Consider the following 69,954-nt stretch of genomic DNA (forward strand, 5'->3'; position numbering starts at 1 on the left):
TGTGGCCAAACATGCCCACACTCATGAGGGGAGCTACATGACCTTGCTCACCTGCACCAAACCTCTCACCAAAGGTCCGGAGCCGGTTGTGGGTGTGGTATTCACAGTGGTTGGCAGGGATGCTCGGGTACCGGAGATCATATCTCCCGCCGGCATGATGCCACCAAAGAGAACAAGCAGAGCTTTGGCGTATGCACCACAACCCACTCCTCCACTTAGACGCTGGTAGGAATTGGGGTTTGTGTGGGCTGTCACATTGCCTCGCGCTAATCGTAGTGGACTATAACGGGCATCCGCAGATGACCACAGAGCGTGATAGTTTCTGTAATCTAAGTTTCTCCGAGGCCACATTTACTGTAATAGGAGAGCTAATCAAGTTCCGAATGAGACTGCTAAATTTTTTGTCTATATGAACTGAAACTCGATCGGCCTAAGTTTCTCCATCTCTGTGAAGGAAACTCGGTACCTTTTTCTTTACATGAAACTCTCGGCACCTGACTGCAGCAATTCAAGTTCTTTTTTCCGGAACACGCAAGAGCTTTGCGTGTGGATTCATTAAGATTGAAAGAGTTTTAGCTACATGATGCTAAAGAAGAAAGGCTCTAGCAATCCACATCCACCCCAAGCCTATAGGGATTTCGCTCTTGTTCTCGCACCGCTCCTCTTCGTATGCCAAGCTAGTTTCCATAGCCTCCACTCCACAAGGATTTGTTTTAGGAATGGTCACTCCGCAAGGATTTTGTTTGCCACCTCGCTGTCCGAGGTTGAGATGTTGTCAGAAGTTCGCCGATTCCTCTCTTTCCAGATGGAGAATATCACCGGAGTGATTATCGCGCCGGCTTCCTTTGTGTTTGCCCTCGGATAATTGGCGAGCACCTCCTCCCGCCGACACACGAGAACTGAATTTTGCTAAAGAAGGCACGGGATGGCAATATTCAGAGCTACGGTCACCAATGACCAGACAGTCCTGGAGAATGGGCACTGCATTACAAGATGATTCATCGTTTCAGGCTCCTGAAGGCACAGCGTACACAACAGTTGGTGCTGAGGCCCTCCATCTTGAAGACGATCCTTTCTGTTTGCCCTCCACAAGGATTCTCTTCAGGACCAGCAGTTCAAGTTCAGTGTTCAGACCCCGTGACCACTAAACGATTCATGTGCACATTATCAATAACCAAGCCTTGCCAAAACATAATCCTCGCCAGGATGTACTACACTACATTACCATCTCAGGAGGTGCGAACTCAACTGACAGGTAGAAGGCGCCCCGTTAAATTCAAATTCAGAAAGCACCGGCTAGGGGTCTGGTAAACACACGATTGGTGCCAGCTGAACAATTGAACAATTTTGTAAAACAAAAATTGCTATGGATCCCAGTGATCAGCTAATGTCTAGTATATCAGTAAGTGTCAATTTTGTCAGATAAAATCTGACAAATAAGAATGTGGAATTATCAATGCGAAAAGCCAGCTACTCTTGTCATGGCGAAATAGTCCCAAAGGCAAGCGAGATCAACTCGTTGGACAGCAGAAATCCATCCGGGTCACTCAGGCGGAGGAAGGCCACCCTGCTCCCACTCATCTCACCCTCCAAATCTGACTCAAACTCATTGAACTGCAGGGCCACTCGCTCCTTGTCCATGGCGATCACCAACCCACTCTCAACAAAAGGCCTAAACGTCTCGCACAATGACCGTGTCAGACCCTCGCCAAAAGATTTACTGAAACTGTGCAGATCCAGCCCGCGAGCTGTTCTCAGTGATAGCATCACCGAGTCCATCGCCATATCCTTCGTCTCGGAGACACTAGGCTCGTGGCACCAGGTCCCGTCTTCCAGCTTCTGAACCCAATCTGCGTAGTTCTTCATTCCTCTGGGCCTAGAGAACCTGACACCGTTGATGTAGCTTGCCGATCCCAGACCAAACGCATAGAACGGCCTGTTTTGCCAGTATGTTACGTTGTGCTTGCACTCGTAACCAGGCTTGCAGTAGCTACTGATCTCGTAGTGTTGATATCCTGCTTCAGAAAGCTGTTTTGAAGCGATCTTGTAGAAGTTTGCAGAGTCTGTCTCATTTGGGAGAGGAAATACACCAGGCGTATAGCTGCAACATTTAATATGAAAAGGATGAGATCGGCATCAATCTGACACATATTTAAGGATGAGCTCATTTCATCTTTCATACAAAAATGTGACTGAAAATTAATATGTGACCAAATTGTTAGAAACTTGGATATAGGATGGCAGGCTAGAGAACAACATGGCTTTATAAGGTCGTAGTATAATGCAATTGGTTGAGTAATACACCCCAAAACAAATCCAGTTAAGCCTTTTAACATGCAACTATCAGCATCATGAGTTCAATAAGAAGACTGAACTTCTTTCTCTGGAGTGATATAATCTTCGCAAACAGTGAGGCAATAGTCAGAGCTTCGGTTCAGTTCTCACTGAACTATAGGAACACTTTGCAAGATATCAAACATGATATAAATGAATACGATGAAAAGGGCAAGACCGCAAGAGTGTAATCCAGGGACAAGCTAGCAAGGAGACAACTCCTTACTAGATAAGTTGTATGCCACCTGATGTCAGATGGTTTATGTCATTACGTGGACACCAGTTTTACCGCCAAACTAATACTGCAACTTGGACGGCAGTGATCAGAATCAAAGAGGAAAAAGTAATTCTGTCCGCCTAGGACATGGTGCCACGATGCCTTAATGCTGAGAAGCAGAAACCATTGCATCGCATGTCTAGAAGGTGTCCAAAAGGCGCTGATCTACACTAATCAGGCCGATGTTGATTGACAGCAACAGCCTGACGGTGGCTAATGCCATCGATCCTCATATGTTGTGCTGGTCCACAATTAGTGGTGGCATTCAGGAGATTTGTCAATTGTTGCCTGAATTCCCGAGTCACAGAATACTCAAAATCTAAAAGCAGGATAACAGGGTAGCGCATGGTTTAGCTCGATGCTGTAGAAAGGTGTTGTGTGGTGGTGTTCTACAAGATGCAGTCCCGGCTTGCCTGTTGATTATGATACTGCAGGATCGTAACCTCAGCTCTGTAACCTAATTAATACAAGTAGCCCCTTTCCAATAAGAGAAGACCGAACTTCTAAAACACAAACCAGTGCAAATCAAAACAACACTTGTAGCTAACTGTGTGACGATGATGGTTGCAGTGTGTTAGTTTTTCTCCAATTCGTTATTATCTATAGAACAGAACCACCACAAACAACACACATATTTGTCAGGACCGATAATGTTTTCAAGATAGGGATCATAGCTCATAGATATGGATAGAATGAACTCACATTTGGCCAAACTTGGTGCCCTGCTCGATCTGCAGGTCGTAGACGGAGACATGCGTGGGGCGGGCATCGACGGTGCACCGCAAGCTCTCCTCCCACATCTCCTGGGTCTGGTTGGGCAGGGAGGATATGAGGTCCATGCTCCAGTTCTGGAGCCCCTCGCAGGCGGTCACGATCCCGACGGCCTCGTGCACCTCCCGCAGGCCGTGCGCGCGGCCGCACGCCCGGAGCAGCTCCTCCTGGAACGCCTGCACGCCGAGCGACACCCGATTCACGCCCACGCCCACCAGCTCCCGCAGCTTGGCCGCGTCGAACGTGCCGGGGTCCATCTCGATGGACACCTCCGGGCACGCGGACAGCCCGAACCTGCCGCGCAGCGCGTCCAGCACCGCGGCCACCAGCCTCGGCGGGACCAGCGACGGGGTGCCGCCGCCGAAGAAGATGGTCTGCAGCGGCACGCCGTCGTCGGAGACGGGCCGCGTGGCGGCCACCTCCCGGAGCAGGAGGCGCACGTAGTCGGCGATCCGGGGGTCCTCGCCCTCGCCCGGGCCGCCGGGGGAGGGCGCGGAGGAGCCGAGCGCCACGATGGGGAAGTCGCAGTAGTGGCACCGCTTGCGGCAGAAGGGGAGGTGCACGTACGCGGAAGCCGGGGGGAGCGGCCGTGGCGGAGGGGGCGGCGGCGGGACGGCGGCGGCCGGGGAGGCATAGCGACGAACAGGTGGTGGGCGGGGTGGGCGGATTGGGGGCGGTTTCCTGTGCGGCAACTGGAACACCAGCGGGAAGGCTGATCTTAGCATTACTGACCACTCGCCTGCCAAGGCTCCTCCCGGTGGGCTGGTAAAGAGACAATTTTGCATTGAGTTGAATGGCTACACATCCAAATTGATTTTTAAATAAATCCAAACGTGTTTTTTTAAAGAACTTCTATTTAGTCATCAGGTGTCAAGATAGTACAAAGAACAACATAAGTAAAAAAAATACATCAAAATCAGTAGACCATCTAGCGACGACTATAAGCACTCGAGCGACTGAAGGGGCGCCACCGTCACCACCCTCCCTTATTGGAACGGGGCAAATTTTATTGTAGTAGACAGATGAGAAGTCGTCGTGGTAAGGCTATATAAACTAGCGCATCAAAATAACAACCGCCATCGACGAGGAGAAGCGTAGATCTGAAGGATCCGATTTGTAGAGACACAAGCAGACAAACGAAGACAAATTCACATGAATACACCAAAGACAAAACGCCGATTGATTCCCATGAGATCCACCAGAGACCAACCTTCACACGCCCTCTGACGATGCTATAAGCAGCGGTGTACCAGGGCTGGGCTGGGAGAGTATTATTCCATCTTCAAAGAGCCGGCGCTACCTAACATCTCTGAGTAGGACACAAACCCTAACAAAATTAAAAAAAACTTCCAAAAACAAAGCCTCCCGTTGGCAAGAGTCAGGATCCACCATGGATCCATGGCCTTCAGGTGTGCTGGCGGGAGGCACGGAAAACACTAGTGACAGGGTTCCACTGCCTAGGAGCGAAGGGGTACGAGCGTCGTATTTAACCATGTTTGTTGATAGTTTACACAAATCACATTAGATTAAAAAAAGACAAAAAATAATCAAAAGGTCAAGATAAAACATAAATAAAGTTACATCAAAAGTCCTTGGTAGTCATTGACTCCAGACTCGTCTCTTGCATCTCGACTTTTCTTCAAACATCCAGTGAAGAAACTGCGGACAAGCGAACTTGCACATGGTGCATTCCCAAATTCAAAGGTTTCAAAGAGCGTGTATGAGCCATCTATGACAATGGCTTAGAAGCGAAGACCGTCGAACGTACTGTGACCGAGGATACATCGTTTGTAAGATAGGTTGTTGAATTGTTGCTTCACCTACTAGGAGCACATACAAAAGATCAACATACCCAGTGACAAGAAACCATGAGAATTATTCCGTACTACGCCACCTCCATCATCTAGACTTTGTTGTCAAGGACACGTAAATAAAACATAGATCAACCCCGTCTCCCACGACCCACGAGGGTCGCCGCCGTCGCCATCGCCGTCCCCGTTCCCCATCGTCTCGTCGTTGCGTCCCTGCCGACTCCACACGCCCACGAGCCTCGGCCACTGGGTTTTGGGTTCCAAGGTCTGAGCTTGTGATCAGTCAAACCCCACTGACCTCCACAATTGCAGGGCAGATGAATGCTGCTGCTTCGTCTAATCAACATGCTAATGCCACGATAACTACTCGATTTTTTTTGTTCAGGAGTTCCTTCCTGTAAATTCACTCGCGTGGCCGTCTCGTTATTAAATTTACATTTTCCATCGTGAGTTTGTGACAGGTTGAGCAGGATGGGGATCGCCACGGAAGGAGGCCCCAGAGAGAGGGAAAACCGCCGAGGCTCTCTGGACGAGATGGAGATGAAGGTGGCCAGATTCTCCCGGGGGAAGGCGGCGAACCTGGGGGTAGGAATAGGATTGCTACTCTCCTTCTGTCCTAGTGTGGTTGTTGGAAATTCAGGTGCTAGTTTCTTTGCCTGCTATGCTACTTCACAAGTGAATTTGGCATCTTTGGTTTTCTTCGTAACAGGATTTGCGCGACAAGAAACTGAAAGGGCAGCTCGCTGGAAAGGAGTGTCCGCCAAAGCTGCCGCGCAGGCTGAAAAGGTCTGTGTTTGTGTATTTGTTGCAGAATGTGTGTGAATTTGTTGATTCATACAACATATATGTTGCTATCTCACTGGAAATCTCGGGGGCACTAACCAAACGGTGTATGCATGATAAAGGGTATCTGGCATTCTCGACTAGTGACTTGTGGCAATGTGATGTTCTAGAATATAGCTCTTCTTTAGCTGTTCACCAGTGTCGTGCGGAACTGTTTGGATGAAGTGCTCTACTCATATGTATAGAATCCACATTTTAAATGTAAACATAGATTGATCTGGCGTTGCTGTTAAAGAGATGATGGCCAGCCGGCGAAAGACCGGCCAGTAGATTTTCGACGCATCTACCGTGACAAGGAGTAAAATTTACCGAGTGTACACATACTCTTTTTGGATCGTTTTAATTCACATTGCTTGACAATTATGGCATAGATAGATATGGCTATATGTCACTTTGAGTATGGACTCTCTTGCATAACTCCATGGTGCTCGTCGGAACATAATATAACCCTGCACCCATCTAAATTCTTTGCCTACCTCATGCCTCTTGATTTTCATGCTAAACAACTATCCAGTCGAACTGACTTGTGAAAAACATGAGATAATTAATTTGCACTATGCTGATTTTTTATTACTCAATTTACCGTGGCTGTTGCCTATCGAGGGGGGCTATTTAGAGCCTGAAGGTCTCGAAAAGACATACAGATTTGAGCAGTGGTCGATTCTGCCAAAGGTGGACATTTGGAGTTCAAGAAAATCATTTGACATGATCTTACATGGTAAATATGTAGATCTGTTACACTATTATCTGAATCTGCCACCCTAGCTACATTATCCAGTACCAAAATAGCCACATGATGCCCAGCTCAGATTTACGATATCGTATTTCTTGATTCTTATTGTGTATGCCTTTATAGACTTACCATGTGGTTGTTACATATACCCTTCTTACTGTTTACGTGAAAGGAAGATGCAAGTTAGCCTGTAAAACATTTGTAACCATAACATAACATTGACACTATCAGCTTTGTACGACTAAACAGTTTTCCTAATCGAATAATTCAGTGAAAGAACTCTGCTGCAGGCTCTTATGTTATTTCATTAGGCATACTCTATGTTGCCACCTTGCTGAATGCTGACTGTCAGTTTCCCTAATTATGGTTTATGACCATGAGTTGTATGAGGGTGCTGACTAGCTGTTTTGTATGCAGTGCTTGGTCCTTATACTCTAGAATACACACCAAATGGGCGCTACATGATAGTAGGTGGGCGAAAAGGTCATGTTGCATTTATGGATATGTTGAATATGGAACTCATCAATGAATTTGAGGTCAGCTTTCAGTATTTAAGCAGTTTGTCAGGTTTACTTCTCTTTTTGTTCTTTTTTCCTCAGTAAAATGTTCACTATTGAATTTCAGTGCTTTGCTCATAAATTAGACTTGTGAGAATGATCTTAGTCTGGTCCTCAATATTGGTGGAAATTAGCTGTATTAAAAGTTTGTGCCTTTTGTTAGACCAACCTGAAAGCAAGAACTAAATGAACTCTGGGGTTTAGTCTGCTAGTTCGACAAATATACACATGTGAAGGCTAAAAGGAGCCTAAGATACCATTGAGAAATAAGGATATCTATTTTATGTACTCATAAGTTGTAAGTAAAGATGATACACATTTTAATTGTGGAGGGCGTCGATGTTGAAGTCAAGGAACTACTTATAGTTCATATTTTTCCAAGGTATTGAAACTAGAAACTAGAGTACCCGGTAGGTACCCAACAGTTTGCTCACCTTGCAGGAGATTACATGGGTTAATCACCCTTATACTTAGTTATAATCAGCCTTATACTCTGGTTGTTCTGATAACCTGTGAGTGCACCTAGTACGAGTTTACAACTTAGTAAATCTAGTAATTGAGTTTTTTCATTTCATACGGTTTGAGTGATAGCAGCTCATTCGGATAAAATATGCTGAGTTTAGCGTAGGTAGTTTTTCTTGTTTGCCCAGAAAAGACTAAAGTCTTCAGAGACTTTCCCGTTGTCTCCCCGTTGGTTCCCAAGGTTTGGAGAAGTGATAGCTAGGCACTAAGCGGGCGGTGTATGGATGCCTAGTTCCTAGACAGTAACCTGGAACATGGTGACAAGCAGCCAAGTAGCCAACCGTATACCTAGGCCAAGGACCATGCATCCAAGAGCAAAAATTACAAAGGTAAGGGAGTAGGATGGAGGGTGTGACGCCCTCGATTTAATCGTACACTAATCATACACGCAAACGTGTACGATCAAGATCAGGGAATCACGGAAAGATATCACAACACAACTCTATAAATAAAATAAGTCATACAATCATCATATTACAAGCCAGGGGCCTCGAGGGCTCGAATACAAGAGCTCGATCATAGACGAGTCAGCGGAAGCAACAATATCTGAATACAGACATAAGTTAAACAAGTTTACCTTAAGAAGGCTAGCACAAACTGGGATACAGATCGAAAAAGGCGCAGGCCTCCTGCCTGGGATCCTCCTAAACTACTCCTGGTCGCCGTCAGCGGGCTGCATGTAGTAGTAGGCACCTCTCGAGTAGTAGTAGTCGTCGTCGAAGGGGGCGTCTGGCTCCTGGGCTCCAACATCTGGTTGCGACAACCAAGTAGAAGGGATAGAGGGAAAAGAGGGAGAAAGCAACCGTGAGTACTCATCCAAAGTACTCGCAAGCAAGGAGCTACACTACATATGTATGCATTGGTATCAACTGGAATAAGGCTATTATATGTGGACTGAACTGCAGAAAGCCGGGATAAGGGGGGATAGCTAGTCCTTTCGAAGACTACGCTTCTGGCAGCCTCCGTCTTGCAGCATGTAAAAGAGAGTAGACTGAAGTCCTCCAAGTATCATCACATAGCATAATCCTAACCGATGATCCTCCCCTCGTCGCCCTGTGAGAGAGCGATCACCGGTTGTATCTGGCACTTGGAAGGGTGTGTTTTATTAAGTATCAGGTTCTAGTTGTCATAAGGTCAAGGTACAACTCCAAGTCGTCCTGTTACCGAAGATCATGGCTATTCGAATAGATTAACTTCTCTGCAGGGGTGCACCACATATCCCAACACGCTCGATCCCATTTGGCCGGACACACTTTCCTGGGTCATGCCCGGCCTCGGAAGATCAACACGTCGCAGCCCTACCTAGGCACAACAGAGAGGTCAGCACGCCGGTCTAAATCCTATGGCGCAGGGGTCTGGGCCCATCGCCCATTGCACACCTGCACGTTGCGTACGCGGCCGGAAGCAGAACTAGCCCCCTTAATACAAGAGCAGGCTTACGATCCAATCCGGCGTGCACCACTCAGTCGCTGACGTCATGAAGGCTTCGGCTGATACCACGACATCGAGTGCCCATAACTGTCCCCGCGTAGATGGTTAGTGCGTATAGGCCAGTAGCCAGACTCAGATCAAATACCAAGATCTCGTTAAGCGTGTTGAGTATCCGCGAATGCCGACCAGGGACAGGCCCACCTCTCTCCTAGGTGGTCTCAACCGGCCCTGTCGCTCCGCCACAAAGTAACAGTCGGGGGCCGTCGGGAACCCAGGCCCACCTCTACCGGGATGAAGCCACCTGCCCCTTCAGCCCCAACTCCGAACAGTACCACAGGTAATGTAACAGTGTAAAGTATATAGTATATGCCCATGATCACCTCCCGAGGTGATCACGGCCCAGTAGTATAGCATGGCAGACGGACAAGAGTGTAGGGCCACTGATGATAATCTAGCATCCTATACTAAGCATTTAGGATTGCAGGTAAGGTATCAATAGTTGTAGCAACAATGACAGGCTATGCATCAGGATAGGATTAACGGAAAGCAGTAACATGCTACACTACTCTTATGCAAGCAGTAGAGAGAAGAGTAGGCGATATCTGATGATCAAAAAGGGGGGCTTGCCTGGTTGCTCAGACAAGAAGGAGGGGTCGTCGGTGACGTAGTCGACCAGAGGGGCATCATCATCGTCACGGGGTCTACCGGAAAGAATTAACGGAGGGGGAACGCAATAAATAACAGAGAAATCAAAGTATAACATGGCAATGCGCGGTGCTAGAGGTGACCTAACGCGGTATGAGGTGATACCGGTGAAGGGGGGAAACATCCGGGAAAGTATCCCCGGTGTTTCGCGTTTTCGGGCAGAGGAGCTGGAGGGGGAAAGTTGCGAGTTTGATATATTAGGGGTGTGTGGCGGACGAACGGGCTGCGTATCCGGGTTCGTCTCGTCGTTCTGAGCAACTTTCATGTACAAAGTTTTTCGATCCGAGCTACGGTTTATTTTAAAATGATTTTCTAAAGTTTTATTAATTTTTGGAATTAATTATTTTCAACATTATCCAGAACAGTAAAGGATGACGTCAGCATGACATCATGCTGATGTCAGCAGTCAACTATGTAGTTGACTGGGTCAACTATGTGTGGGTCCCGCATGTCATTGATTGATTAGGCTAAATAGGGGTTAATTAAGTTAACTAGTAATTAGGTTGATCTAATCAAGATTAATTAATTTAATTTAATTAATTCTTTAATTAATTAATTAATTAATTTAATAATTATTATTTATTTAATTATTTTTATTATCATTTTTTAATTCTCTTTTTAAATTAAAACATTCTGGGCATGGGGCCCATCTGTCATAGGCCTCAGGGGCCGATGCGGGTTTGCAGGCGCTACAGGCGCCCGTGCGGGCGCTCGCCCGCAGGGAGCGGCGGGGCGAGGCCAAGTCACGGCGGCCGCGATGGCCAACGGCGCGGCGGCGTGGGTGGTACAGGGGATGGAGTGCGGGGCCGGCGACGAGCGCCTGCCCGCCCGGCAGGGTGCTACGGGGCAGCAGGCGAAAAGGGGGGGCTTGCGGGCTGCCGCCGGCAACCGTGAAGGTTGCCGCGACCGAGGTAGGCGGCTGGGGCGCGCTAGCCTAGCGCGGGCACGGCTGGGCGAAGCCAGCGCGGCCAAGGCGCGTAGTGAGTGAGGGAGCGGGGCGGGGCGCCGGCTGTAGTGGCCGCGGCAGCTGCAACAGCAGCGCACAGCACGGGGGGCGCAGTAGCGGCAGGTAGACGCGAGTGCAGCGGGCAGGGGCCAGGGAGCGGAGCTCCAAGCGCGGCGGCGCTGCAGATGGGAGCGCAGCAGGCGCGCAGCAGTGAGGTAGCGGCGCGGGGAGGCGTGCAGCGTCTGGACGGCATCGCCAGCGAAGCGAGACTGGCGCGCGGGTGCGCGCGTGCTCACCGCGAGCACGAGCACCGGGCGGCGTGTGCACGACTGCGGGACGGTGCGAGGAGCAACGAGGAAGAGAGGTCGGGGGCCTCACCGCGGATTCGTAGGGTCAAGGCAGCGGGGCTCGGGGAGGTCGACGGGGACGACGCGCGATGGGGAGGCAGGCCGGCGGGGAGGAGGACGGGGACATGTCGACGATGAAGAGGCGAGCGGCGTGGTTCTGGCGACGGGATCCGGGGAGCGTCAGGCGAGGGCGGGTGTTGACGAGGCGGCGGGGTCGTGCCCCGATCTGATCTGGATCAGGGGGGGAGGGGGCGCGTCGTGGGGGAATTGGGTGACTGGGAGGTTAGGGTTTCCGGTCGGGGTGGGGTTATGGGGAGTGCGGGGGAGTGGCCGGTTGGGCCTTTGCCCAGTTGGGCCGGTGGTCGAATGGGTCGGCCAGTTGGGTCGGTTGGCCCGGGGGGGGTTCTTTTTCCCCCCTTTGTTTGTTTGTTTGTTTGTTTTCTGTTTTCTTTTATTATTTCTTTCTTTTCTGTTTTTATTCAATTTAAAATATTTATGCATTTTATAAAACTGTATCTTCTACACCATAATTATCTATGTAATATTTAGTACAAACCGAACATTTTTATTTTAATGTTTGAAAACTTTTATTGTTTTCCTGTAATTAAATTTTGAATTTGTTTCGGTTTTGAATTATCTAGGGTTTATCAACAGTAACCGAGGTGACGTGGCATCATTAGCGGGGGATCACTGTAGCTTAATTATCCGGGTGTCACAATTCTCCTCCACTACAAGAAATCTCGTTCCGAGATTTAAGAGGGGGACTAAGGGGGAAAGGTCTGGTTACGAAATCCTAACGAATCTTCTCGGTCTTGGTTGCTCTTCTCGAACAGGTCGATCCATAGCGTCGATGTCTTCATTCCTATGCATCAATGCATCATGATGAAGTTGTTGTCCTTTCTTCGGGAACTCCATCGTACTTACAAAATGGTAAGAAGGGAAAACTCTATATGGATGGATTCTATCAAGATCGAGCATCAGACGGTTAACTCAGGGAAGAAGCATAAGTATCTCTCGAATTGAAACTTAAGAAGATATCGAGAGCAAAGTAAGAAGGTACCATGAGAAGTTTCAAACGGATAGGCAATCGTTGGATGCCCAATTAGAAGGTGAAAGGGTTTCAGGGCAACGAGAATAGGTATTGCGCCACATACCAGAATAGGTCACTAGACAGGTGGCCTGTGAATTACATATGAAGTCAAGCGCGAGGAATAACTTTGACAACAGGGTGTACAGGTGAGTCAGGTTTCGATCCTGTGGAACTGTGGGTTATGGGCCCACCATGTGGTTCTTTTCTTTTCTTTTTAATAGGAGCAGTGACATCTTGCACGGTCATGATAGCAAGGCATGTCAGGGAATACCATGTCAGCTATGTCGGCAATAACGTTGGTACCAAGGGCGAGGGACGAAGAGAACCATTTTCATGCTCGTTGAAACGAGGCGGACCAATAGGCAAAGTTCTCGTCCATCGGTGGTTATCGGAATGTCATCAACAATAGAAACAGGGTCTTACTGACACGGTTGTACACCAAGGTGTGTACTTAAGCAGAAGAATATTACTGCTTAAATCATATGGATCACGAGGAAGATTTAAACAAATCAATGGAAAGGAAAATGTGATCATCAGATTAAATAGAGCAATGGAAAGGAAAATGTGTTTAAACACATTATTCAGGGTTATATCCTTCGCTAAGGACAAACAGATCATGATATCCACAACAGGATATAATGTAGAAAACCCTTTAGGAAAGGGGAGAGAAACTTCATGACATTACCCATACAACGGTGTTTGGATAATTGATAAAGAGAATTCAACGTTGTGCTTCAAATGTTCTTATTGATGGTCGGAGTACCACCGACATGCTTCGAGATAGCATTGACATGGTCAACAGGTAAAGATCGGGCTATGGATACATACGGGATCCATCGGGATCAACTTATAGAATAAGTCTTATAATTTCCTCAGGGAAGAATGGTTAACCTTGCTAATAAGGAAACTATAACAGCAGGTCATCCGGCCAGGTGTGCTGGACATGCCATCACCTTACCGGGTCATAAAAGACCAGTGTTATAACTCTTGAAAATATGTTCTCACCATCATATCTGACCGAGGTGCAGATCTAATTGGTGTCATGATACCTCAGACTCAGGATGTCCGAGAAGAAAAGGTGAAACACAAATAGTCGAAATGACACTGCAAGATTCTCGGGAAATGAACCATGGGAGAGGGTTCCTGGAATAATAGTTCATCATTAAACCAAGGAGGGGATGAGAAGGTGGCTGATGGGCTCACCGACAATTCATCGAGAATTTCAAACGGATGGCTTTCCATAATAATGTGAACAAGAAGATGACACTAGTCAATTCAAATGATAATGTTGTATGCTCTAGGAAAACATACACCATCAATCATAGTTGAAAGGGGCAACCGAAATGTGGGCTTATAGTAGCATGATCAACGTTAGAATGGTGGTTCAGCAACCAATAGGCTAAGAATGAATTATCGATCATTAACTCCAAAGCAATAGGGTTGCTAGAAGGGTAAAATCCAAACAGCACCGTTCACTTGTTGGTACCCCGGTTGGAATCAATACGAGGACCAAGAAAGAATGGTCATGGTGAGAAGTATCACTATACCAAGAATTCTTAAGTGGTGGAGCAATCCTCAAAACATTCTTGACATCAAAGATGGTAATACTCCGCGGTAGAACATAACATAAGTTGGATAGCAAGGAACTCAAGGTACAGCACAAAACAGGAACAAGTTTTGTGTTGGAGGGAATGCAATAATGTTGTCGATGATAACCCAAATCATCGAGGGTAAAGGATGCTATTTCTCATCAAGAATTTGATAGATATCTTGGAAGACCTCATAAGGTTGATGATGTTCACGACACATTTGTCGAGAGATTTCAAGATGTAAACAATCAGCAACGACATCGAGTCAAAGAAATGATGAAGCGGAAGGTCATTGGAACCATGGGTAGGACACAAACTTTAAATCAAGCTTGTTGTTCAAGGTGAACTGATATGACGAGGAAGATCGACGTAAGCTTAGCTCATCATCAAAAGTTGTGCTCCGGGATTAAGGACCAGGTAGCACAGTTAAAATTTAGCACAATAATGATATAGCCGATCAGGCTAGGAATGACTTGAAGGATTATTAAACTCGTAAGCAACAAGAATTACTTAGAGTTATTGAATCAGAGTGCGGAATCGATTCACTTATCGGTGTTCTCGAGTGACTAATAACTCAGAACCTGGGGGGATCCAAGATCGGTGAGAAACAATACTAGATGAAGACTCGCAGGAAGCAACACAGTACTCGAGATACCAGAGGTTAATACTCGAGGAAGATCAAAAATAGAGGTTGCAGAGATGTATCGATCAACAAAAGACAAGTGCTTTAACTTGTCTGAGAAATGGAATCAAGGAGAAAATGTGGTTGGGATCATGATTGAAAATGATCAATACATAGATACCAGATGATGTCATATCAAGGAAATAGTTAATATTGCAAGAATCTTCTATGATAGGATCTACATCATGTCCATGGGCATGAACACAAAGTTCAAGGTCGACTCCCACTTCTTTAATGCATAACCTTTCATTTACTTCTCACTTTCGAAGAAGTTGTAGTGTTGAAATTTCATCTGGCAAAATACCAGAAGTGTATGACTCGTGAAAACTTTCGAGTTCACACGGTTTTAGAGAAGGTTGTATAGGTTCAACCCATCGGGGTTTCTTAGAAACATATACCACAAGTTTCAAGAGTAAATATCACAAGCTCGAAAGTAGAGCATGGTTAGCAAAACAGAGGATACAATTTACCAAAGGTATCACATACCCATGGAGAGGCTCACAAGGTTATTGAATAGGAAGGACACTGCCGGACAATAATCCAACAAGGGGTCCTATGGTCTACAATGGAGCTGATGCGAGTATCGGTACTCTATCTGAGGAAGATAGAATGAAAGGGCATCAGATTAGCATTTCCAAATCAAGGGATCAAAAGCCAACGCTCTCATTAAGAATGGATCAGTCGAATAGACTTAGGGGTACAATCGACGACAATTTGATTTGTCGATAACCAGCTCATGTTTAAAATGACGTGTGAGCCGGAAGGATGAATCATTGGATCTGATTGAGGATGGCGAGCATTCACAACATTTTGAATCAACGGACTCAAAATGATAATGACAAGAGATGCCAATAAAATTATAGACTTATGGGATTAACCATAATGCAAGCAAGTAAGAACTTCAAGAGTAATAGGCTACTCAGGATTTTCGGAAGTTCAAATAGTATTTTGAAGACTTTTGTGAAATACATGAACCAACTGGGGATGAGCAAATATCCGGTGAGTGCTAGAAATTACCCATAGTGGTATTCATGTGGCAAAGAAATGCAAGGCAGTAGGCACAAAGTATTCTCAGAACAATAGAGAGAATTTTGGGGCATCTTGTAATAACAAGATCAATGAGGAATGATTATATGAATGGCACGTGTACGTGGTTATCCATAGAGGTTTAACGATAGAAGGGAATTGCAAAAGCAACACGCACAAGGTCTCGACAGAATATCGGAGAGTATCTTCGAAATCTTCTAGTGCAGCCGGCGATCATCTGGACTGAAGGGGCTCTCCGGGAGAAAGTATTTTCGAGAACCTAAGTTAGATTTTTAGTAAATTCATTAAACCCGAATAGGAGAGAGTTCAGAGTCCCAGAGTAAGGATCGAGGAGTAAAAGAGTCTAATACCACCCAGATGGCGATGTGGGCCCGTAAGGCACACAACCATGTTAGTAAAAGTTTTTGTAATGTCTAGACTCAACTTCGGCCAAGGAGAGTGGAAGGGGAATTCCTACAGGCAGTCGGCTCTGATATCAACTTGTGACGCCCCCGATTTAATCGTACACTAATCATACACGCAAACGTGTACGATCAAGATCAGGGAATCACGGGAAGATATCACAACACAACTCTACAAATAAAATAAGTCATACAATCATCATATTACAAGCCAGGGGCCTCGAGGGCTCGAATACAAGAGCTCGATCATAGACGAGTCAGCGGAAGCAACAATATCTGAGTACAGACATAAGTTAAACAAGTTTGCCTTAAGAAGGCTAGCACAAACTGGGATACAGATCAAAAGAGGCGCAGGCCTCCTGCCTGGGATCCTCCTAAACTACTCCTGGTCGCCGTCAGCGGGCTGCACGTAGTAGTAGGCACCTCTCGAGTAGTAGTAGTCGTCGTCGAAGGGGGTGTCTGGCTCCTGGGCTCCAACATCTGGTTGCGACAACCAAGTAGAAGGGATAGGGGGAAAAGAGGGAGAAAGCAACCGTGAGTACTCATCCAAAGTACTCGCAAGCAAGGAGCTACACTACATATGTATGCATTGGTATCAACTGGAATAAGGCTATTATATGTGGACTGAACTGCAGAAAGCCGGGATAAGGGGGGATAGCTGGTCCTTTCGAAGACTACGCTTCTGGCAGCCTCCGTCTTGCAGCATGTAAAAGAGAGTAGACTGAAGTCCTCCAAGTATCATCACATAGCATAATCCTAACCGATGATCCTCCCCTCGTCGCCCTGTGAGAGAGCGATCACCGGTTGTATCTGGCACTTGGAAGGGTGTGTTTTATTAAGTATCAGGTTCTAGTTGTCATAAGGTCAAGGTACAACTCCAAGTCGTCCTGTTACCGAAGATCATGGCTATTCGAATAGATTAACTTCTCTGCAGGGGTGCACCACATATCCCAACACGCTCGATCCCATTTGGCCGGACACACTTTCCTGGGTCATGCCCGGCCTCGGAAGATCAACACGTCGCAGCCCTACCTAGGCACAACAGAGAGGTCAGCACGCCGGTCTAAATCCTATGGCGCAGGGGTCTGGGCCCATCGCCCATTGCACACCTGCACGTTGCGTACGCGGCCGGAAGCGGAACTGGCCCCCTTAATACAAGAGCAGGCTTACGGTCCAATCCGGCGCGCGCCACTCAGTCGCTGACGTCACGAAGGCTTCGGCTGATACCACGACGTCGAGTGCCCATAACTGTCCCCGCGTAGATGGTTAGTGCATATAGGCCAGTAGCCAGACTCAGATCAAATACCAAGATCTCGTTAAGCGTGTTAAGTATCCGCGAATGCCGACCAGGGACAGGCCCACCTCTCTCCTAGGTGGTCTCAACCGGCCCTGTCGCTCCGCCACAAAGTATCAGTCGGGGGCCGTCGGGAACCCAGGCCCACCTCTACCGGGATGGAGCCACCTGCCCCTTCAGCCCCAACTCCGAACGGTACCACAGGTAATGTAACAGTGTAAAGTATATAGTATATGCCCATGATCACCTCCCGAGGTGATCACGGCCCAGTAGTATAGCGTGGCAGACGGACAAGAGTGTAGGGCCACTGATGATAATCTAGCATCCTATACTAAGCATTTAGGATTGCAGGTAAGGTATCAATAGTTGTAGCAACAATGACAGGCTATGCATCAGGATAGGATTAACAGAAAGCAGTAACATGCTACACTACTCTAATGCAAGCAGTAGAGAGAAGAGTAGGCGATATCTGATGATCAGAAAGGGGGGCTTGCCTGGTTGCTCAGACAAGAAGGAGGGGTCGTCGGTGACGTAGTCGACCACAGGGGCATCATCATCGTCACTGGGTCTACCGGAAAGAATTAACGGAGGGGGAACGCAATAAATAACAGAGCAATCAAAGTATAACATGGCAATGCGCGGTGCTAAAGGTGACCTAACGCGGTATGAGGTGATACCGGTGAAGGGGGGAAACATCCGGGAAAGTATCCCCGGCGTTTCGCGTTTTCGGGCAGAGGAGCCGGAGGGGGAAAGTTGCGAGTTTGATATGTTAGGAGTGTGTGGCGGACGAACGGGCTGCGTATCCGGGTTCGTCTCGTCGTTCTAAGCAACTTTCATGTACAAAGTTTTTCGATCCGAGCTACGGTTTATTTTAAAATGATTTTCTAAAGTTTTATTAATTTTTGGAATTAATTATTTTCAACATTATCCAGAACAGTAAAGGATGACGTCAGCATGACATCATGCTGATGTCGGCAGTCAACTGTGCAGTTGACTGGGTCAACTATGTGTGGGTCCCGCATGTCATTGATTGATTAGGCTAAACAGGGGTTAATTAAGTTAACTAGTAATTAGGTTAATCTAATCAAGATTAATTAATTTAATTTAATTAATTCTTTAATTAATTAATTTAATAATTATTATTTATTTAATTATCTTTATTATCATTTTTTTAATTCTTTTTTTTAATTAAAACATTCTGGGCATGGGGCCCATCTGTCATAGGCCCCAGGGGCCGATGCGGGTTTGCAGGCGCTACAGGCGCCCGTGCGGGCGCTCGCCCGCAGGGAGCGGCGGGGCGAGGCCAAGTCACGGCGGCCGCGATGGCCAACGGCGCGGCGGCGTGGGTGGTGCAGGGGATGGAGTGCGGGGCCGGCGACGAGCGCCTGCCCGCCCGGCAGGGCGCTACGGGGCAGCAGGCGAAAAGGGGGGGCTTGCGGGCTGGCGCCGGCAACCGTGGAGGTGGCCGCGACCGAGGCAGGCGGCTGGGGCGCGCTAGCCTAGCGCGGGCACGGCTGGGCGAAGCCAGCGCGGCCAAGGCGCGTAGTGAGTGAGGGAGCGGGGCGGGGCGCCGGCTGTAGTGGCCGCGGCAGCGGCAACAGCAGCGCACAGCACGGGGGGCGCAGTAGCGGTAGGTAGACGCGAGTGTAGCGGGCAGGGGCCAGGGAGCGGAGCTCCAAGCGCGGCGGCGCTGCAGACGGGAGTGGAGCAGGCGCGCAGCAGTGGGGTAGCGACGCGGGGAGGCGTGCAGCGTCTGGACGGCATCGCCAGCGAAGCGAGGCTGGCGCGCGGGTGCGCGCGTGCTCACCGCGAGCACGAGCACCGGGCGGCGCGTGCACGACTGCGGGACGGTGCGAGGAGCAACGAGGAAGAGAGCCCGGGGGCCTCACCGCGGATTCGTAGGGTCAAGGCAGCGGGGCTCGGGGAGGTCGACGGGGACGACGCGCGATGGGGAGGCAGGCCGGCGGGGAGGAGGACGGGGACGTGTCGACGACGGAGAGGCAAGCGGCGTGGTTCCGGCGACAGGATCCGGGGAGCGTCAGGCGAGGGCGGGTGTTGACGAGGCGGCGGGGTCGTGCCCCGATCCGATCTGGATCGGGGGGCAGAGGGGGCGCGTAGTGGGGGAATTGGGTGATTGGGAGGTTAGGGTTTCTGGTCGGGGTGGGGTTATGGGGAGTGTGGGGGAGTGGCCGGTTGGGCCTTTGCCCAGTTGGGCCGGTGGCCGAATGGGCCGGCCAGTTGGGTCGGCTGGCCCGGGGGGGTTCTTTTTCCCTCTTTGTTTGTTTGTTTGTTTGTTTTCTGTTTTCTTTTATTATTTCTTTCTTTTCTGTTTTAATTCAATTTAAAATATTTATGCATTTTATAAAACTGTATCTTCTACACCATAATTATCTATGTAATATTTAGTACAAACCGAACATTTTTATTTTAATGTTTGAAAACTTTTATTGTTTTCCTGTAATTAAATTTTGAATTTGTTTCGGTTTTGAATTATCTAGGGTTTATCAACAGTAACCGAGGTGACGTGGCATCATTAGCGGGGGATCACTGTAGCTTAATTATCCGGGTGTCACAGAGGGTGTCTGCAGAGAATGTACAGGTTGTTGCAGCGTCAGGCGCGCAGCAGTGGGGTAGCAGCGCGGGGAGGCGTGCAGCGTCTGGACGGCATCGCCAGCGAAGCGAGGCTGGCGCGCGGGTGCGCGCGTGCTCACCGCGAGCACGAGCACCGGGCGGCGCGTGCACGACTGCGGGACGGTGCGAGGAGCAACGAGGAAGAGAGGCCGGGGGCCTCACCGCGGATTCATAGGGTCAAGGCAGCGGGGCTCGGGGAGGTCGACGGGGACGACGCGCGATGGGGAGGCAGGCCGGCGGGGAGGAGGACGGGGACGTGTCGACGACGGAGAGGCAAGCGGCGTGGTTCCGGCGACGGGATCCGGGGAGCGTCAGGCAAGGGCGGGTGTTGACGAGGCGGCGGGGTCGTGCCCCGATCCGATCTGGATTGGGGGGGAGAGGGGGCGCGTCGTGGGGGAATTGGGTGACTGGGAGGTTAGGGTTTCTGGTCGGGGTGGGGTTATAGGGAGTGCGGGGGAGTGGCCGGTTGGGCCTTTGCCCAGTTGGGCCGGTGGTCGAATGGGCCGGCCAGTTGGGTCGGCTGGCCCGGGGGGTTCTTTTTTCCCCCTTCGTTTGTTTGTTTGTTTGTTTTCTGTTTTCTTTTATTATTTCTTTCTTTTCTGTTTTAATTCAATTTAGAATATTTATGCATTTTATAAAACTGTATCTTCTACACCGTAATTATCTATGTAGTATTTAGTATAAACCGAACATTTTTATTTTAATGTATGAAAACTTTTATTGTTTTTCTGTAATTAAATTTTGAATTTGTTTCGGTTTTGAATTATCTAGGGTTTATCAACAGTAACCGAGATGACGTGGCATCATTAGCAAGGGATCACTGTAGCTTAATTATCCGGGTGTCACAGAGGGTGTCTGCAGAGAATGTACAGGTCGTTGCAGCGTGTAAGTCTGCAAAATGATGTCCCCTGTCCCTATGTTTTAGTCCATAAAGGAGCGTGTAAGCAGCGCCTAGTAGCATCTTTTGAACCTTGATGAAAGAAAGCGGACCTGACCCCTTCGCATTGTTTGTCCCTCGTAAAAAAGGAGAAATTTCTATATAAGGATACCACGAATTTTGACACAAACTGAATGGTCTAGATAGAGGGTACACTGGTATGTGGGTACAAAAAATCCACACTCCATTCTAAAATTGTTCCCCGCTTTTCTCCGACATCAGCCCCTGGTTTTTATAATCACTGACTGTAGACATCTCCAACATTATTTCTTGTTGCACCTCATATATGTATTGTACTTCTCTGATCTTATCTTTTTATAGGTGAAGGAAACTGTGCACGACGTGGCATTTTTACAGAACGAGCAACTCTTTGCAGTCGCCCAGAAAAAGTAATTTATTGATTGTACTCAAGCTTTGCGACATATTTCCATTTCTCATGAAGTATATCAACATGTTCTATGTGCTAAAAAGGATGTAATAAGATGACCCCTACAGCTTGATGATGTAAAGAAAGGATGGACAAACCCATGCTCACCAAAATAAGAACCGTTGTCAGAATATGTTTGATATGTGGATCAATCAGGCTACAGAATGACGCAACATTTCAACATGATTCACTACACCGTTTCCCTGTACGATTTCCCATGAGTGGGATCATCATAAAATGGCATCTGTGAACAAGACTAATTTTTGGCAGTTTCTTGAACTGTTAGTGCATAAATATGTGGGCTAGGTACAGCTTAGGGTTGCCTTCTGACTTCAATATTCGAGAATGGGTTGTTGATCTGGACTCTGGAACTGTTAGTTTCTTAAATCGTGTATTAATACTCTATGTGCAAATGGTGCTTACAAGCTGTGAAGGGCTGATTATGCTAATGATTTCTATAGATTTTTTATAGTTCCTCACAAGAATATTGTTCAAACAGGTATCCGTACATATATAATCGTCATGGCACAGAAATTCACTGTCTGAAGGTAATCATGATTTAAATGCCTCTATGTTCTTGGTAACTTTGCCCTGGTTTTTGATGATTTTGAAGAAGTGGTTGTATATATAGTAAATCCGGGAATAGGAGCCTTTGTATGATCTCTACAGAACTAGTGATTAATAATAACTCTTATGTTAGGTACATTCAGTGATTTGTTCTTAGATCAGCTAATGGGAATACATGACCTCCCTTTTTTGTAGTTGGAAAACTAATAACTAGTGCCCAGACCACATATTGATATGCATCTGCATGTCAGTGCGATATTCAGATGCATTTTTGACAACTGAAAGCTTAGTGGTGGCAAAATACCGGGCATGCAAATATCCGAATTGAATGTTCCTTTGTTGATGAATGTGATGCTTTTTTTCACATAGGGCTTTCCAAAAGGAACTTATTGGTACATACTAAACAGTTGAGTACTGCAAAAAAATTGTCGCAAGGAATTACTTTGGACAGTGCTTCTGTTTCGTAAGCATGATAACACTAGTGCAGCGACACCGTCATAGCTATCAGTCAATCATCGAATTTGTACCCAATGCATCTCCACGAAAGACGTGCTATCTCCAAAATACTTCTTTTGGGAGTCTAACAGTGATCACTCTTCCGTTTCACAGGAACATGGCAAATCGCTGAAACTTCAGTTTCTGGATAAACACTTACTCTTGGCATCGATAAACAGCTTCGGGCAGCTCCACTACCAAGATATGAGCACTGGTGAGATGATTGCAAACTACAGCACACGTCTTGGATGTACGGACGTGATGCGGGTAAATCCCTGCAATGCCGTCATTGGCCTTGGACATGCTGGTGGGGAACTCACAATGTGGAAGCCAACCAGTGTGAAACCCCTTGTCACAATGTTGTGCCATGAGGGCCCTCTGACTGCCGTCGCATTTGACAGGGGTGGTCACCTTATGGCAACTGCAGGTGGAGACCAGAAGATTAAGATTTGGGATCTCAGGAAGTTTGAGGTGCTCAGTCCCTGGATTTCAGCCAGAAGGGGTTGTTGGCGAGCAGCAACGGATCTCTAGTGGAGATATACAGGGATTGCGGGGGGCAGGACTATAAAATCTATATGAAGCACAGAATGGTAAAGGGATATCAGGTGGGCAAGGTTTTGTTCCGCCCTTACGAGGACATATGTGGGATCGGGCACTCCATGGGCTTTTCCTCGGCCTTGGGCCCTCTCCCCCCAAAAGACTAGCCTGTTAGGAGGGGACACCCCCGCCCTTATAAGTCGTGTTATTTCTCCCCCCACAACCGATGTGGGACTAAACCCAACAGTTCCTGGATCAGGCGAGCCATACTTCGATACCTTTGTTGACAACCCCATGGAGACCGGCAAGCAAAGGCGGGAGAAGGAGGTGCGGTCCCTTCTTGACAAGCTCCAACCAGAGACCATCATGCTTGATCCGAATGTGATAGCCACCGTAAGACAACTGAAGAAGAAAGAGAAGAAAACCAAGAAAGAGATCAAGGACGAGATTGAAGGTGCCGTCGAGGCCGCCAAGAACATTAGGGTCAAGAAGAAGACCAAGGGTAGGAGTAAGCCGAGCAGGCGGGCCAAGAAGGAGGAGGAGGAGGTTCTCAGAGCCAAGAGGCCTTTGTTGGATCAACACAAGGAAGGCAGTGGGCACCCGGATAAGAAACAGCGGATCGGCGATGAGACCGAGCTGCCGAAAGCATTGCAGCGGTTTGCCAAGAACAGGCAATCGTGATCTTAGTTATCAACTTATCATTAGCGAGTGTGTGCTGTAGTCTATTATGTAAAGGAGTAGCTGGCAAGTAGTAGTTCATGTGAACTTGTTAGAAAAATATGCACCCAAATTTTATTCTCTGCTGAGCATGACGTTCTCCAGGTTGAAGTTTGGTTTAGGTCAGCTGTTCTTCCTGAGCTGGCATAATTTTTATGTTTGATGATGATGATGAGGTTGAGGCTTGAGAGTCCCGTTTAATCTAATTACTTGTGCCTTGGTGGTGTCTTAACACTGTTTTATGTGCTGAGCTCCAATTCCTATTGGAATTAGCAACACTGTTTTCGTAGGATGAAATGTCCTTGGGTCAGAAATACTCGACCAATGCAGCATAGAAAGAAACTATAAGTATAGGTCTGGTGGTTACTGTTGTGAAAGGGGCATGTGTTACTTGTGTATATGTTTTTCGGTTGTAGGATCACTTAGATTCATGAAGAAACTGTCAAAACCCACTGAAAATTATACTGAACGATCTCCTGTTCCCAACCTTAGTTGTCGCCACGCCGAAGGTGTCCACACCGCTCTCGGCCTAGAAAGCTTTTTTTACCGGTGCTGGGAGCTATCGGGAGCTACCGGCAAACCATCCACCGTTCACATTTTTTTTTGCGAACTGTGTTTAAGTAGGACCTATTCATATGTATAATCATGTATTGTGGCAGTTAATCTTCGGAAACACTAACGCCCATACGTGTGGGTGTTCCCCAACTCGCTCACACGTCTGGATCGTCGTTCACTGTCTTTTGCACGAATCTTGACACGAAAAGGTGGATTTAATGTGCCACGTAGGACGAGGCTGGTGTGTGGGCATTGAAGAGTTTGCCCACACGCCCGCACCACGCTGTTTGCCAGCTGCGCTGTGTGGGCGAACTAGTTTCTGCCCACACAGCCACCACCTAGTTCATCCGCGTGTGGGCGAACTGCTTTTCGCTCACACGACACTTCTACATTGTGGATGGCAACTGCAGTTACGCGAACGTGGCAACTAGGTAAACACACATGGCAACTGTGATTCTTTGCTAGACGGCAACTGCAGTTGCGCGTACGTGGCAACCAGATAAACACACATGGCAACTGTGATTAACAATACATGGCAACTATGGTTGGACCACACGTGGCAACTAGGTAAACACACATGGCAACTACTGTTTGACTATATGTGGCAAGTAGTTAATCACACAGCAACTACGGTTTGATTACACGCGACAACTACCAGAATTAGACATGGCAATTATAATTAACCAAAATAGATAGAGTTGCCATGCTTTTACAACTACACTTGCTATCCCGGATAACTACATCTACCAACCAGGATGGCAACTAAATTGTCATCCCGCGGGATACCTAACGTAGCTGTGCCAGGACGTGTGGGCATTTTTACTTCGTGCCACACACGCGAGGTGGTGATGAGTAGTATTTGTTGGGCGTGTGGCACGAAGTAGCCGGGCCTACACGTGTGGGCAATTCTAATGTCTGCCCACACACAGCCCGTGTGGGCTGCCTCCTGCTCACACCATACACGATGTGTGGGCACATGTCGAATATACCACACGTGTGGCAGTTGTCAGCGTCCTTAATATTTTGTATATGTCCATGTGAGGAGAAGCAGTACTTTTTGTAGTGGAATGTACGCATGCATGCAGCATCTCCTCTCTCTCAAACAAATCCATGCATTTTATTTTTGTTTACATTTTTAGATGGCCAATATTTTTTACAGCATTGTTCTATTATTTAAAATTTTCATATATTCAAATTCTTGAACATAAGATCTTTAGAATGCCAATCTTGAGTATATTTAAACTAGTTTAATTTTTACTATTTCAATCATATCAAAATATTAATTTCACTCATTTCAAATTACAATTTTAGAAATGATTGAAATCGGTTATTGAAATGATTGAAACCACTTTCCCAAATATAGTTTTCTTTGTGAGTTTCATATTCCAGCTTGTGAAATTGTTTCTTCAATGGAGTAATTGTGATGTGTTTTTTTGAAACTAGTGAAATCTATCTTTTGTAATGAGTGTAATCAGTTTTTTGAAACAAGTGAAATATAGTATTTCAGTTGAGCGACTATAATGTGTTTTCTGAAATGAGTGAAATGAGTTATTTGAGAAAAGTGAAATATATCTTTTTGGTGTGAAATGGCTCTTTCAATGTGTGAAACTGATATTGCTGCTGAGTGAAATATGTTCCAATATTTTTTCCATAAATATGAAGTGAAATGAGTTTTTGAGATATATTTTATAATGAGTTAAATCAATTTTCCAAATCAGTGAAATGCGTTGTTTCAAATTTGTGAAATACTTATTTTGGAAACTAGTGAAAGGAGTAATACGTTTTCTCAAAATGACTGCAATGTGTTTTCTGAAACTAGTGAAATGGGTGAAATCTATATTTTGCAAATGAGTGCAGTGTGTTTTCTAAAATGAGTGAAATAAGTTATTTGAGTAAAAGTGAAATAAAACCAATTTTTGCTGTGAAACTAATTTTTCAATGTTTGAAAATGATATTTTTTATAAGCGGAATGCATTTCAATATATTTCGTAAATTTGCAGTGAGATTAGTATTGCAAATGAGAGTAATGTGTTTTCTGAAATGTGTGAAATCTATTTTGGAAACGGGTGAAATGGTTTTTTAACTGATAATTTGTTTAAATAACTGTAATGTATTTTCTGAAATGAGTGAAATATATCTTTTGCAAATGAGTGTAATGTGTTTTATGAAACTAGCGAAACGAGTAAAATATATCTTTTGTAACAAGTGAAATCAGTTTTTTGAAACGTACGAAATATGTATTTCAATTGAGTGGGTGTAATGTGTTTTCTGAAATGAGTGAAATGTATCCTATTTAATTGAGTGTAATGTGTTTTCTAAAATGAGTGAAATCTATCTTTTGTAACGAGTGTAGTGTGTTTTCTAAAACTAGTGAAATGAGTGAAATATGTTTCTTTTCGTTGAGTGAAATATGTTTTCTTGAAATCGGTTAAATAAAATTAGTTGAAATATATCCAATATTGGCCTTATTTTAAAGTTCATGGCATGAGCAATTCAAATCTATAAAAAGTTTCAAAGACAAAAAATTATTTCAAAAGTTATCAACTATTCTAACTATCACAATGAAATAAAATGCTAGTCTTCATTTTGAAGAGAGAGAATATTATATGCATGCAGCCACTCACCCTTCTCTCTCTCTCTCTCTCTCTCTCTCTCTAAACTGGTATTACCTTGTATACCCATGACAAAATACTATCATCCAAGGCAGCAAGATATAGTCATCATGCAGGTTGCCCTATTATTAGCCATGGCTTTAGGCAGCCAATCCATTTTAATGAACGCGCGTTGATTCCAGCAATCAAGTCTCGAGATTCATGCCACTACAAATCCAATCAAATCATTCCTATGCACGTCTTCACCTTCGACAATATAAGAAGCCTACCCCCATCTCCCTCATGTCATCTGCAAACACAGCTTCCTGCATTCTCTCTTACTCGAGAAGAAGAACTCTTGCAACAATGGCGGTTTCGTCGAAGCTTTTCCCGGCCGCCGTCCTCCTCCTGCTTCTCCTCCTGGCCACAGGTAATTGATTGCTTGTTTGTCCTGATGGGCGGGCTAGTAATTCACTTCAAACCTAACCTGAGACTGATTGTTCTTGATGTGTACGTGCAGAGATGGGGCCTGTGCGGGAGGCCATGGCGTGCGAGCACGCGCGGTGCAAGAAGTGCACCGGGGCGTGCTTCGACCCGGATGAGTGCGCCATCACTTGCCGGAACGAGGGCTACGACTCCGGCGACTGCACCGGCAGCGGAGCCTACCGCTGCACGTGCAGCAAGAATTGCTAGCTAACTAGTGCGTGAAGAACACACGAGTAGAATAAAAGGGGGATTACAGTTCTGTGCTACTCTAGTTTGTTCTTTCCTTTTTGACCATGGATTTTTTGTTCGAAGGTTCACACGAATGTGGCCTAAACTTAGTGGTTCCAGTTCTGAGATTATTTTGTATCGCAAGCTATGTACTAAGAGAGATTTCTCTCAACAAAGATTATACTAAAAGAGAGTAATCGTTTGTCAAAGGTTTATCCTTCAGAACATACAGGAGTATACGGCGGGCAATCAAATTGACATGCCAAGCATCCAAAACTGCTTAGCAAATGGCCGACAAGTGGGTAACGTTGGGGCGACACAAAACAAACATATACTAGCATCTTAACCCTTCAGAACAAACGCAATGGCGGTTTCCCTGGTCATCCTTCTCCTAGCCACATGTACGTTGTAATTGATTGGTTATCCTAATGATATTGGGTGCTTATGCACGCATGGATTAAACGTCTCCAATCACAACGGTCATTTGTCCCCGGAACACATTGTACAGCGTGTCCACTTTAGACCCTTTACTTGTCTAGTTTTTTCGAAAAGGATGATGACCGACGGCATCATTTGTCTAGGTACAGAACAATATCTCTCAATCCATTTTCAAATTGTTTAAAACAAGCACATGAATGATAGGGTGGTCCGCTCTTCATTAGTGAGAGGAAAGAAAGAAAGAAAAGGTCACCTCAGTTTCTTTCACACATGGCTGGGTTTGTGGAGTGAAGCCAATTTATTCATCAAAAAAAAAGGCTGGGTTTGTGGATTTGCGGACAACCATGACAAACGGAGGATTTTGGGGACTCGGTTTAAGAGGCTTCACACACTGTTCGGGCTGTCTGTCCGGATATATAGATATATGAGGACGATAATATAGGATCTGACTAAAAGGACGTGGTTGTTCTAATCCCGAGCTCATGTGAGCTCGGTTGAACAAAAAGAATGGAAAAATTCAAAAATTCTGAATTTTTTTGGTAGCTGTAGGTTTGACAAAATATATACGAGGACGATTTGACAAAATGTTTATAGGTTTGCAAAATTCCATCACCATATTACATTCGTGGAAATCATGGCAAAAGAAACAAAATCAATGCGACAAAATGTTATTTTCAAATGTACTTTGGAGCATCGATTTTGTTTTTGTTTCATGATGAAATTTGCGATCCAACAAACATTTTGTCAATGTTTCACACAAAAAAAAAATCAGTATTTTGGAAAAAAAAATACTGGTCACCTGCGCTCACATGAGCTCGGGCTTAGGACATCACATTCGCTGACGAAATATGTTTCTTTGTCTAGCGTAGATTCATTTATACGTGCTATAAATTGTTGGAGCTGCCACTTACACTCGGAGTTGGCAGCTGGGTGTTGTGAAATACTCCCTTCGTTACCTTATATATGGTGTATTTACTTTTAATTCAATTTTACTAAAATTTTGCAAGTTAAGGTGTATTTCTTTTAATCTCATGTTATCGTTTCTATGCCTCCACCCTCATGCACGAACAACCTCACACGAGAATCAAGGCTGAAAGCTAGTATCATAGAATGATACCATATCTTAATGAAAAGAATTACTACTATGTGTCATGCAAAACAATAAATAAGGTCATCTCAGATACTAATGTACTATTAGTGGCTTTAAAATGAAATCAAAATTCATTCATCAAGGCATGATAAATACGACGATCGCAATTTCATTACAATGAGGCTAAAATTAGCCATTAATGGATTTGATATGTGTTCCGGGAAATGATGTCTTTTGGAAGGCACACGATGAAGGTATCTTGACCTCTTAGGAAAATGGAAGGCAAAGATTGGTTGTCGATTTCTATAAATACAAGGTGGATATTTATTAATTGATTTATATAAAGATAAAAAGGTTAGTCAAATTATGTTGTTTCTTTGGGGGAAGTCAAACGAGTGAGGCATTTTGGAGCTCATCTTTTTGAAAATTCAGAAAGTGTATTTCAAAGGCTCAAAATATTTTGGAAAAAATCTACATGTTCATAAGAATGTATTCTATAAGTGTGTAAAGTTTCACTATGAAATATAATATCATGTGAGCTACATAAAAAGACAAATTCATGTTTTTTTAATGAACAATGAATGCACACTCACCTTTTTAAAATCATGTATTTATCTGTTGTTCACTAGTAAAAACCCATGAAATTTCCTTTTTGTGTAACTATCATCGTCCAACTTTACACATATGTGGTACACATCCATATGAACATGTGTGATTATTTCTTAACTTCAAAATGTGAATATTGATTGTTTTTTTAGGAAAAAAAACGAGCCATCTGAATTTTCGAAGTCAAATTCTATTTAGCATTTCATAAATGCAAACTGGATTATAATTTTTGCATCCTGCAAATTTCAGCCGGTTTGTTTCAGAGTAGCTTTTTTTTAGTGGCTGTTTCAGAGTGTTTTTTTTTTCTTTTTGCCCAAAGACAGTGCTGTGAACGACGTATGGGCTTGCAGCTGTGAGGGCCCTTAAGACAAAAGCCCAAACAGAGGTGGTAACTTGAAGAAAACCCTAACTCTAGGCAGGCCCGGGCCGCACGCACCGTCGACCCGGCGGCGCATACTCTGTCTCCGGGGAGAAGCGACGTCGTCGGCGGGGCGACGCAGCGAGCGGAGCAACGGCGAGTCCGGGGCCAGGTTTGCCCCTCAGCCCGCCCATCTCAACTCTGAACCCTGGGATGTCAACATTTCCTTCTTAATTTTTTGCGGTAGGGATGCCAACATTTTCGACAGATCCACTCGCAGATTCGCCATGTCGTCGACGTTCGCCGGTGTATCCGCCGTGGCCGGCGGCAAGCTGAGCCCTTCCACAGCATCGTCCTTCCTCACCAGCACGGACTGGGGGTACCACCTGCTTGTGGTCCAAGACTACTCGCGCACCAAGCAAGCCACTCCCACCGGCGAGTGGATCAGCTCTCGTCCTTTCATGGTAGGAGGCCATAAATGGTGCATCGACTACTTTCCTAACGGCTACACGGAGAGTTGTGCCAACTTCATTTCTCTATTTGTTAACCTTCTCGATGACGACGCTGAAGAGCCTGTGAAGGGGAAGTTCAATGTCAGTTTCATCGACGAGGCGGAGAAGCACAAGCCAATGTACATTTCGGCTGAAGCATTCAATTTCCACTCTGAGTCCATGCTGGGCTACAACATGTTCATGGAAAAAGATGTCCTTGAACAATCATCGCATCTAATGAATGATTGTTTCACCATCCGGTGTGACATCATGTTGTTCAGCTCCAAGGATGCCGGTGGCGATAAGGTGCTCATGTCTGAAATAGACCAACATTTGAACAATCTCCTTCAAACTAAGGTGGGTGCTGATGTGACATTCGAGGTCAGCGGCGAGATGTTCGCTGCGCACCGATGTGTGCTTGCAGCCCGGTCTAAAGTCTTCATGGCACAACTCTTTGGCCCCATGAAGGAGGGCACTACTACATCCTGTGTCATACAGATCAAAGACATGGAAGCAAAAGTGTTCAGGGCTCTGCTTAGCTTCATCTACACAGACTCACTCCCTAAGATGGAGGATGACAAGATGGAGGAAGACGAAGCAGCTGCTGTGGAAGAAGGACAAGAAGAGGAAGCAACAGAGGATGAAATGTCAGAAGTTGCGGAACAAGGACAAAGAGAGAAACCACCAGAGACTGTGCAATGGCTGCAAGGCTTGCTTGTAGCCGCAGACAGATATGATCTCCAACGGCTCAGGTTTATCTGTGAAAGGCAGTTGTCCTTGCGCATAGGTGTGAGCTCGGTGGCGTCTACTCTTGCTCTAGCTGAGCAGCACCACTGCCGCCCATTGAAGGCGGCATGCTTGAAGTTTATCCAAGCCCAATCTCCGTCGTGTTTGCAAATAGTAATGGCGACCGATGGCTGGGAGCACTTAATTACAACCTATCCCTTTGTTTTGAACGAGCTCTTTGCCATGTTTGCTTTGAACCAGAAGTAACACTTCATATGGTATACATGTTCCTTGGATCGGTAATGACACTTGTGCATATATGGGATTCTCTAGAGATCGTAGTATGTCTCTCTTGCTTTTGTCTCATCATTTAATTTGCCTATCTGCTGAATCGGGCAAATCCAACATATGGGCAAACTGTCTCCTCATGGTCTGTAAATTCAGGTGTAAGCATCAATGCTGATCTGCATTGCAGCAATGTGCTAGTCGTTTTATCCTACTATATTTCTGTAAATTCAGGTGTAAATATCTTTTTCCAGTTGTTATCAGGGAAAACATGTAAATCTTGCTCCGGCACTCAGGAACCTTCTCCTGGGTGATTTGCCGTTCTCCTCGGGTGGGCAGAAAGATTTTGCAAAAGTTCAATGTTGTAGTTGTGCCCCTGTAGCCCGAATGATGGTTTCCGTTGAGGTGCGTTTTGAAGCACGAATGGTTGCTGTCAGTTTCGGTGTTTAAAAAATGGGGAGAACTCCCAGTGCACATCGTTGTCTATATATTGATGTCAGTTTGCAAGAAAGCAGGGGCTATGAATCATCACTCTACCTATTTGTAAATTATCAGCAAAGAAAATATGTGAAAGTGTCCGTGGCCTATTTTAACTTGAGGAAACTAGTGCGTTTTGACCGCTTGTAACTTGTTGCTCTTGGCGCGGCGGATTTCAGCAGAGATGTATGTGGGGTTGAAATTCATGTTACAAATTAGTGTGCAAGGTAGGTCAACCTTTAGTGCATATTGGTTTCTGCATGCACCTGGCAATCAGGCAACATGTTGCCTGCTTATCTTTTGGTTTATCACAGCTACTACTACATGAAAATTCAAATGCTGCCAGCAATGTTATGTTCGATTGTGTAGAGCTCGTCTCGCACGCAACAACGATATATAGTTTAGCGCGTCGGTCGACCTGTAGAACAGTAGAAAGAAATCTTATGTGCAGGTATGGCATACCCTGACTTGCTAGACATATACAGCAGAAGGCACCAATATAATTCTGTTTTCAACCATGAGAAACAAAATATATGGCTGTCACTCAATCAGAAAATTACTTCTTGTATCGACTTAGCCATGTGTCTCTCACAAGAGACAACCTGCCATTTTACGCAAAAAATAAAAATAAAAAAATTAAGAGACAACCTGCCATGCCAGAGTATCTTGGGAGTTAAGTTCCCGTCTTCAGTGCCGTTGGAGGCAGACCACACAGGCCTCGAATAAGGTTATCTAAGATGTTAACATCTTATACTATGCACTACGAAGTGGTATCATACACTACGAGTAGCCTAACTGTACTGCGTGCTATTAGCTGGATGCAGACCACAAAATCATTTGTTTCCCGACGGAAGGGCATGCAACATGCATTTCTGTTTGAAAATATACTTCTAAGGGATTATTCAAGGGTATTTTTGTCTCAAGTTCTGCTCGATTGCGTGTGTTACCAAGAAAATACACCTTACGAAAAGGACGAAGGGAGTAGAAAGAAAATTACGTCACGGTTTTCCCCGTGGGGATTTTGAATCTAACTTTGATATAATTATCAGTGGATTTAAAATGAAATCAAATTCATTCATCAAGGCCCCATAAATGTGACGACCGCAATTCCATTATAGTGAGACTAAATTTAGCCATTAATTGATTTGATATGTGTTCCCGAAAAATGAAGGTATCTAGATCTCTTAGGAAAACGGAAGGCAGAGATCATTTGTCGCTCTCGGTAAATACAACGTGGATACTTTTTAATTGATTTACAAAGATAAAACAAAGGCCAGTCAAATTCTTTAGTTTCTTTGGGGCAAGTCAAACGAGCGAGGCATTTTGGAGCATAGGCTCCATGGAGGTCTTTTTTGGGGAAAATTCAAAAAGTGTGTTTCTGGTCCTCAAAAAATGGAAATGTCATCATATTCATATGGATGTGTTTATAAGTGTATAATTTTTTCACGATGAGATTCATTGACATGTGAGCTACACAAAAGAGACAAATTCGTGGGTTCTTAATATCGAACAATGTGTGCACGTTCACCATTTTCAAATCACAAGTTTATCTTTTTGTTCATTGTTCATTATTAAAAAGTAAAAACCCACGGATTTGTCCCTTTTGTGTAGCTCTCACGTTAATGTATGTCATCCTCAAACTTTACACATATGTAGTATACATCCATTTGAACATCTGTGATTAATTTTACAAAAAAATATTGAAACTTCAAAATGTGAATTTTGAAAAAAGAAAAGAAAAAAGAGCTGCATCTGCATTTCTCAAGTGAAATGCTATATGGCATTCCATAAATGAAAGCCGGATTATATTTATATTTTCTGGAATGAACTGGATTATATTTTTGCATCTGCAGATTTCTGCCCGATTCGTTTCAGGCTTCGGTTCGCCCAAATCAGTGTTGTGAATGATGTATGGGCTTGCAGCTCGTGGGCTCTGAAGGCCTTAAAACAGAAGCCCAATCAACGTGGTAAGTTAAAGAAAACCCTAACTCTTGGCAGGCTCAGGCTTGCCTAAAAAAAGGCAGGCTCAGGACGCACGCACGCACAGACGAGCCGGCGGCGCATACTCTGTTTCCGGGGAGCAGCGACGGCGTCGGCGCGGGCGGCGCAGCGAGCTGAGCGACGGCGACTCCGTGACCAGGTTTGCCATGTCGATCCACTCGCAGATTCGCCATGTCAACTCTGAACTTTGGGACGCCAACATTTTCGATGGATCCGCTCGCAGATTCGCCATGTCGTCGACGTTCGCCGGTGTATCCGTCCTGGCCGGCGGCGAGCTGTGCCCTTCCACCGAGTCGCCCGTCGTCACCAGCACGGACTGCGGGTACCACCTGCTTGTGGTCCAGGACTACTCGCTGACCAAGCGAGCGACACCCACCGGCATGAGCATCTGCTCTCGCCCTTTCATGGTGGGACGCCATGAGTGGTGCATCGAGTACTATCCTAACGGTCAGAAGAAGAGCTGTGCCGACTTCATTTCTCTATATGTTAACCTTCTCAACGACGACGACGATGCCAAAGAGCGTGTGAAGGCGAAGTTCGAGTTCAGTTTCATCGACGAGGCGGAGAAGCACAAGCCGATGTACATTTCTGGAACCGAGACACTCAGCTTCCGCGGCGAGTGTCTGCGGGGCTACGGCAAGTTCATGAGAAAAGATGTCCTTGAACAATCAGCGAATCTGATGGATGATTGTTTCACCGTCCGGTGTGACATCATGGTCTGCGACACACAGGATGCCGGTCGCAACAAGGTGCTCCTGTCTGAAATAGACCAGCATTTAAACAATCTCCTTCAGACTAAGGTGGGTGCTGATGTCACATTCGAGGTCAGCGGCGAGATGTTCGCTGCACACCGATGTGTGCTTGCAGCCCGTTCTAAAGTATTCATGGCACAATTCTTCGGCCCCATGAAGGAGGGCACTGCTGCATCAAGTGCCATCCAGATCAAAGACATGGAAGCAAAAGTGTTCAAGGCTTTGCTTAGCTTCATCTACACGGACTCACTCCCTCTATTGGAGGACGACGACATGGAGGAGGATGAAGGAGAGGCCGTGGAAGAAGGACAAGAAGAGGAAGCAGCAGAGGATGAAATGGCAGAAGTTGCGGAACAAGGAGAAGGAGAGGATGCAGCAGAGGATGAAACGGAGCTGCAATGGCTACAAGATTTGCTTGTAGCTGCAGACAGATATGATCTCCAACGGCTCAGGTTTATCTGTGAAAAGCGATTGTCTGAGCGCATAGGTGTGACCTCAGTGGCATCCACTCTTACTCTAGCTGAGCAGCTCCACTGCCGCGGATTGAAGGAGGCGTGCTTGAAGTTTATCCAAGTCCAATCTCCCTTGTGTTTGCAAAAAGTAATGGCGACTGATGGCTGGGAGCCGTTAATTATGACCTACCCCTCTGTTTTGAACGAGCTCATTGCCAAACTTGCTTCAAACCAGAAGTAACACTCTGCGTGATGTACGCATGTTCCTTAGACCTGTAGTGACTCTCTTGTCAGTCTTATGCATATATGGAATTCTCTAGAGAGAATGTAGTCTGTTTGCCTTGCTTTTGTCTCGTCGTGTAATTTGCCTATATGCTGAATCAGACAAAAGCAGCATATGGGCATACTTGTCTCGTCATGGAATGGATGGTCTGTAAATTCAGGAGCAATGAAGCAGTGTTCATCTGCATTGCAGTAATGTGCAAGTTCCTTCGACCTGTAGTGACTCTCTTATCAGAAGTGTCAATGTTTATCTGTGTTGCAGCAACGTGCGAAGTTCACCAGCTAGTCGTTGTATCCTCGTATATTTCTCTATGCATTAGTTGTGTCGTATATTGTTTGCTGTCTGCCTTCCCTGTCATGTTAAAATCCTTTTCCAGTGGTTATCAAGAAGCACATGTAAATCTTGATACAGTAAGGAACTTCTCCTGGATGCTTTGCTGTTCTCCCTGAGTTGTGCCCCCATGGGAGACGAAGGTCGGAACTCGAAGATCTTATAAAAGTTCAATCTTTTAGGTGTGCCCCTAAACCCCGAAAAAGATGACTTCAGTTCTTATTTTGAAGCTCTTTCAAAAGAAAACTTGTTTTGAAGCACAGTTGAGTGCTGTCAATTTCGTTGACGAAAAGATGGGGAAAGTTTTCAGTGCACATGCAGACAGGGGCTATATTTGGAGCTATGCTCGTGTTAACCTAGATAGGTAGGGAATCAATTGATATCCTAGCTGCTTCGATCCTGTTACAAATTCCAGGGCATACATAGCAGTTCTTTGCTGGGTATCAGAATCGAAACATTTAGTGGTGAACACATTATTGTCTTTATGTTCATGCCAGTTTGCATGAAAGCAGAGGATATGAATCATCACTCCACCTGTTTGTAAATTTTCATCGTCAGAGTAAATAGGTAGGGAATCAATTGAGGAAACTAGGTGCTTTCGACGCTTGTAACTTGGCGCGATTGGCACAATAGCTTTGAGCAGAAGTGCATGCGGGGTTGAATGGTTGACCAATTATCCATCTTACAAATTAGTATGCAGGATAGTCGACCTTGTGCAAACTAGTTTCTGCATTCACCTGCCAATCAGGCAACATGTTGCCTGTTTATCGCACAGCCACAGCTATATGAAAAATGTAATGCTGCCAGCGATGTTATGTTGAGTTGTGTAGGTTTAATATCACAAGCAACGCGGATACATAGAGTTAAGCATCTCCGTCGACCTGTCGAAACAAATCTTCTGCGGAACTACAGCACAAGGCAGCAATGTAAATCTGTTACCAACTAACAGAAACATGACATATGGTTGTGACTTTGATCAGAAAAATATGTGCCTGTATCAACTTAGCCAAGCGTCTCTCCCAACATTGGCCCTGCCATGCCTGATGACATACTTTCAGTTACCTACACAGCATTCCCCGGCATTCCTCGAGAATCAAGCGGCGTGCGCAGCGAGATAGGCAAGGCGCCTCTCTTCAAAGGAGTACTCGGTGCTCTCTAGCAAACACAGCTCTGGCTTGTCATTGGAGACGCAGACAGGTGCAGCAGTCAGAGCAGGCGTTGTGGTCATTTGCATGGGAGAGGTCACCATCATCGGCGTCTTGGGAGTTGGTGCTGCGAGTATCTTGGGAGTTCGGTTCTCGCCTTCGGTACCATTGGAGGCAGACCGCACGGGCGTCGCTGGGTTGCTATTTCCGGGTGCGATCTGCGTGAAGGGTTTACGAGGGGTTTCAGTCTCACCAAGAGTACTTGCCTTGAATGATAACTTCTTGATCGGAGGACTGGCAGTGCCTTTGCCTCTACTACCTGAAAGCGTTTTTTTTGTTTTCATCAGAGATAGTCTGTTAATTTGAAAGTAAAGAAACTGAACAACTGCATCAGCTATGGTTAAGTGAACTTGCCAGGGGACAGAGTGCCACTATCTTCTGTCTTCTTGGCTGAACGGACGGATCTTGACTGAGGTGTCACTGATTTTGGAGTTCGCACTGGCCCACCGCCAACAGACAGCCTCCGGTTTGTACCAGCCGAGGGGTTTCTGGTAAGCTTCTTCCCGCTGTTCGACCTTGATGAAGGGCTCGGCTTTGATCCGTACAGCATCTCCTGCTCAGCTTTGAATTGATCCTCAAGCTTCTTCTGATCCTGCAATCGCTCACCCGTCAGATACCATCCGCAGATGAACACAGATGCAAGTGCAGAAAAAGTTAAGCAAAATATGAATACCCTTTGCCTCTTCTTTTCCTGCTCCTTTTCTTCACGAACTATCCTATAATCATCAAGCATCGACAAAAGACTAACCTGAAATGTTGAATGGCATGAACCTTTGACAGTATAGAAACAGATATTGTGTTTACTCACAAGAATAGCAGTGAAATTACGGGTACATACACCATCATAAGTAAACTCAGTGCCCCTTTCTTTCTCCCAGGCTATTACTTTATTTGTAAGAACGTCTACAATTCCTGCTTCATGCAACAACAAACCGATCAGCAGTAGCATTTTAAAAATAACAAGCAAAAAAACGTAGTTAGTAAGGGTCTTTCACCTGGTATCTTGTTAACCAAAACACGGGCTTTTTCAGCTCTCTTAAGCATAATATGTGCACCCCTCCCAGCATTATATCGGTTATCGTCCTAACATAACATGTAGATAGCGAAATTAGTAGCAGTTGATATAGAAAATTTTGTCATATAGCCTGGATCAAATCATCAAACACAACCATACTTTGCTGTAATCCTCTAACCAAGCTTCCTCCTCACATGCATTTAGCCACCTTTCAACTCGCTCGAGTATATCCTTCCTGCTAAAAGCATCTTCTTTAACTGTTGCGATGTATGCTTCGATTTGTTCTAGAAGAAGTGAGGTATCAATAGCACCTGCAATGAAACAACAAATTACAACATTAATAAATGATATCAACAAACACATCTGTTTGTATCTGAATGCTGCAGCAGAGAAATTTACAGGAAAAAAATCCTTATTCTGCCAGATGCACCAAAGCATGTTAGAAAGCTAGAAACATACCTGCTTCAATGGCCTCGATATTGAACTGAGTTTCATAATGTTCATCCCCAACTAAATGTGCCCGTCGACGATGCTCTTCTAATTCTGTTTGCTTCTTAAGAACTAAGTCCTTCATTTTACTGACTTTCAGTTGCTCAAGCCTCAGTACCTCAGCTTCTACCTGCATCAAAGAATATCATCTCCACTAAGCTAACCAAGAAATACAATTAAATCAAGTTCTGCAAACAACACATTGACTCACAAAGTTCATGACGTCAATGGAAAGGGCATTGGCCTCTGTTATTTCAGGTTCTGATGCAGCAATATTGCATGTTATATTCTGGAATGACTGTTGCTCTTCTATCGGCGTATCCATAAGATTCCATAGTTCGAGCATCGTAGACGAGAGGTCTTGAAGCTGTTAGAGCTAACAGAGTTAAGGGCCGAAAGCAGTCATATGATGATTTTCTAGGTTAGAACTGTAAGGTGCTAACCTTCTGCATCCTTTCAATTTTTGTTTCCCGTAGTCTCTGTATTGCCAACGCCAACCTCTCAATTGTGGTGTTGCTTATGTTCATTGGTACACCATCCTCATCGAGACTGGGGTGTACATCAGATATTGTTTGTTTGAAGTCAACGGCAAGTACTTTACATAAGGAATGCAAAGTATTCAAGTAATCCATTACTTGCTTCAGCCGCTCACTCTGCAGGATATTTTAAAAATAACAGAACTAGCATATGTGAGAAATAGAAGATGTAATCAGTGGCTACAAAGGGCAAAAGGCATGAATATGAACCTTCTCTTTCTCTAGGGACTGCAGCTCCATTCTTAACTCTTCTAGCCTTCTGCAGGATAGATCAGATTGATCCACAGGTGCTTTAAAAGGGACAAAATCTGCAGGTCTGATCTCAGATGATATCTTCTTTATCTTGCCTATAACATCAAGAATCTGATTCCATCTTTCGACCTTTCTCTTCTTCATCTCTTCCAGATATGGGACGATTGCATTTAGCTCCTCCCGTAAGCCACATCCTTTCTGTGTAGAATGAAGAAAAAATATAATGGAAAATACTCATTATTGGTGGAGTCCCAATAGGAAGCATCAAGCATTTGAAATTAGTTGCATTAACAATATATGTGGAGCGAATACGCAACATCATTATTCTGAAGCTGTGTTCTACAGTCAAATTGGACAGTTAATAAACACAGCTGCCTCGTTCGGATGGAATCAGAATGGTACGACTGCAACCAAATTTACACGAGCCTTAGTTTTCCTCTGCATGGATTGGTTGGAATCGCTACCATTATGGACCCATCAGCCAACTAATTGCTGACAATTAGGCATACTTGCAACCATCTATGGAATAATTCGTGTATTTATTTATTTATTTATTTATTTGAAAGAGGATTCATATTTCAATATCCTGCTTTCTCATCAGATGAACGAAATGACAGAAGTGACAAAAAACAGATATCTGCTGCCTGTCCTGGCACAGAATTAAGTTCCTAACGCAATTAAGACCGACTGGACGACAGAATTGTAGGGGCCCGAAATTCATTTATACAGTGGACACTGCACATAATTAGCACAGTAGTTTTTGTCTCATCAACACAAGTTCCTTTGCGGCATTTGAGAAAACAACAGGTCGAGCAGTGACCAACCTGCCTGACGAGGACGGGCGGCTCGGCCATGGCGGAGCAGACGGCGGCGAGCTCGGCCTGGGCGTCGGCGATAGCCTGGCGCAGCTGGGCCCGGCAGCGGCTGGCCTGGTCCACCTTCCTCCGGTAGGCGTCGAGGCACTCCTGCTGGAGCTCGAGCAGCATCGTGTCCCTGGCGGCGCCCTGCTCCCCGATCTCGTCCCAGATGACCTGCGCGCACACACACACGCAACCAACCACGAGCGATCATGACGCATACACGCACACACACCCGCCGCAAAATCACACCACCGCGGTACGTAATCGAAGGGGCGGGGGGCGCACGCACCTGGAGCTCCCGCATGAGGGCGCCGCACGCCGTCTCCATCTGAAGGAGCTGGCCGCCGCTCATCCCGGTCCCGGCGAGGGCGCCGCGGCCTGCGAGGGGACCGAATCGAGGGGGATCAGTTAGGGCCTGCCGCGGCTTAATTTCCGCCCCCGTGATTACGAGCTCACTGACCAGTGTGCGGCGGCGGGAGAGGGCGATGGAGGCGGGCGGAGGTGTCGCCGGAGAGGGCGGCGCGATTGGGGTGGGGATGGGGCGGAGGAGAGGTTTGATTTGAAATGGGTTGGGAATGGGGAGGGGGCACACGGGGTTGGCGTTTGTGTTTTCGGGATTTCCGGGGAGGAAGAAGGGAACTGCGCTGGTGGTCCCCACTCGTTTCGAATTCGCGTCAGGACCCGTCGTGGGCCTCCCGTTCCCCTTTCGTTGGGGCAAGGCAACGTTTGAGTTTGGGCTCGCCTCCTTGTCAATCTCCTCTTTTCTTTGTTTTTGAGAAGATGGCATAGCTAACCACTCATGTCAAGTGGTCAAGCTCCTCTTTTCTCTCTGCACATTCTCATTCTCAAAAGAAGAAGAAATCTATTAATTCTCAAAAAAAAATCTATTCTCATTGTTACTAATCGCACTTTTCTCAAAAAAAAAGCAATCACTCTGTCCATTCTCATTCTCAAAAGAAAAGAAAAAAACTGCCTAAAACAAATCACTCACTCTGTGCATTTTGAAACTGAACTCGAAACCCATGCCAAGAATAAATCGAACCGAACAAATTCTATGGTTTTTACGGTATCTGGTTTTTGATACGACACTGTTTTGAATTTTGGTCTTTTCGTATATACCGAAAAACCGATCGGTTAACTGGATTAAATGAGGTCAGAAATATGTTTATATTTCTTTGAGGGAGCACTGTGCAAAACAGCCGATCACATGAGCATGTGAGCTTGTCTCGCTTGCATTGTCCAACATTCACAAGCCGAAGCACAGTTTTATATAGACATCATATTGGCCACATCATGTCTCTACTGTTAAAGGGGAATGCATACGTCGTCCTCGTTCATACGCAACTACCAATGGGAAAATAATTTGAAAGTTGAACGTCGAATCAATTTGAAAATCAAGTCATTAATGAATTAATTAGCAACACAATTTAATTACATGTGCAACTAATTAATCCAATTAAATAGAGATTTTCCGTGTGGAATCAATTATCAAGTCATTAATACAATTATTTAATTACTAGGCAGCCGGTTAATTAGGCCTTCCAGATAATTAGAAATAGGGATTTAACCCTATTTTGCAGAATGGTCTACACTGCTCATAATGTACCACTTCGCATGCCACCACTCTTTAAATATTGTTTCATCCCTAGCAACTTCTCGCATGCCACCACAACATCGTTTCATCACATAGAAAAGCTACTATAAAAGATTAAAAGGAGTTGCTGCCTGCTCACTCAAGCCTACGGAAAAAGTTAATAGGCAGACCAAAGGCCCAAAAAAGCTTTTAACTTGTTTTTTTTTGCAAGAGTTAGATTCGCTAAGCATGTCTGTTTAGTTTTAATGTTTTTGTAACAATGTCTTGGTGAGGATGGACAACTCTAGGGTGGTTGATGATATACGCTTAAATGAGGGACATCTATGGTGGTGGCTCCTGTTCTAAATGATTGTAGAGTTATTGCGAGAGTTCGGGAAGGTTAGTATTGAGCATTGTAATACAGAATCAAATGTAGTTGCTCATGAGCTAACTGAGTAGGGGCATGCAAACACCCCTTCCGTATGGGTGAATGCACCTCCGGTTTCTATTCGTAAAAGATTTAGCAGATAATGTAAGCATTATTTGAGTGTAATAAAACTAACCATAAAGGCCTTTAGTAAAAAACATGTCCATTTTTATTTTTAGTTTTTTGGTAACGTGGTCATGTTTCTCTACAGAAAACATGCTAAACATGCGGAAATTGCTTTTGAAGATCGAGCTCCATGCAGATCTCCAAATATAAATTTAAAATTCATGTAAATTCATATTTTTACATTTAGAAAAATCTGAAGAAAAAAATAGAGATAGATAAATGCATAGTGCCCAAATGTGTAAATTTTTAGGACGAAATACGTTAAAATGGGGAGTGTGCAAAAAAGACATATTAAGCTTTTAACACATGATATTATTCATTCTTCAAGACCATGAATTTGTCTTTTCATACAAATCGCATTTCAACGTATTTCATCCTGAAACTTTACACGCATATGTCTCACGTCCTGGTTTACTTGTACAATTTGTTCAGATTTTTTTTGAAACCGAAATTTTCAAATTTCATTTTTTTCAAAAAAAAAAAACAGCCTCAATGGAGGCCGACAAAAACGGCTTTCTCTTAACAAAGCAAAGCATGCATATGCAAATACTTAGGAAGGGAGGGAGTACATAACTAAAACTTACGAAGAAGCCACAGTCCTTAAACAAGTGTCGGACACAGATGCGATGTTTGACATTGCTTGTGATGATATTTCTATGTTATCATCACAAGAAACCATTAAAAGAAACAAGACACCCATAGTGGCACACACGATGCGATGTTTGACATTGCTTGCGTTGATTTGAATTTATTTTTCTATGTTTCTCAGAGAAACCAAAAGACACAACGTAGAAAACGAGGCACTTTTAAAACCTGAACACAGACAACTTCGCCAACAACAATAAACTAAACCAATTCATGATCTGTCGGATCTGCATTACAAAGGGCACAAGTGTTTTCCAAGCCAAGAGTAGTGTTGCTGTTGTGCAGACTAAACCAATGTCACTGCAGTTGCTTATTACGGGTAAATTGGAGTAAAAACGAACAAAAACAAGGATCCCTCAGCAGGAGCTGGCACACTCCTGCTCGTGAGCAAGTCTCGGGCGAACAGCTGAAATCCCAAAAAAATTAACTTGTACAGGGCGGTGGCAACACCTCGTCATCAAGCGTTCTCGCTGGCGATCTTCTCTGCCTTGGCGATGACTTCGTCGATGCCTCCAACCATGTAGAACGCGTGCTCGGAGATGTCGTCGTACTTGCCGTCCAAAACACCCTACACGTTTCACCAGGCATGTTAGCAAAGCGCACACAATATAACCAAGCAGTCATACGAGGAACAGTTATTCTTCTTAAACAAGCAACTGCACACAAAAGAGCGTCTCAAATTGCTGAGTAAGATGATCATAAGCAACAGAAACGTAATAGGTTTTGTGCGATGTTCATGCTGCATGGGCTGTCCACAGGTTTGCAAGCATGGGGCAAATACCAACTAATTTTCATGACCAGGCACTTCTAAAATAGTGGCATTACTTACTGTTCTAAAAAGAACTACCATGGTTCAATTCTCACCTGGAAACTTTGAACACCCTCCTTAAGATCCACATACTTCCCTGGAGCACCAGTGAAAACTTCGGCAACGTGGAAAGGCTGGCTCAGGAACTTCTGGATCTTCCTTGCACGAGCAACCGTCATCTTATCATCTTCACTGAGCTCATCCATACCCAAAATGGCAATGATATCCTGAAGATTCTTATAGTTCTGAAGAACCTTCTGGACACCACGGGCAGTGTTGTAGTGATCCACACCCAGAACGTGGGGAGAAAGCATTCTTGATGTCGAGTCCAAAGGATCGACAGCAGGGTAAATGCCCAGCTCAGAAATCTGCACAAGTAGCTCATTACAGTCATGATGTGCATGTTGTGTGTGCGTTGAATAATGATCATGTACAAAGGATGACGGACAAACCTGTCGTGACAACACAGTAGTAGCGTCAAGATGGGCAAAGGTGGTAGCAGGAGCAGGATCCGTCAAATCATCAGCAGGCACATAAATAGCCTGGACAGATGTAATAGAACCCTTCTTTGTCGTCGTAATCCGCTCTTGCAGTCCTCCAAGATCGGTGGCAAGAGTTGGTTGGTATCCCACAGCAGATGGAATACGTCCAAGGAGAGCAGACACCTCAGAGTTTGCCTGCCATTTAAGAGTAATAAAAGATAGAACTATTAAGACTTGATAGCAATGGTAACAGCAGGTTAGAAAGAGAAATATTGTTCAACAACACAATATGGAGCACAGAAACAGAGGTGTCAGTACAAGAAACGCCCTGCAAAATTTACCTGGGTGAAACGGAAAATGTTGTCAATAAACAAGAGCACATCTTGTCCTTCAGCGTCACGGAAATGTTCAGCAACAGTCAAACCAGTCAGACCAACACGAGCACGAGCACCCGGGGGCTCGTTCATTTGCCCGTAGACAAGAGCACACTTGCTCTCAGCCTGCCACAGAAATCATTTTGTAAGGAAAGATAGCTTGCATATATGAGCTTCAGAGCTAAAATTTCAAACTCCATAACAATTACCTGCTTCTCATCAAGCTTAATGACACCACTTTCAATCATTTCCCTGTACAAGTCATTACCTTCACGGGTACGTTCTCCGACACCAGCGAAAACAGAGAAACCACCTAAGGAAAACGAATTAACCAGGTACAATCAGTAAACCATAAGAAGCAGCTACACAATATAAACAATACAACTTTGTAGAATACCAACCATGGGCCTTGGCAACATTGTTGATCAACTCCATAATAAGAACAGTTTTACCCACTCCTGCACCACCGAAGAGACCAATTTTGCCACCCCTTTGGTAAGGTGCAAGCAAATCCACGACCTGTCAGATACAGAACCATCACACTACGATTAACACTTGTTACATTATGACACATGCTCACACTGCATTCAATGGTTACATGAAATATCCTAAGATAGTCACGGTGATAGTGAAATGTTGTACCTTAATTCCAGTAACAAGAATTTGCTGCTCTGTGGCTTGCTCAACAAAAGCAGGGGCCTCACGATGAATAGGAAGGAAGTCGTGTGTCTCTACAAGATAGAGATGTATCAATAATAACAATGGTAAAAAGACATGTACATGAAGGAACTCGTGTAGAGAATGTCACTTACTTATGTCACCCTTGTGGTCAATTGGCTCACCAATAACGTTAATGATACGTCCAAGGGTGGCCCTCCCAACAGGCACCTGAGAAAGAGAAACAACTTCCAAGTCAAACAAATGAAGCACACTGCAGGTGAGTACTCCCTCCATAAACTAATATAAGAGTGTTTAGAATACTAAACTAGTGATCTAAACACTCTTATATTAGTTTACAGAGGGAGTATGATTCAACTTCCAAAAAGAACACCACCGATGTACATGTATACATCATATACAAGCAGAGGCTCTTGCAGCAGGCTGTAAATTAATCCATCTAAGGACACAGAAACCAAGTTTCTAGTATTCATTAGGCCACACATGATATAGATAACTGTAACAAACAGACTTAAAAATTGAACTAGTGGCTACAGGCCTATGGAGCATCAAAGTTGAACCTAGATATATCACACAGATGCACATATGAATCATAATTAACTTCAAAGGTTTGATAATCGAACAGCAGACTACCAACACCCAACCACAGCAGTCAGAACTTGTGAATAATACGTATACAAATACCAATGTTTAACAATCTACACAGATCCTACGGAACACAACAAGCAATCAACGTATATGTAATGATGGAAGATAAAAGAGATGTATATCCGACACGTGCCAGTCGGATTCGTGCATCCAGATCAAATCTAACCCCGCCAGATCTACATTTCATCAGATCGGGCACGACAGGAAATGCAGTTGCGGAAAGGGCGGGCGGAAAGGGAGATGCGGTGATTACAGTGATGGGGGATCCGGTGTTGAGGACTTTCTGGCCGCGCACGAGCCCCTCGGTCCCGTCCATGGCGATGGTGCGCACGACGTTCTCGCCGAGATGCTGCGCCACCTCGAGCACGAGGCGGATGCTGTTGTCGAGCACCTCGAGCGCGGTGAGGATGGGCGGGAGGCCCTCGTCGAAGCGCACGTCGACGACGGCGCCGATGACCTGGCAGACCTGGCCGATGGAGCCGGCGCCGGTGAACTCGTCGGTGATCTTGGCACCGACGTACTTGTCGGAGGTGGGGGGCAGCTTCTCGGCGGGGGCCTCGGCGGCGGCGGCGGCGGAGGCGTAGTTGGCGGCGCGGTTGAAGAGGTAGCCGGCCGGGGACGGGCGGTGGAGCGGGGCCGCGCGGGGGAGCGGCGACGGGGAGGCCGCGCGCGCGCGGGAGGCCGACCGGAGGAGCGAGGAGAGGGCCCGGCGCGTCGCCATGGCCGCGGATCGGGCGCTGGATCTAGGGTTGGACTTTGTGCGGCGGCGGCACCGCTGGGTGGGGGTGGGGTGGGGTGGGGGGGAGAGGGGAGGAGGGGAGTGAGGCGTGGAGAGGGCTGGGGAATAAAAGCGGGTGTGGTGGTATCGAAGGGCGGAATGCGGGGTGCGGGTGGACGCGGTCCACGGGGGCCGCGAAGCGTGGGGGGACGGACGGCCCGTTTGGTCGCTCGCTCGCGGGGCGATCTGGCTGGTGGTGTATGGGGCCGGTCCAGTGGACTGCCGGGTGTTTTGATTCGGAATGGATTCATTGTGGCTTCGTTTCGCAGCTGGGGCGGTGGAATATGTTCCTGTTTTTGTTCGCTCTCGTTTATTAAACTTTTTATTTCTTCGCTTTTTTTTTGAAGGAGATGATAGCTGGGAAACGTTCCCTAGTTAGGAGGTCCCAGCGAATGGCCCCCTAGCCCTTGGATACAGATCACATGAATGGCAAAAAAAAAAATATCTCAATATTTTTTTACGATACATTGCGATATCCACTTTTGATCATGACAAGTTTTGTAAAGTTGCTATGGTAGATTTTGTGAAGTTGTCGTGGCAATTTTAGTTGAAATTGCATGGCAGTTCGAGAGATTTTGCTGGGAAAGCACTCTCAGGAAACGTTTTCCACGTGGAAGGAAGAAGATAGAGATAGGATGAAGACAAACTTCCATGTGGGATCCTTCTTAACTCCTCAAATTTGGAATTGAGACTTCGGGACTTGAATTAGGGCAAGAGTTAGAGATGCCCTAACTATGTTGCAACTATTAATAAACAAAATCCAAGGTAACCTAATGGAGATGAGCTTACCCGGATGGGTCCAGGCGAAGAAGGTATGGGCTTTCCCATCATTGGTTTTGGTTTTGCTTATGGGCCACATCCCCTACTAGGCATGCATGGGCCTGCTCTTTCTCGGACACATTCATCCCATCGAATAGAAAAATATATGTTTATTCGCACATTCTCTTTCCTTGTACATCACAACATTACCTAAAGGAGGCATCACTCACTCCCTTACCATCTTATCTCACCGCATAGAGACATCCATACAAACCCATCCATCAGCATCCTGAGTCGAAGGCCCAATCCGCTCCATCATCGTAGAACAATTAAGACGCACTATAGTTTGTCAGACCAGTTTGCCACATAGAAATCCATGAACCATGTCGTTGCGGACTTGCTTTGCTCTAGCCTAGCCTCCTAGGCATGCATGCAGATCTAGCAGGGATTTTGTTATTTTTAGGTCAAATTATGTCTTTTGTGTAGCCTACAAATTGTTATATTATTTAATGGAATTTTTACATACTCATTTACATTCATCATGATATTTTTAACTTTCCATCAGCAACAAAAATGAATGGTGTGCACTAAATAACAGATAGAAAAAAGAAGTAAAGCCTGGTTATGGAGGAGAAGTAGTGATTCACAAGACCAACTTTTGAGATTGGGCAATGCGTGTTCAAATATGCATAACTCCATAGTCATTATCCATCACAACATTGGGTTATGGCGTAAACTAAACGAAGGCTAGAAAAACAGAGGAAAAAATGCCTCCTTAGAATCAAAAGATATGCTTCAAAACAAACACAAACTGTATGAAATTCGCTTCTTGCTAGTCACGAAGACAACTCCACTACAATGCCTTAACCTGCATCATAAAAAATACGGGTTCTCCATGGCATTCTTTATTTGCTGACATCCTCTCTATCGGCTCGTGTTTGCTGCCGCATTTTTCCAAGGATCACATTCATAAGTTAGTACAAGATTCTTATAAGAGCACATTTTCTTACGTGTTTTCTACAAGGATCAAGTAGCCTGAATACACATGTTTGATTACTAACCTCAAGCAAATCAAGACCATTGGCGTAGAGACCGGAAATTGCAGGAGATAGCTTTGAGAAGTTCTAGTAAGGGTACTCGTGCAAGTTTGGGAACTGGCCATACATCATTGCTCGGATTGCCCAGGAACCTAGCATTCAAAACCCAAGATAGTCCATGTACATTTCATACCTAATAGGCTAATACTAATGGCAATCAATAAGACAAGTAACATGTGACAAGGTGTGTGGCGCCAAGGACCTCAGGCTCCGTACCATAGAGCATGGATCCGCAAATGAATTTAGATGTGTCACGAATAGACCAATGAAGCGGAATTGTGCAGAATCAACCATCGTTAGGTGCAATAATGTTAATAGAACTCGTTGGAAATTTTAGTTGCTCGACAAAATCCACTAAAAACTAAGCACCATAGCCCAGACGAAGCTTCAAATTTTCAAAATTGTCTTAGTAATATTGTAAAAATATAGGTCCACGTTCTCCAAATTCAAGGGCTTGTGTTCTCTTTAATTTTTTTGGTTTTATCTATTAAATATTTTGTATAACATGACAGTGAAGTACACAGTGAAAGGAAATACAAGACTCCAGAAGAAAAGAAAGAGAATGCAAACATCAACATAAAACTAAAGAGTATAGACATTGTGGAACCAAATTGGATAATATATCAATGTCCTATCGGCAAGGTACCACATTAGAACTAAAATGATGTATCTCTTTGGAGAATACATACAACGGTATTGTAAATCAAACCAAAATCATGGTAGAAAAAGCGAGTAAACTATGAATATTAGTTGCACAACTTTTATCATTCATGATGTATGGCCAATACCTCTGCATCACACTACATAAGCTTACCTTCATATTATCGTTGACGAATAGATCTATGTAGATACCGCAAATACAATTGTAATAGATGGTGCACCAACAACAATGTGTGCAAAACTTTTAATAAACAATGGTCTATCCAGCATCAATATATGACTGGATTGAGAATTAGAAGATAATAAGACGGAGAAAAAAGAGCAGTCAAGGGGGATTACATCAAATGTGAACAAAGAAATAACATTTTGTGTTGACTTTTCAAGTTATCAGTTATCACATATCCCCTTGACCGCATTATATGGGTATCATTTGTGCCAACCAAACTGAGAATATAAGAGAGCACACTATAGTTTGAGAGGACAAAATCAGTATATTTTTGCAAGCTGATTGGGACAGAATAATAAGAGCGGCGTTTTGGTGTCCGGGCTCAGTAAATCGTAAGAAGTTAAACAAACATTTTTTGTGATGCAAGATCACTACTAGGGAAAACTTTATACACCGAAATTTAGCAGTAGCGCGTGTTAAAAATGGGCGCTAGTGCTAAATAGCAGTAGCGCGCATGCGTAAACCGCGCTACAGATACAATAATAGCAGTAGCGCGTGCACATGAAAAAGCGCTACCACTAATATTTTCATTGCTAAACCGATAGCCTACGCATAGCAGTAGCGGTCTTGAGAGAAGCGCGCTACCGCTAGGACATAAGTAGCAGCGCGTTTCGTGCGGAGAGCGCTACTGCTAATGGAAATAAAATAAAATGAAAAACAAATGGAAAAGTAAATGAAAAAGAAAGAAATAGAAAAAGGAGAAAGAAAAAAATAAAATATAGAGCAAAATAAATGAGAAAGCGAAAAAAGGAGAAAGGCGTAGCAGTAGCATTTGTTCGTAAGAGGCGCTATAGCTAATGTAGTTGCAGCGCGTTCCTAGACCCCCGCTGTAGAAACAGAAAAGGAAATAAGAAATATGAAGAAAATTACATAGCTATAGCAGTAGCGCGTTTTGTGAAAATCGCTATAGCTAACTTGGCTATAGCGCGTTTCGCGAAAAGCGCTACCGCTAAGTTTGACTTAACCAGAAAAACGTTTCCTCCCGGCCACCACTTCTCCCTCAAATCCTCGACCCACCCCGCCGTCGTCTGCCCGATTCGCTGTCGCCCCACTTCGCCGCCGTCTCCTGCTGACGTCGACGCCCCCGGAGCCACCAGAGCCGCGCGCCGTCGACGCCACCGGAGCCGCCCCTAACGCCACCGGAGCCACGCGACCTCATCAATGCCATCGGAGCCGCAGTCGACGCCACCGGAGCCGCAGTCGACGCCACCGGATCCTCCCTCGCCACAACTGCCTCCCTCGCCGTCACTGGAGACGCCCCTGCCTCCCTCGCCACCACTGCCTCCCGCGCCACCACCGGAGCCATCCTCTGTAAGTCCCCACCCCTCCTCTCTCTCTCTCTCCCCCTAAATTAGTTAGGTTAATTTAGTTAGGTTAATTAGTTAGGTTAATTTGACAGAGACGCCCCTGCCTCCCTCGCCACATCTGCCTCCCTCGCCATAGGAAAAAATTGTATATGCTTAACTAGGGCAGTAGGGTTAGGGTTGTAGTGTTTAATTACAAATGTTAGGAAAGTAAGGTTTAACTAGATGTTAACTAGGGTGGTAGGATTTAGTTTAGAGAAAAAATTAATATAAAAATATAAATTTCTATTAGTGTTGCAAGTCTAGTAGGTTCTTAATTTTTAGTGAATTTTTATTAGGACAAAAATTTAGGACATAATTTGAGTTCTAGGTTCATAATTTGAGTCCTAGGGTTCATCCATCTATATTTGGTTTTTGAATTGAGTTTCGGGGAGCATGAGATTTGTGTAGATTTTCTTGAAGTGTCAAACACTAGGAGATGCAAATTTGAAGTGGTCATGATCTATGAAAACTCCTCAATTGTGTTTGCTCATTGATCATAATCGAAATTGAAGTGGTTCGATTATGCCCAAGTGGCCTTTTGTTGTTTCCAGGGAATGAAGCCGAGTGGCCTATGTTTTGCCGGAATGTTGATTCATTTCCGTTTCGGCAAAATCCAGGTTCTAAATTTGTCCACTTTTTAGCAAAGGTCATGTCGAAATTTTCCGTGAATTTCGGCATGACTTGTGCTACAAACTAGGACATATCGAGTGCCCGGGATTTGCCGCACCGGAAAGGAGTCAACGTTCTTGCAAAACAATAGGCCTTTTTTATGTCATTATTCATTTTATTAGGTCTAGAATTAATTGACTAGATTTAATCGTAGGAAACATGGCTAGAAACGATGAAGGACAGGGTTCTAGTGATTGCGACGACGTCTACCGGGCGGTAGAGGAATTTTTGAGCCTTGCTGGCGAGACTGAGACTAGCGCTGAGACTGAGACCGGTGCTGAGACTGAGACCGGCATCGAGACCGGCGCTCAGACTGAGACCGGCGCCGAGACTAGCGGAGCCAGTGTAGAACCAAAAGCAAAGAGGCAACAGCTTCCTAACAAGCTCAAGACTACTAGACTGGTGGTCACGGAGGTGGACGACGACAATTTTGAGCCAAAAGCGCCCCAGGAAGCGCGCGCGTGCTACGGCAATCAAATAGGCTGCATCGTGCGGACAACCGCCACCATCAACGATGAGAAACTACAGAAGATAGATAATATGAGGACCTCCCTCCTAAAGAAGTTTCACCAGATATTCTTGTTCCCGGGGCGGAATGAAAAGGATTATAAAGATCTAGATAAGGACCCGACAATGAAGAAGATAAACAAACACGCCATGACCAAGTTTAGCGACGCGTTGGCCGCCTGGAAAACAAGGGTGAAAGCAAGGATCATCGACAAAAAGGAACCCTACTCCGAGATTGTAAAGGATAATCCGACAATCACGGAAGAACAGTTTCAAATATTCAAGGCGGCTTGCGAGGCCGAAGCTGCCAAAAAAAGTCTAAGTACATGAAGGGGCTTCAATAGAGGAACATTGGGAGCCACTACCGGTATTCTAGGAACGGGGGTCCCCAGACTTGCCTGCCTGCAGCCTGCGGCGTGGCTCAAAAGGGGGCCCAGCGCGGCCCATCTTCACCAACACAAACCCAAGACCCTCGCGAGGGGCCAAGCCTCGCGGGGCGGACGACGCGGAGCTTCCTCAGGCACGGCCTCGTCAGGCTGGCTCACGAGGAGGCGGAGAGACCAAGGCAGAATACCTCACGAGGTGCCCGTGACGCAAGCCATGACGACCAAGGGCGCCAGGCGGGTGCCAGCCCGCGCAGTGTCCTCCTTTCCTCTTTGGTGCAAAGGGGCAAGCGCAACCGCGAAGTACCGAGGCATCTGGCAAAGGTTGCCATTTCAGTGCAACGAGACCAAGACCAGGAGGACTATGAGACGGAGGTCACCGTGGAGCCCAAGACGGCGTCATCACCAGAGCTTTGCGCAGGCGAAGACTACTTTTGTCAGGATAGCTGATACTAGCTGTCCCCCTTGAAATTAGCCCGTCATTGTTGGCTCCCTTCCCGCTCGATATTTGGGAAGAGGACCAGGGCCTCTATAAATAGGACCAGCCACCCACAGAGCAAAAGGGGGTTCGAAGGAGAGAAGAGAAGGGGAGAAGGATAGAAAGAGAGCTGAGAAGGAGGAGGCTCTTTAGAGAGGGGTTCCGATGAGAGAGAGAGAAAAGGGTGACTGAACTCCTCCCAGCAGTTCATCCCCCAGCCAAGAACAGTCCCTCGCGAGGCTGTTCTTGCTTGTATTGTTCATCATCATCAGCCCAAGAGGCAATCCACCACACCATACACTGGAGTAGGGTATTACACCACAACGGTGGCCCGAACCAGTATAAACCATGTGTCTCTTGTGTTGTTCTTTCCATAATTTAGATCCTAGCAAGGCGGAGGGGTGCAGGTAGGTAGGAGGCGAAATCTCCGCGCACACCCCAGTGTTCGAACCTCAAGGGTGTGCCGAAACCCAAAATCCGACAGCCACCACCTCGGAAGCCGTGGTTACGGCGGGAAGAGGTCCAAATGGGCCAAGGAGGACGCGGAAGCCGCGAGTCTGGGCATCCCAGACCCCTTGGCAGAGTTCACCGTCCCCCAGGAGCGTGACGTCCTCAGGGCCCGGCACCGTTGGGACCCAGTGAAGAAGGTTTTCGAGACGAACGCGGTCACGACGGAGTTCATCACACTGCTGGTAATTTTAGTTTTTGATCAATTCGACTGCACGTTAGTCATATTTGTAAACGATCCTTGTGCCTTTTGTAGAGAGAGCAGCACAGGATTCCGGCCGAAAGCGACTCGCCGTTTGATGTCTACTACACAACCTTCTTCTTGTAGACGTTGTTGGGCCTCCAAGTGCAGAGGTTTGTAGGACAGTAGCAAATTTCCCTCAAGTGGATGACCTAAGGTTTATCAATCCGTAGGAGGCGTAGGATGAAGATGGTCTCTCTCAAGCAAACCTGCAACCAAATAACAAAGAGTCTCTTGTGTCCCCAACACACCCAATACAATAGTAAATTGTATAGGTGCACTAGTTCGGCGAAGAGATAGTGAAACAAGTGGTATATGGATAGTAGATAAAGGTATTTGTAATCTGAAATAATAAAAACAGCAAGGTAGCAAGTGATAAAAGTGAGCATAAACGATATTGCAATGATAGGAAATAAGACCTAGGGTTCATACTTTCACTAGTGTAAGTTTCCTCAACAATAATATCATAATTGGATCACATAACTATCCCTCAACATGCAACAAAGAGTCACTCCAAAGTCACTAATAGCGGAGAACGAACGAAGAGATTATGGTAGGGTACGAAACCACCTCAAAGTTATTCTTTCCAATCAATCCGTTGGGCTATTCCTATAGGTGTCACAAACAGCCCTAGAGTTCGTACTAGAATAACACCTTAAGACACAAATCAACCAAAACCCTAATGTCACCTAGATACTCCAATGTCACCTCAAGTATCCGTGGGTATGATTATACGATATGCATCACACAATCTCAGATTCATCTATTCAACCAACACAAAGGACCTCAAAGAGTGCCCCAAAGTTTCAACCGGAGAATCACGATGAAAACGTGTGCCAACCCCTATGCATAGGTTCATGGGCGGAACCCGCAAGTTGATCACCAAAACATACATCAAGTGAATCACGTGGCATCCCATTGTCACCACAGATACGCACAACAAGACATACATCAAGTGTTCTCACATCTTTAAAGACTCAATCCGATAAGACTACTTCAAAGGGGAAACTCAATTCATTACAAGAGAGAAGAGGGGGAGGAGAAACATAAGATCCAACTATAATAGCAAAGCTCGCGATACATCAAGATCGTGCCAAATCAAGAACACGAAAGAGAGAGATCAAACAAATAGCTACTGGTACATACCCTCAGCCCCGAGGGAGAACTACTCCCTCCTTGTCATGGAAAGCACCGGGATGATGAAGATGGCCACCGGAGAAGGATTTCCCCTCCGGCAGGGTGCCGGAGCGGGTCTAGATTGGCTTTCGGTGGCTACGGAGGCTTCTGGCGGCGGAACTCCCAATCTATTGTGCTCTCGGATGTTTTAGGGTATATGGAGATATATGTAACACTCCAAAAAATTGATTTGGTTTTATCAAATTCTCTATTTGATTTGAAGGAGGTTATTTAAAATTCTTCTAAAAGACCCTCCTTTTCAAAAAAAAAATTCTTTTATGACAAATATTTTTTTTGGGGTTCATCCAAATCTTGATCTTTGGTCTTGAGGGTTTTTTATCTTGTATTGGCTCAGCACAAATAAGGTTGGAAGGTTTTTACAATTTCTGTTTAATAAAAAGAATTCCAAAGTTTTGGATTTATTCTTCCCCATCCAAAAAGTATCCTCTTGCCATGACCTAGGTAAAATATTTTCTTCCAAAACCCACCTCCCTACTTTGGATCAAGCCAAGCATCCAATCCCAGCAAGTTTCAACTTCCCCTAAATTTTATTTCTATTTATTTTAACCTCAACATCTTTTTTGTCATTTAATTTGGACCTTAGAGATTTACAAAGGAACTGCCAAATTTCCTTTGAGTTTTGACTCCAAATAAATTTCTCTGGCTAGTCCTTAGCACCCTCAACCAAGATCCATCAAGATCCACTGGTCCACAATTCAAAATTTTCAAAATGTTCTTGCTGCAAGTTTGGACCAGATTTGCCATTTTTGGTGAAATTCATTTGTTTTCTTTTCCTAAAAATCTGAGAAAAATCAGGCAGCCTCTAGATGCATCAAGAGGTCACCTCACCAAGTCCCAGCTCCATAAAATTTTTCCTCGTGCCCAAAACATTTCGTCGAACAGCTGGCGTGCACTGTTCCTATCAAATTCAGAGTTTTAGTGAGCAGTTTCAGTCGTCAGTGTCGTTTTCTTCAGAGCCTCACGTCGATCTCGCCAATAACTGCAGTGGCGCCTTGCTCCTTGTTCTCCCTCCTTATCCAGTGCGTCGCACGGTTGCCTAGACTGTTGCGAGCGTTGGCGGTGAGCTGGCAGAGGTGCATCGCCCCCGTGAGCGGCGGCGGCAACACTCACTGCGGCTGCCAGAGAGGCGCAGCGTGGAACGGCGCCGTCCAGCACCGCCCACACCACCAGGCGCCTCCGCGTGGCCGTCCCCTTCCCTGTACGTCCTGCAGAGCCGTTGTCGTGGCCTGGAAAGCACAGAGCGCGCTCCTTGCCGCCGACGTGCCCGTGAGGCCGTTCCGTCGAGAGCTTGGAGTATCACCCAAGTCATACCAAATTTAGCCCTTGAACGGAACTAGTGGACCATCACTATGATGCCCAATCACCTAAACCTCCAGCCCAACCACTGCCTCGCCGTAATCGCCCACCGGAGTTATCCCGTTCTCGGCAACCGCCTCGGGCCGGCTATAAATAGCGACCCGAGCTCGTCCGCAACCCAACACCTCCCCTCCTCTCCTCAGAACCTCGCCACGCTCGCCAGAAGGCCTCGGGAGAGCCTTCTTCCCCGACTCCGGCCGCCCCGATCCGCTTCGGGCTCCGGCAAGATCCTCTCTGGTGAGACCACCCCCGCCTCCCAGACTGTGCCAGTCGCCTCCTAGTGCACCCACTCTTCTAACCCGAGCCCCAATTTGACGTTTGCAGCCCTCTCCGGCGAGATCCATCACCGCCCGAACCACCGTTCGCCGCAGTGGAGGCCGCCATGGACGTGGTGCTCGCCGACGACCAACTCCACCACCCACCGACGCGGGAGAGCTCAATGAGTCCGTGGGTACCCTCCTTTCCCCCTACCTCGCCGTGGATCGACGCCGGCGACCGCCGCGGCCCTCAGGTGCCGGTGTGCTCTGTTTAAAAGTTTTAAACCTGACGGGTGGGACCCCCTCGTCAGCCTCTCCCCATCTTATTCGAACCGTTTTCTGAAAACACCTTCGGGTAAAATACGTGTTCCTTTGGGGTTGGCGTATTTCAAACCAAAACGTTTTCTATTTTTATAAACTAACCCCTGGAAACTTTCTATTTCACTACAGATGAGTCCCTGGACTAAAACCTTAATAACTTTTAAACAAAAGATGATTTTGAGTTGATTCTTTTTCTGTCATCTTTATTTTTCTGTCTAGTTTTTTATCATATTTATTTGAAAAAAATTTGGAACAATTTTTATGCACGCTCGGTATTCACGTTAGTATCCGATTTTTTTATACTGTAGATACCGGAGGAGGTGACGGAACCGCAAACTTCGCCGAGCTAGACTCCGGCTACTCCGAACCAGGCAAGCATGTTTGAACCTTTGATATGATGAGTGTTTTGCATGTTTGCTTGAGTAGTTTTCTCGTGGCATGTTTACATAAGCATTAGTGAATGTTATATTGCATGCAAGGCAAGCTACAGGTGAGCTTCGAAGTCGATGTGTTCATGATGGTGAGACAATCTGATCATGTAGTGGCATGATAGGTTGTGAGCTGGTATTGTTGAAGCATGTCAGTCTTATGTCAATCGTGTAACACCAGTATGAACGTGGATCGAGTCTTGTTCCCGTCCATTCCCTTCCGTGCTACCACATGTTTTCTGCAAAGAATGCGGTTTAGTAAGTTGCAAACCTTTTTCCTTGTACACACCAAATAGAGGGGCCGTGATGAGGGTTCCATGGCCCTGGATTAAAGCCCGTCATCCAGTCAGGGGGCATGGGTGTTTCCGGTTGGGACCGAGAGGGGGGCACCCCTTAGAGCGCACGATATAAATTTGATCCCATGCCATTCGAGGTTGTGACCTCCCCGTCTTAAAGTTTTTCTTGAACGTTGCCTAGGATGATTCCTGGCAGCGAAATGTGGAATGGGTGTGTACTGGTTAGATGTGTTTCTTCTAAAATACCGTAAACGGAACTAGTCCTTTGTGACTACTGAAATCCGTTGGTTGTGGTTAAAGAGTACAAACTCTGCAGAGTCAAAACCATTCGAGTATCCATGTCCACGATCAAGGACTTGGACATCATCTCAGTGTCAGTGTCAGTCTCAGTGTCGATCTCAGTGTCAACCCCAGTGACAGTCTCCGGAGAATAAGCATGAAACTGAGAGTGGTAAACCCGGCTGAATGTTATTTCTATGGACGGACTAACCAGTTTATTATTATGTACTAAGTATCTCCTTGGGATGATTTAAATTCATGAGCTACTTAAATTCGAATGACGAAATATAAGCCCTTTATGTGATGTCGCTCAGACGTCCGACTGTGGCATTCTTGTTATTTACTTTTGATATAAGCCCTTTATGAGATGTCGCTCAGACGTCCGACTGTGGCATTTTTGTTATTTACTTTTGATATAAGCCCTTTATGTGATGTCGCTCAGACGTCCGACTGTGGCATTCTTGTTATTTACTTTTGATATAAGCCCTTTATGCGATGTCGCTCAGACGTCCAACTGTGCATTCTTGTTATTTACTTTCGATATAAGCCATTTATGTGATGTTGCTCAGACGTCCGACTGTGGCATCCTGATTACTTACTTTCATTATAAGCCCTTTTCGAGATGTCGCTTAGACGTCCGATTGAGGCACGCACTGTCATTTACATTTCAATATAAGCCCTTTATGAGGTGTCGCCCTGACGCCCGACTACGGCATGTTAATTTATTTTTACCTTTCGAGGCGTCGCTTCAGACACCCGATTGGTCTTCAGCTATTTTTATTGGGATTTTGGGAGGACTACCGCCTGACTCCCTTTTATTTATCGTGCAGTGAAAAATTTATTATCTGAGTGTGCATTACTAATCTGCTCATGTGCATCATGTTTGCAGTTGTTATATCTTATGTCCAAAAGGTCTTGCGAGTACATTCAAAGTACTCACCTGGCTTGTTGATTTGGCCAGATGTTGATGAAGGCGATCTCATGGATGAGGAGTTCGATAGCGAGTCCGATGCCTAGAGGAGTCCCAGTTAGTCCCGTGCGATCCTGGATTTGGTCACTTGTATTATATACGCTTCCGCTACCCAAATAAATTCATCGAGCCTCACTCCGGCGCTTGATGAACTGTAAGATTTTGGAGTCATGTCACCCACTTCACTGTGACGTATCCACCACCACCTTTATTACGAGTCAGTAGTATGCCACCACACCCCTTGTGTCATATCCACCTTTATGTATAATATCTGCGTGCTTTTAATAAATTGTTGAGCAGCCTCAGCTCAACCTTGTATAATATTTAGTACTTCTGGATTTCTTTATCAAGGATTTGTCTACCAGTAAGAAGGATTATCTTGTACTGATCAATACAAGGGTTGGCTTTTCAATAAATGTTTTATTGGAAAACCGGTCCTGGCAACCTTGGTATCAGAGCCAGGCTGACTGTAGGAACTCGAAGAAGTGCACTAGCCTAAATAACATGTCAGGAATGTGTACGCACATCCTGAGTGATGTATTGTATAATTACGGCTTGCGTGTAAGATATGTATTGAGCGGTCCTTCTCCATGCGCAACCAAGTATTTCCTTGAAAAATGTTGGAGTTCTTAAAAAATCAGCCTTTGCAAAACTATTTATTTTTGCCACTCAGTTTTCTCATGATTTCTGCAAAAATACCCCAGAGTGGAAAATGCCTCGTCCCTGGACTCGTTCCATGCCAAGTCCGCCAGAAGAAAATTATGGTACCCAGACAAGTAACAATTTCACTCAGGGGCGGTCAAGTCAGCAAAGCAGTGAAACAACATTTTTTCAAGTATGCCGCCTTTATGAGCAAAGCCAGCAGCAGCATCAAGAAATGATGAACCATGTTATCAATATGGGAAATCACCGTGAACCATATCAGCAGCATTCCAAGTTGTCTGAACTACAAAAGACACGTCCCCCAATGTTCTCTCACACTGATAGACCTCTTGAGGCCGATGACTGGCTTCGAGACATTGAAAGGAAGTTAATTATTGCACAATGTTCGGACCGTGAGAAGGTACTTTGTGCACCTCACTACCTCATAGAAGCAGCTGCATCATGGTGGGAGAATTTCCTACACATGCACCCCAATGAAAATACCTGGGAAGATTTTAAAGAAGGTTTTCGTGGGGCGCACATTCCTAGAAGTATTATGAAGATCAAGAAGAGGGAGTTTGATGACCTCAAGCAGAGAAGCATGATAGTGACTGAGTACAATAGTCAGTTTACTCAATTATCTCGTTATGCCAACGAAGAGCATATGACTGAAAATAAAAAGATGGAAAAATTTCTGGACAGTCTGGCACCAGCACTTAAATGCCAGCTAGTCGTACACACTTTTCTGGATTTCAAAACACTTGTGGACAAGGCTATTACATTGGAAAATGAGCGCCGCAGCTTGGAGGATTTTCGCAAGCAAAAAAGGGACAAGACTACTCATGCTCGCAACAACCGGAACAAGACTGACCTTTAGAAAATTGGAGCGAACAAATCCACAACCACTGTTCTACGCCCAAACAAAAAATTTCATGCAAGGGACAAGGATTTCACATATCGCCCAGGTTTTAGTTGCTACGCTTGTGGAGAGGAAGGACACTATGCTAAACAGTGCCCAAAGCCAAGAAACTCGGCCCCCAAGCCGAACAACAGTGGGAATAATTCAACACCCAAGCGTAACAACTTCAACCCCAATAACAATCACAAGAAGGGTCACTTGAACCATGTGACCAAGGAGGAAGCACAGGATGCCCCGGATATCGTACTCGACATATTCCCTGTCAACACAATACCTGCCACGATTTTGTTTGATTCTGGAGCTTCTCACTCGTTCATTTCAAAGAAATTTGCTTTGCAACATGATTTTTCGATGCTTCCCTTGGGAAAATCCATGATCATCAAGTCCCCCGGGATTAAGCAAATCACTCAGAGTTACTGCCAAGGTGTGGTTATTGAGACTGAGGGACTAAAGTTTCAGGCAAACCTCATCGTATTGGAAAATAAGGGACTGGATGTTATCCTAGGAATGGACTGGTTAACCACCAACAAGGGATTTATCGACTGCTTCAATCGGACTGTAATTGTCACTCATCATCACGGGAAGACGATAAAAGTTGCAGCTCAAGAAAGACCAATATCACGGCAACCAAAGTTGAACAAGGTGGACATTTCAGAGTTAAGAAAAGTTCCAGTGGTATGTGAGTTCCCTGACGTATTTCCCGAAGAACTACCAGGCATGCCACCAGACCGGGAAATAGAGTTCATCATTGAACTAGCACCTGGAACCACCCCCATTTACAAGAAACCTTATAGAATGGCACCCTCCGAGTTGGTAGAATTAAAGAAGCAAATAAAAGAATTACTGGACAAAGGATTTATACGGGCCAGCTCCTCACCTTGGGGTTCACCAGTATTATTTGCCAAGAAAAAGGATGGGACACTGAGATTATGTATAGACTATCGAGCACTCAACATGGTCACCATCAAAAACAAATATCCGATGCCACGGATAAATGATTTATTTGACCAGCTCGCACAAGCCAAGGTTTTCTCAAAAATTGATTTAAGGTCGGGGTATCATCAATTAAAAGTATGGATAGAAGATATCCCTAAGACAGCATTCACCTCCAGATACGGATTATATGAGTTTACAGTAATGTCGTTTGGACTAACAAACGCCCCCGCATATTTTGTCCATCTCATGAACAAAGTGTTTATGAAATTTATGGACAAATTTGTTGTGGTCTTCATTGATGATATTCTGGTATACTCTAAGACATCAGAAGAGCATGCTGAACATCTCAGAATTGTACTGGGAGAATTAAGGAAACATCAATTATACGCCAAATTCAGCAAATGTGAATTTTGGTTAAGACAGGTTGGTTTTCTAGGCCACGTATTGACCCAAGAAGGTGTTGCCGTGGACCCAGAAAAAGTCAAGGCCGTACTTGGCTGGAAACCACCAGCCAACGTGACAGATGTACGAAGTTTCCTAGGAATGGCTGGATATTACCGAAGGTTTATTGAGGGGTTCTCCACCATAGCAAAACCAATGACACAGTTACTCAAGAAGGATAAGAAATTTGTATGGACTGAAGCTTGCGAGAAAAGTTTCCAAGAACTCAAGAGGAAATTAACAACAGCACCAGTATTGGTTGTACCAGACATACACAAGAGTTTTGAAGTATATTGTGACGCATCCCGGAAGGGCCTCAGATGCGTACTAATGCAAGAAGGCAAGGTAGTCGCATACGCTTCCAGGCAACTACGAAAGCATGAAGAAAATTATCCTACTCATGACTTGGAATTGGCAGCAATCATTCATGCACTCAAAGAGTGGAGACACTTTTTGCTTGGAAATTGTTGTGAAATATATACGAACCATAAAAGTCTCAAATATATTTTCACACAGCCAGAAGTCAATTTACGACAACGGTGCTGGTTGGAATTAGTGAAAGATTATGATGTTGGCATTCACTACCATCCAGGAAAGGCGAATGTAGTGGCAGATGCTCTTAGTCGAAACCCCAGCTCGAGCAACGACGGTCTACAGAACTTGAGACCTGAATTTCAGCAGGAGTTCGCCAAACTCAACTTGGTGATGGTCACTGAAGGCACTGTGTCAAATTCGGAAATACAGCCCACCCTAATGGAACAAATTAAGAAGGCTCAGCACGGACACCCCAGCATTGAAGGCATAAAAAGAAAAGTGAGTCTGGGCAAGGCCTCAGAATTCGTCATAGACGATAAGGGAATATTATGGTACGGAGATCGACTTTGCGTACCAAATATAGAGGACCTCAAACAGCAAATTCTAGCCGAAGGCCACACCGCTCCATATTCAATCCACCCTAGAGGAACCAAAATGTACAAGGACATTCAGGAAAAAATTTGGTGGCACGGTATGAAGAGGGATATAGCCGCATTCATTGCGTGTTGTGATTCATGTCAGTGCATTAAAGTCGAGCACCAAAAACCAGCAGGTCTATTATAACCAAACAGGATACCTGAGTGGAAATGGGACGAAATTGGAATGGATTTTATTGTCGGGCTACCTCGGTCACAACATGGAAATGATGCCATATGGGTCATCATAGATAGATTAACTAAGATGGCACATTTTATCCCAGTAAAGACAACCCACACCACTCAGAAACTTGCCAAGCTTTACCTCTCCTGTATAGTTTGTCTGCATGGAATTCCAAAGACTATAATATCCGACAGAGGCACTCAATTCATCTCTAAATTTTGGGATCAGTTACAACAAGCTCTGGGGACTCAACTAGTATTCAGTAGAGCATACCACCCCCAGACCGGAGGACAAACTGAACGTGTGAACCAAACTCTAGAGGACATGCTAAGAGCATGCGTTCTCACCTATGGAACTAGTTGGGAAGAAAGCTTGCCGTATGCCGAGTTCGCATACAACAACAGTTACCAAGCCAGTCTACAAATGGCACCTTTTGAAGCCTTGTATGGGCGAAGATGTCGTACCCCATTAAACTGGTCAGAAACAGGAGACAATCGTATCTTCAGCCCAGACATGCTCAAGGAAGCTGAGGAGAAAGTTAGACTAATCAGGGATCGACTCAAGACAGCCCAGAGCCGACAAAAGAGTTATTGTGATAAAAAATAACGTGAGGTCAGTTTTGAACCCGGTGAATATGTGTACCTACGAGTATCTCCGCAATTAAAGTTAGCACCACAATTTATCGGACCCTTCTGTGTGGTTGCACGAAGAGGCACAGTAGCCTACCCGCTAGACCTACCCAAAGAGCTGTCAGACGTCCACGACGTGTTCCACGTCTCAGAGTTGAGGAAATGTATAAGCAACCCGGAGAAGCATGTATCTCATGAGAACATTGACGTGCAACCAGACCTCACCTACAGAGAACGTCCAATAAAAATATTAGAGGAGTCTGAAAGGAGGACACGTCAGAAAACAACTAAGTTTTTCAAGGTTCAGTGGAGCAATCACACCGAGGATGAAGCAACATGGGAAAGAGAGGATTTCCTTCGGGCAGAATACCCACACCTATTTGAGGATCAGCTGAAATCTCGGGGACGAGATTTTTCCTAAGGGGGTAGGTGTTGCAACACTCCAAAATTTTTGATTTGGTTTTATCAAATTCTCTATTTGATTTGAAGGAGGTTATTTAAAATTCTTCTAAAAGACCCTCCTTTTCAAAAAAAACTTTTATGACAAGTATTTTTTTGGGTTCATCCAAATCTTGATCTTTGGTCTTGAGGGTTTTTTATCTTGTATTGGCTCAGCACAAATAAGGTTGGAAGGTTTTTACAATTTCTGTTTAATAAAAAGAGTTCCAAAGTTTTGGATTTATTATTCCCCATCCAAAAAGTATCCTCTTGCCATGACCTAGGTAAAATATTTTCTTCCAAAACCCACCTCCCTACTTTGGATCAAGCCAAGCATCCAATCCCAGCAAGTTTCAACTTCCCCTAAATTTTATTTCTATTTATTTTAACCTCAAAATCTTTTCTGTCATTTAATTTGGACCTTAGAGATTTACAAAGGAACTGCCAAATTTACTTTGAGTTTTGACTCCAAATAAATTTCTCTGGCTAGTCCTTAGCACCCTCAACCAAGATCCACTGGTCCACAATTCAAAATTTTCAAAATGTGCTTGCTGCAAGTTTGGACCAGATTTTCCATTTTTGGTGAAATTCATTTGTTTTCTTTTCCTAAAAATCTGAGAAAAATCAGGCAGCCTCTAGATGCATCAAGAGGTCACCTCACCAAGTCCCAGCTCCAGAAAAATTTCCCTCGTGCCCAAAACATTTCGTCGAACAGCTGGCATGCACTGTTCCTGTCAAATTCAGAGTTTCAGTGGTCAGTTTGAGTCGTCACTGTCGTTTTATTCAGAGCCTCACGTCGATCTCGCCAGTAACTGCAGTGGCGCCTTGCTCCCTGTTCCCCCTCCTTATCCAGTGCGCCGCACTGTTGCGTGGACTGTTGCGAGCGTCGGCGGTGAGCTGGCAGAGGTGCATCGCTCCCGTGAGCGGCGGCAGCAACACTCGCTACGGCTGCCAGAGAGGAGCAGCATGGAACGGCGCCGTCCAGCACCACCCACACCACCAGGCGCCTCCGCGTGGCCGTCCCCTTCCTTGTACGTGCCGCAGAGCCGTCGTCGTGGCCTGGAAAGCACAGAGCGCGCTCCTTGCCGCCGACATGCCCGTGAGGCCGTTCCATCGAGAGCTTGGAGTATCACCCAAGTCATACCAAATTTAGCCCTTGAACAGAACCAGTGGACCATCACGATGATGCCCAATCACCTAAACCTCCAGCCCGACCACTGCCTCGCCGTAATCGCCTGCCGGAGTTATCCCGTTCTCGGCAACCGCCTCGGGCCGACTATAAATAGCGACCCCGAGCTCGTCCGCAACCCAGCACCTCCCCTCCTCTCCTCAGAACCTCGCCACGCTCGCCAGAAGGCCTCGAGAGAGCCTTCTTCCCCGACTCCGGCCGCCTCGATCCGCTTCGGGCTCCGGCAAGATCCTCTCTGGTGAGACCACCCCCGCCTCCCAGACTGTGCCAGTCGCCTCCTAGTGCACCCACTCTTCTAACCCGAGCCCCAATTTGACGTTTGCAGCCCTCTCCGGTGAGATCCATCACCGCCCGAACCACCGTCCACCGGAGTGGAGGCCGCCGTGGACGTGGTGCTCGCCGACGACCAACTCCACCACCCACAGACGCGGGAGAGCTCACTGAGTCCGTAGGTACCCTCCTTTCCCCCTACCTCGTCGTGGATCGACGCCGACGACCGCCGTGGCCCTCGGGCGCCGGTGTGCTCTGTTTCAAAGTTTTAAACCTGACGGGTGGGACCCCCTCGTCAGCCTCTCCCCATCTTATTCGAATCATTTTCTGAAAACGCCTTCGGGCAAAATACGTGTTCCTTTGGGGTTGGTGTATTTCTAACCAAAACATTTTCTGTTTTTATAAACTAACCCCTGGAAACTTTCTGTTTCATTATAGATGAGTCCCTGGACTAAAACCTTAATAACTTTTAAACAAAAGATGATTTTGAGTTGATTCTTTTTCTATCATCTTTATTTTTCTGTCTAGTTTCTTATCATATTTATTTGAAAAATATTTGGAACAATTTTTATGCACGCTCGGTATTAACGTTAGTATCCAATTTTTTTATACTGTAGATACCGGAGGAGGTGACGGAACGCAAACTTCGTCGAGCTAGACTCCGACTGCTCCGAACCAGGCAAGCATGTTTGAACCTTTGATATGATGAGTGTTTTGCATGTTTGCTTGAGTAGTTTTCTCATGGCATGTTTATATAAGCATTAGTGAATGTTATATTGCATGCAAGGCAAGCTACAGGTGAGCTTCGAAGTCGATGTGTTCATGATGGTGAGACAATCTGATCATGTAGTGGCATGATAGGTTGTGAGCTGGTATTGTTGAAGCATGCCAGTCTTATGTCAACCATGTAACACAAGTATCAATGTGGATCGAGTCTTGTTCCTGTCCGTTCCCTTCCGTGCTACCACATGTTTTCTGCAAAGAATGCGGTTTAGTAAGTTGCAAACCTCTTTCCTTGTACACACCAAATAGAGGGGCTGTGATGAGGGTTCCATGGCCCTGGATTAAAGCCCGTCATCCGGTCAGGGGGCATGGGTGTTTCCGGTTGGGACCAAGAGGGGGGCACCCCTTAGAGCGCGCGATATAAATTTGATCCCATGCTATTCGAGGTTGTGACCTCCCCGTCTTAAAGTTTTTCTTGAACGTTGCCTAGGGTGATTCCTGGCAGCGGAATGTGGAATGGGTGTGTACTGGTTAGATGTGTTTCTTCTAAAATACCGTAAACAGAACTAGTCCTTTGTGACTACTGAAATCCGTTGGTTGTGGTTAAAGAGTACAAACTCTGCAGAGTCAAAACCATTCGAGTATCCATGTCCACGATCATGGACCTGGACATCATCTCAGTGTTAGTGTCAGTCTCAGTGTCGATCTTAGTGTCAACCCCAGTGACAGTCTCCGGAGAATAAGCATGAAACTAAGAGTGGTAAACCTGGCTGAATGTTATTTCTGTGGACGGACTAACCAATTTATTATTATGTACTAAGTATTTCCTTGGGATGATTTAAATTCATGAGCTACATAAATTCGAATGACGAAATATAAGCCCTTTATGTGATGTCGCTCAGACGTCCGACTATGGCATTCTTGTTATTTAATTTTGATATAAGCCTGTAACGCCCCGAGACTGATGCGCCAGGTGTGTTCCAGTTATTCGCTGTCGTTGCCATGTCGTTTGCTTGCGTGTTGCTTCCTATCATGTCATCATGTGCATTGCATCATCATGTTTTCAAAACTTGCAGCTGTCCCGGTCTCCCAGTTCCTTCCGTTGTCCGTTCTGAGCCCAGACACACTTAGACGCGCCCGCGGCACCTCCGAAATATTATTTTATAAGTGGGAGGGAAATGTTCTCAGATTGGGTTGAAAGTTGGTGTGTGGTCTTATTATAGTGTAGATAGACCGCCTGTCAAGTTTCATCACATTCGGAGTCCGTTTGACGCCCCAATGTTTTACTATAGCGACAATATAGTCGGTCTATCGTCGGACGTTTCCGGTCTCCAGAAACAGTTGCCGGGTTGCTTTCCCCCTCTCTCTTCTCAGCCCACCACCACTCACCATCAGGCCCTACCTAACCTCTCTCGTCAGCCCGTGGCCCTCCTCGCGCGCGCGTCCAAAAAGCTGTCCCGAACCCGACCCGGGCAGTCGTCACCGTTGTGTCCGGATCATCCCCAAACGTCTATAAAACATCACCGTTTTCTTATTTGGACTCCCTAGCTATTTTATCCGGGGTCGTCCGATTACGATCGGATGGACTGAGTAGCCCCTAACCTAACAAACCTACCTATATAAACAGTCAACCCTAATTTCTAGGGGAGTTGTCCCATTCATCCCTCTCAGCCGCCGCCACTAATCCTCTCGGGATCCCCTCACTCAATCTCCCTCGATCCCATCGCCCAGCCAACCAGAGCCGCACTCCTCCCGATCCAAATCCTCTCCAACCTCCTCCTTTTCCCCGATCCAGCACGCCCGAGCTCCACCTTGCGTGCCCTCCTCCTCGTCCTTCCGGCCGCAGCAGACGAACAGGAGGCCTCGCGCCTGCCTCCTCCTCGTTGCCTTGCTCGAGCCCAACAGGAGAGGAGCCCCGGCCAGCGAAGCTCTCACCGCCGATGAGCCTTGCCAATCCCCCCGCCAAGTCAAGCGCTCCCTGTCGCTCCTCTTCATCGCCTGTTTCTTCTCCCTCCATTTCTCCCTCTCTCTGCTCCTCACTAGTGACGCTGCCCTACAGGAACCACCGCCGCCATGGGAGTTCGCCGGAGTGGAGCTCCTTCCTCGACGTCGAGCTCTCCAAGCCCAGACGCCAGGGACCTCCTCCACGCCCTGTTGACCCGCACCCATCCGCCTCGGAGCCAGCCTCCTCTACATATGCATCGCGCCCGAACCACTCGAAGCTCCAAGCTCCCCTGCCGGTGCATCCCGCCTCCATTCCGGCGCCGAGAATGGAACCCCTGCTGTCGGATCCACGCCCGCGCCCTGTTCCTGGTCGCCTCCACCTGGATCTGCCCCATCCTCGTCGCCGGGAGACGCCAGCGCCAGGTCCTCCACCGCCTGCGTCCTCTGCTTCCGGGACGAGAGCAGCGTGCCTCGTCCCGCCCGCGTTGACCACGCCTCTAGGCCGACATGCCCTTCGCGGCCTGCCTCCTCCACTGAACTGGGCCGTGGCCCATGTGAGCAGCCACCCCCAAACCCTCTGTGCTCTGTTGGGCCAACAGAGACGGCTCGTTTCATGTTTTTTCCATATAACGTTTTTTCCTATTTTCCAGAGACAACAGTTTTTACAGAAAAACCCTCCTGTTTCATGCATATAATAACTCAACAACCGTGCATCATATGTTAAAACATTATATATGAAACATGCTTAGAATTTTGTCTAGCTTCATAATATGTCACTTTCATCTATGTTTAAAATGTTTAAAATGTTGTTTGGTTAAATTTGCCCCTATGTCATGTTAAAATGATTTAATTCATAGCTAAATAACCATAGCTCCAAACCTAACAAACTTTATATGCAAATGGGGAAGAAAAATGCATAGTTTAACTTGGTGGCATCACTTTGCATGTTTAACAACCCTAAAATATGGTTTAGGGCAGAACAGTACCAAACCTTATAATTTGCTTATGAGGATTTTCCGGACTTGTTGTTTGTTGTTCCGGCCTGATTTAAACTTGCCTAGATAGGTAGATTTCTTTTGCCTCACCTCTTGCCATGTTTAACAACATTTAATATTGTTGGGTACCTAAACGGGAGAGAACTAAATAATTGTTATGGTGTTTTGTCAATATGCAACTCGTTGCATATTGAGCTCCATTTAATTTGTAAATTGCTTGTGCACTTTGCCATGTCATGCTACATTAAACCGGACATGCATCATACTTGATTGTGCATCATGCCATGATTATGTGAGGGTTGTTTACTTTGTTGTTTGCTACTTTCCAGTGTTGCTTCTTCGAGTTGGTTCCATTAACATCGCGTTTGTGAGGATTCGTTCAACTACGTCAGTTTGTCTTATTCATGGAATTGTTCTTCTTCCTTGCGGTATTTTAGGCAAGATGACCATACCCTCGAAATCACTTCTATCTTTGCTTGCTAGTTGCTCGCTCTTTTGCTATGCCTTTGCTGTGATACCTACCACTTGCTTATCATGTCTCCCATATTGCTAACCCAAGCCTCTAACCCACCTTGTCCTAGCAAACCATTGTTTGGCTATGTTACCGCTTTGCTCAGCCCCTCTTATAGCGTTGTTAGTTGCAGGTGAAGATTGGAGTTTGTTCCTTGTTGGAACATGGATATTTTGTTGGGATATCACAATATCTCTTATTTAATTAATGCATCTATATACTTGGTAAAGGGTGGAAGGCTCGGCCTTATGCCTGGTGTTTTGTTCCAATCTTGCCGCCCTAGTTTCCATCATATCGGTGTTATGTTCCCGGATTTTGCGTTCCTTACACGGTTGGGTTATAATGGGAACCCCTTGACAGTTCACTTTGAATAAAACTCCTCCAGCAAGGCCCAACCTTGGTTTTACCATTTGCACTAACAACCTAGTCTTTTCCCTTGGGTTTTGCGGACTCAAGGGTCATCTTTATTT

General features: G+C 45.6%; 6 protein-coding genes and 1 pseudogene across 7 annotated transcripts; 4 read left to right on the forward strand and 3 right to left on the reverse strand.

The window, feature by feature from the left end:
* Positions 1 to 1,254: 1,254 nt before the first annotated feature.
* LOC123066813 (heme chaperone HemW) lies at positions 1,255 to 4,117 on the reverse strand. The gene is made up of 2 exons (XM_044489823.1): positions 3,314 to 4,117; positions 1,255 to 2,101 (listed from the first exon to the last, which is right to left on the reverse strand). The coding sequence occupies exons 1-2, from the start codon at positions 4,105 to 4,107 to the stop codon at positions 1,480 to 1,482; spliced, it is 1,416 nt and encodes a 471-aa protein (XP_044345758.1). The 5' UTR covers positions 4,108 to 4,117; the 3' UTR covers positions 1,255 to 1,479.
* A 1,547-nt stretch (positions 4,118 to 5,664) lies between these two features.
* Positions 5,665 to 23,841, forward strand: LOC123180835 (probable U3 small nucleolar RNA-associated protein 7; annotated as a pseudogene).
* A 3,349-nt stretch (positions 23,842 to 27,190) lies between these two features.
* Positions 27,191 to 27,760, forward strand: LOC123180836 (defensin-like protein). The gene is made up of 2 exons (XM_044592998.1): positions 27,191 to 27,267; positions 27,358 to 27,760. Exons 1-2 carry the CDS (start codon positions 27,204 to 27,206, stop codon positions 27,528 to 27,530), a joined length of 237 nt encoding a protein of 78 aa, XP_044448933.1. The 5' UTR covers positions 27,191 to 27,203; the 3' UTR covers positions 27,531 to 27,760.
* A 2,335-nt stretch (positions 27,761 to 30,095) lies between these two features.
* On the forward strand, positions 30,096 to 31,563 carry LOC123066825 (BTB/POZ and MATH domain-containing protein 1). 2 transcript variants are annotated; one of them, XM_044489838.1, is made up of 2 exons: positions 30,096 to 30,215; positions 30,291 to 31,563. In XM_044489838.1, exon 2 carries the CDS (start codon positions 30,331 to 30,333, stop codon positions 31,525 to 31,527), a length of 1,197 nt encoding a protein of 398 aa, XP_044345773.1. In that variant the 5' UTR covers positions 30,096 to 30,215; positions 30,291 to 30,330; the 3' UTR covers positions 31,528 to 31,563. The 2 variants fall into 2 exon arrangements, with proteins under 2 accessions (XP_044345773.1, XP_044345767.1); XM_044489832.1 differs by having other exon boundaries at positions 30,106 to 30,215; positions 30,312 to 31,563.
* A 2,450-nt stretch (positions 31,564 to 34,013) lies between these two features.
* Positions 34,014 to 35,794, forward strand: LOC123066843 (BTB/POZ and MATH domain-containing protein 2). Its single transcript, XM_044489847.1, has 2 exons — positions 34,014 to 34,162; positions 34,247 to 35,794. The coding sequence occupies exon 2, from the start codon at positions 34,254 to 34,256 to the stop codon at positions 35,466 to 35,468; it is 1,215 nt and encodes a 404-aa protein (XP_044345782.1). The 5' UTR covers positions 34,014 to 34,162; positions 34,247 to 34,253; the 3' UTR covers positions 35,469 to 35,794.
* Positions 35,795 to 36,626: 832 nt separating this feature from the next.
* Positions 36,627 to 40,792, reverse strand: LOC123066856 (65-kDa microtubule-associated protein 3). Its single transcript, XM_044489855.1, has 13 exons — positions 40,658 to 40,792; positions 40,487 to 40,575; positions 40,162 to 40,368; positions 39,296 to 39,535; positions 38,993 to 39,202; positions 38,761 to 38,916; positions 38,520 to 38,679; positions 38,220 to 38,371; positions 38,041 to 38,128; positions 37,884 to 37,957; positions 37,719 to 37,793; positions 37,400 to 37,637; positions 36,627 to 37,304 (listed from the first exon to the last, which is right to left on the reverse strand). The coding sequence occupies exons 2-13, from the start codon at positions 40,547 to 40,549 to the stop codon at positions 36,934 to 36,936; spliced, it is 2,034 nt and encodes a 677-aa protein (XP_044345790.1). The 5' UTR covers positions 40,550 to 40,575; positions 40,658 to 40,792; the 3' UTR covers positions 36,627 to 36,933.
* A 2,359-nt stretch (positions 40,793 to 43,151) lies between these two features.
* LOC543381 (ATP synthase subunit beta, mitochondrial) lies at positions 43,152 to 46,758 on the reverse strand. The gene is made up of 9 exons (XM_044489864.1): positions 46,212 to 46,758; positions 45,445 to 45,520; positions 45,275 to 45,363; positions 45,034 to 45,151; positions 44,842 to 44,945; positions 44,600 to 44,758; positions 44,229 to 44,453; positions 43,833 to 44,144; positions 43,152 to 43,536 (listed from the first exon to the last, which is right to left on the reverse strand). The coding sequence occupies exons 1-9, from the start codon at positions 46,677 to 46,679 to the stop codon at positions 43,426 to 43,428; spliced, it is 1,662 nt and encodes a 553-aa protein (XP_044345799.1). The 5' UTR covers positions 46,680 to 46,758; the 3' UTR covers positions 43,152 to 43,425.
* Positions 46,759 to 69,954: the final 23,196 nt, after the last annotated feature.

This window comes from Triticum aestivum, chromosome 1A (assembly GCF_018294505.1).
Source record: "Triticum aestivum cultivar Chinese Spring chromosome 1A, IWGSC CS RefSeq v2.1, whole genome shotgun sequence".
Lineage (NCBI taxonomy): Eukaryota > Viridiplantae > Streptophyta > Magnoliopsida > Poales > Poaceae > Triticum > Triticum aestivum.

Excerpts from the sequence above, each read along its gene's own strand:
- LOC123066843 (XM_044489847.1), top strand. The coding sequence starts at position 34,254 with ATGTCGTCGACGTTCGCCGGTGTATCCGTCCTGGCCGGCGGCGAGCTG.
- LOC123066856 (XM_044489855.1), bottom strand. The coding sequence starts at position 40,549 with ATGAGCGGCGGCCAGCTCCTTCAGATGGAGACGGCGTGCGGCGCCCTC. Across the intron at positions 38,129-38,219 it reads GGTTAGAGGATTACAGCAAA|GACGATAACCGATATAATGC; the intron begins GTATGGTTGTGT and ends ATGTTATGTTAG. Across the intron at positions 37,794-37,883 it reads CTGAGTTTACTTATGATGGT|GTTAGTCTTTTGTCGATGCT; the intron begins GTATGTACCCGT and ends TCAACATTTCAG.
- LOC123066813 (XM_044489823.1), bottom strand. The coding sequence starts at position 4,107 with ATGCTAAGATCAGCCTTCCCGCTGGTGTTCCAGTTGCCGCACAGGAAA. Across the intron at positions 2,102-3,313 it reads GGCACCAAGTTTGGCCAAAT|CTATACGCCTGGTGTATTTC; the intron begins GTGAGTTCATTC and ends TAAATGTTGCAG.
- LOC123180836 (XM_044592998.1), top strand. The coding sequence starts at position 27,204 with ATGGCGGTTTCGTCGAAGCTTTTCCCGGCCGCCGTCCTCCTCCTGCTT. Across the intron at positions 27,268-27,357 it reads GCTTCTCCTCCTGGCCACAG|AGATGGGGCCTGTGCGGGAG; the intron begins GTAATTGATTGC and ends GTGTACGTGCAG.
- LOC123066825 (XM_044489838.1), top strand. The coding sequence starts at position 30,331 with ATGTCGTCGACGTTCGCCGGTGTATCCGCCGTGGCCGGCGGCAAGCTG.
- LOC543381 (XM_044489864.1), bottom strand. The coding sequence starts at position 46,679 with ATGGCGACGCGCCGGGCCCTCTCCTCGCTCCTCCGGTCGGCCTCCCGC. Across the intron at positions 44,946-45,033 it reads CAATGTTGCCAAGGCCCATG|GTGGTTTCTCTGTTTTCGCT; the intron begins GTTGGTATTCTA and ends CGTTTTCCTTAG. Across the intron at positions 44,759-44,841 it reads TTAAGCTTGATGAGAAGCAG|GCTGAGAGCAAGTGTGCTCT; the intron begins GTAATTGTTATG and ends TTTCTGTGGCAG.